The following is a 71,697-nucleotide window of genomic DNA, read 5'->3' as shown; positions in this document are numbered from 1 at the left end:
AAAACTCAGCTGTAGTTGTAACACTTTAAAGAACTAATTGGATGACATTATTTTTCCCAGAGGCATTTTGGATTGTTACATAATTAATGTTTATCTCTTTGTCAGAAATCTTTTTTTTTTTTTTCCAGAACAGTAACCTGAAAAGATATTTTTCTTTGCATTAAGTGCTATTTCACTGTGTGACAATCAATTTTTGAATGTGAGAACAAGATCATCGTGTATTTTTGGGATAATTCTTGCTTAATAGTGATAATGCTAAATGTTAAAATTATGGAAAAATTCGTTTCTTTGAAAATTACTATTTGCCTGCTCACCAGGTGGGAGCTGATGAGAACATGGGTGTAAAAATTAAATTGTATTTAGCTTGTATAAAAGAAGTTAAAAAAAAAATAAAGCTTTTTTTTGGTTTGTGCTACTACTGAAGTTGCTTAGCTGTGAAAATGAGGTTATTGCAGGCACCTGGAATTTTATCTCCTTCACTTCTACAATGGGAAGCAATTATCGAACAAGCACAGGAATCTGACTTTCTGACATTGAGACTCCTAGGTATCAAGCCCCGTGGAAGAGTTGGTGATTACGTGAGCGTTGGCATTGATGTGGGCACCCTCCAAGCCGGATGCAGGCAGCAGGGAAGGGTAGAGCAGGCCCCTCAGGAGCCATGAGAAAATCAAGTGTTGGCAGCAGTGGTGAGGGTTGATGTCAGGGGCCAGGAGGAGGTGGCGAAGGGAGCATGTGTCTCAAGGCAAACCTGGAAACCCCGGTCCCTGCAGTGAGGTCTGGTCTACAGGGGACGTGGACGGCCACGTGGCGAGGCCCACAGACAGCCTGGACTTGGCTGCCTCAGAACTCTGGTGGACGTTGCAAACGGCCCCACAGGGTTGCAGTGCACATACCTCGGACAGAGAGAAGACGCTTGTAACTGTTCCCGGCACGAAGCCACAGCCCTGTGAACAGTGGCCACTGCTGTTGTGACTGAGTGCTGTCCAAGTCGGGGCATTTGCACTGCTCAGTTCACTTAATTGGGCCAGAAATGGGGTTGCCCTGCCTTCAACAAGCTTGACGCATTGAACGAGGACTCAGTCAATAAAGTACTCTGTAAATACACTCTCCCGGCTAGAGTGAGCAAAACCCAGGGAGCGAGTGGTTCTTCAGTATTGGACAGGTGTTTGTGGTGGGGCCAGCTGTGGGGCTGCCAGAGCGAATGTGACCAGGAAGCCTCTGTTCCCCCGGAGGTGGCCAGCGTTCTTGTTACACGTGCCGTAGGCAGAAGGGGGACACTGCTGGGAAACTTGCCCATGTTGCTGTTTTCTGATTGGAAATTCAAGGTTTCTGGGCATCCTACATCAAATTTGTACATTGCTGAGACTGTACACATTTCAACACTTGTTTTTTCCAGCTTTTCGGATCCATACAACCTGGCATTTGGCTGTGGCTTCCAGGACAGGCTGGATGCAGAGTGAAGTCCTCTCCTCACTGTCAATGTTTGCAGATGTCTTTTTGTATAAACTTGGTATTTCTTGAGAGTCTCAATTAGGCTTTTACTTAACTAGACTTTTAAAATTGCCATGAACATAACTACCAGTTACAATCGTGAGCTAACATGGGTTTTTGGTTTTACTTTGATGAATGTTTAACATTTGCATGCTGGAAGTGTGGGTGGAGGTCATTTATCTGCTTTTCATTTCCTTCTTGGTTATACTTAGTGACTTTCAGGTAAGGTGTGGAAAGCGTGGTACAGGGTGAATTGCAGGCTGCAGTGTGGCGCGGTGGACGAGAGGCGGGGCTGCAGTGTGCACAGTGGATGAGAGTAAAGAGATTTCCATCCTCGAGGGAAACACACAACAAACAATTTAAAAAACTGATCGTCTAGCTTGCATGAGGTCCAACAAATTCAGTTTGCAAAGTTTAACTTCCAAGTTAACTTAGTAACTTTTCCCCTAAGTCATTAATTTAGTAGCTTATGTTAAAAAATATGTTTTGTCTAAAGCAAGTCATAAATTCTAAAATGAATGACTAAACATGTAATAATTTAGGCATACAGCACCTGAAGGGAAAACTGCCAGTATGCTAAAGTATTGGATACAGATGCTTAAAAAATATAATGTAGCATTCTTACAATGCATGTGCTTTTAGCATGTAACTTGGTGAGTAGTTTTGAGCTATATTTGTAGGAATGTGTGTCTTGAATACTTTAGGGCACCACTGCAGATGTGTGCGTGAGAGGTACAGATACTGAATGTTCTTCTCCCTTCCCATAAGTGAAAAACATTAGCTCCCTTCATTTTTACTTTCATTTTTATTTTTTATTTATTAATTTATTTTTGAGACGGAGTCTGACTCTGTTGCCCAGGCTGGAGTACAGTGGCCGGATCTCAGCTCACTACAAGCTCTGCCTCCCGGGTTTATGCCATTCTCCTGCCTCAACCTACCGGTAGCTGGGACTACAGGTGCCCACCATCTCGCCCAGCTAGTTTTTTATATTTTTTGGTAGAGATGGGGTTTCACCATGTTAGCCAGGATGGTCTTGAGCTCCTGACCTCGTGATCCGCCCTTCTCGGCCTCCCAAAGTGCTGGGATTTCAGGCTTGAGCCATCACGCCTAGCCTATTTTTATTTTTGAAGTGGACTCTCGCTATTGTTGCCCAGGCTGGAGTGCAGTGGTGCAATCTCAGCCCACTGCAACTTCCGCCTCCCGGGTTGAAGTGATTCTCCTGCCTCAGCCTCCCCAGTAGCTGGGATCACAGGCACCCACCACCATGCCCAGCTAATTTTTGTATTTTTATTAGAGATGAGGTTTTGCCATATTGGCCAGGCTGGCCTCAAACACTTGACCTCAGGTGATCTGCCCACCCCGACCTCTCAAAGTGCTGGGATTACAGGTGTGAGCCACCGCGCCCGGCCAGCTCCCTTCTATAATGATTTATACAGTTGTTTTTGCTTTTTGTTATTTTGAGACGGTGTCTCACTCTGTCATCCAAGATGGAGTGCAGTGATGCAAATCTTGGCTGACTGCAGCCTTCACCTCCTGGGCTCAGGTGATCCTCCCACCTCAGCTTCCTGAGTAGCTGGGACTAGACACATGTCACCAAGCCCATCTTTTTTTTTTTTTTTTTTTTTTTGGTATTTTTAGTAGAGACAGGGTCTTGCCATGTTTTCCAGGTTGGTCTCGACCTCCTGGGCTCAAGCAATCTGCCCGCCTCAGCCTCCTAAACTGCTGGGATTACAGGCGTGAGCACCACATCTGGCCCATTTTTTTTTTCCTTCCAGGATTAGGAGTCGACTTTCAGAAAACCCTTCAACTTTGCAAGCTTAATTTTCCATAAAAATATTCCTCTACGATAAAAGCAAGACACAAAGAAGTATGTGTGGACTGCAGTTAAAAATTTTCAACACAACATAGCTTAGGAAGGTTGACATTTGTTGGAACCGAACTGTCGATTCCCTCCTGGGCAGGGGTCGCCGCGAAGGACCACCGACACAAGATTCACAGCAGAGAGTTATTTATTACTAGCGCGCTAGGGTCCCAAGCTCTAAGTTGGCCCTGGGACCCCGAGTGCTTGTTTCAGGTTGTTTATATAGGCAAACACAAGTTCAAACACAGCTTAAGGCGCGAAATTCAAACAAAGCTTTAGGCGCGTGGTAATTGGGTCTAGCTATGGCCTGAGCAAGGTGTTTTGTTCTAATTGGTTAGAGCAGGACCTTATGAGGTTTTTTCTTGGAGTTGCTGATTCCGGGAACTTCGAGGCAGGGTGGGACCCCCGGAATTGGCAGGGTGGGACCCCATGGGGTTGTTTCCCGGAATTGGCAGGGTGGGACCCTATCAGGGTGGGACCCTATCGAGGCAGGGTGGGACCCTATCCAGAGCCACCTGGTGTTAATTTTTTCTATGTGAGGCCTAGTTTCTAAGTTTTATGAGGCCTAGTTTCATTCCCTCCTCTTTTTGTGTCAGAGGCTCAATCTTGAGCCTCTTCTTCAGTCCTGAGGGTCTGGTATTGTTGGGTCAGAACCATAGCATGTACTATGTTTTATCTATTTTTAATAAGGGTGAGTAAGCGGTTGAGTATGCATGGCCCGAAAGTCAGGATGAGCATAAGCAGGATGAGGGGTCCTAAGATGGTGGAGATTAGGGTGCTAAGCCAAGGGGATTGGTTGTACCAATTTTCAAACCAATTTTGCTGAGATTCTCTCTCTTTTTTTCTCTTGTCTAATCTTTCTCTTAGTTTTGCCATAGAATCTTTAACTACTCCTGAATGATCTGCATAAAAACAACATTGCTCTTTCAGGGCTGCACAGAGCCCGCCCTCTTTCAGAAAGACAATTTCTAGTCCTCGTCGGTTTTGTAATACAACTTCAGACAGAGAAGTCAAGGACTCTTCAAGTTTTGTGATGGATTGTTCTATGGCTCTAAGGTCTTCATCTATGGCTACTCTAAGTTGTTGCAGATGATGGTTACCATGCACTAGGGCTGCTGTCCCGGTCCCAACTCCAGCCGCTACCCCAATTCCTAACATTACGGCGAGGGTAAGGGAGATAGGTTCTCTCTTTGGTCTAGTATGAGTTTTTTGCTCATACCGGAGATCAAAGGAGTCTCCAGAGTGATAGTATACTCGGGGAACAACTTGTACCAACACGCAATAGTGGGTGCCACTGCTAAAAACGGCTGTGGATATACAGGGGGTGAGCCCAGTGTTGCAAGCCCACCAGTCCGTCTCGGAGGGGACCAGATAGTGATTGGAGCTGGGTACTGTCAAGGTTACATTACAAAGATGCTGATGACTAGGGGGCACCTGGCCTATGCAGGTTCCTGACCCAGAAACTTCAGCCAGGGTTAGTTTTCTTTGTTGTTCCCATGCGCATCCAGTAGGATTGGCGGAGTTAGTGAAATTATTAGTGGAGGCAATGCCTTCATAGTAAGGGGGGCCTGTTGCCAGACATAGCCAGCAAGAGGATGTAAATTCTGGCTTTGTCTGGTTTAAAGCGAAGTAGGAGCCGTTTATGAGATTTAGGAGCCTGTCACCTATTCCTAGGTCAAGGGGCCCGCGGGTGATGGTTTGGGCTGAAGGTGTGTATTTAGAAGAGGTGGAGATTAGAGGCGGGGAAGTGCTTTTAGGAGCTCTTGGTTGAGGCTCTCTTGGTGCAGGAACCTGGGGCTTCCTTGTTTCTGATAAAACTTGGTTTGGTCCTACTGCGACAGGGGCTGTGATAGGGTTGACTATTAATTTGATTTGGATAGGGATTCCGTACAGTGGCTTTTGGTATAAATATAGGCCCCATATTAACCCGGATATCCAACGGTTATCAGATTTTGCTGCATCTTCAAACTTGATGAGAACCAGATTGCAAGTTTTTGAATATCGGGTTCTGGTGCAGCGCTGGACAAAGGACATGGTTATGTACCAGGGTTTCGTGGCCCATTTCCATTCTCCATCATTAGTAGTTATACAGGACCAACTAGCGCAAAACAGGGCATCTATTTCTCCACAAGTTTTTTTCATTTCTCCTGTCCTGAATCCGGGACAGGCATAGAACCCGTTCCGGCTTACGGACACCCTTCTAGCCTGTTTTCTCCATTCTCCCCCTTCCATGTCATCTATTTTTGCTATTTTGTCTAGGTTGAAATAGAGGTCAGGGAACCAAGTCCCTATAGGAGCAATTTTTGAGGTTTTATCTAAGACTTCATGGTACTAAAATCAATCACCTGCCAGGTCAGGTTATATGGCCGGTGGGGGTTATTACTGCCAGCGACGCAGGGAAGGAGGGCTAGTAACAAGCAAGGGTCTAGATACGAGAGAGTCTTATCTTGAGCGGGTCCTCGGAGCGTCGGAGTCTCCATGTCTCAGGTGGTGTTGGTCCGGGCGTCCCTGGAGCAGCCTTGGCGTGGGATGCGTGGATCCAAGTGGAGATTCCGTCCACCTTTATGGCTGTGGGTGTGGTCAGGAGAACAATGTAGGGTCCTTTCCACCGAGGCTCTAGTCCTTGAGTGCGATGCCATCTAACATAGACAGAGTCTCCCACCTGGAAGGGGTGACTGGTCTGTGGATGTCCTGGTTGGTACAGTTCTGCCAAGGGGGCCCAGATTTGGGCCTGTACTGCTTGGAGTCCTTTTAGCCGGGCCTGTATGTCAGTCTTAGGATTGGAGGGGGAGAAGGAATTAAGCAAGGTTGACAAAGGGGGAGGTCCCCCGTAGAGGATTTCATATGGAGTGAGCCCAAAACGGTTAGGTGTATTCCGGGCCCTTAACAGAGCTAAGGATAGGAGGCGTCTCCAATCTTTTAAACCAGTCTCTAAGGTCAATTTAGTAAGGGTCTCTTTTATTGTTCTATTCATTCTTTCTACCTGTCCTGAGCTCTGGGGTCTATAGGCACAATGTAATTTCCAATTAATCCCCAATATCCTGGCGAGCCCCTGACTTACCTGAGAAACGAAGGCCGGCCCGTTATCTGACCCAATTACCTTGGGAAGTCCGAATCTAGGAAAGATTTCTTCCAAAATTTTCTTGGCTACTATGTGTGCCGTTTCTTGCCGGGTGGGGTAGGCTTCTACCCATCCTGAAAAGGTATCTACAAACACCAGTAAGTACTTATATCCAGCATAGTGAGGTTTTACTTCGGTGAAGTCTATTTCCCAATAGACTCCTGGGCGGTTACCACAAGTTCGTTTTCCTTCTGGCACTCGGGTAGCCCCAGCGTTTACCTGCTGACAGACCTTACAGGCAGATGTCACTTGTTCTACGAGGGTACTTGCCTTTGGGATTAGAAAGTCAGTTTTTTCAATCAGTAATTTTAGCTTTCGATTACTCAAGTGTGTCCAGGCATGCATCTGCTGGATCATTGCCAGGGCCTCCTTTTGGGGAAGGACTATTTTCCCTCCTTTTTCCCAGTTTTTAGTGTCTTTGTTTTCTATAGCCCCTATGGCCTTTGCTTCTTCCTGGTCTTCTGGGGTATAGGTATGTTCAATAGTTATGTGGCTGGTTTCGTCAGGTTCTGTGGCTAGGGTCAGTACTTCCGCCATGGCGGCTTGCCTGGCTACTTGGTCAGCCTGTCTGTTTCCTACTGCGACTGGATCCTGTCCTTTCTGATGCCCGGGGCAGTGAATTATAGCCACTTCTTGAGGAAGAAAAAGGGCTTTCAATAAGGCAATTATTTCAGCTTTGTTCTTGATTTCCTTTCCTTCTGAGGTTAGGAGACCTCTTCTCTCATAGATACTTCCATGAGTATGAGCCGTTGCAAAGGCATACCGGCTATCAGTATAAATGTTAGCTTTCTTTCCCTTTGACAGCTCTGGGGCCTTGGTTAGTGCTATTAACTCAGCCTTCTGTGCAGACGTGCCAGGAGGTAGTGATTGTGCCCAAATGGTGTTGTGGCCATCTACTACCGCCGCTCCCGCCCTCCGGGTACCTGAGTCAAGGTAACTGCTGCCATCTGTGTACCAGGTGTGATCCGCGTCTGGGAGTTCTTGGTCTTTAAGGTCTTCCCGTGTTCCATGGGTCTCAGCCAGTACTTGCCGACAATCGTGTGGGCTTGGTTGGTCTTCCGGTACCGGCAGCAGCGTAGCAGGGTTTAGGGTGACCGGAGGGCCAAACTGGACGCGGTCCGTGTCCAGTAGGAGGGCCTGGTAGTGGGTTAGGCGTGCGTTGGTTATCCACCGGTCCGGGGGCTGCCGCACTATGGCCTCTAGAGCATGTGGGGTAATAATAGTCAGTCGCTGCCCAAGGGTTAACTTAGCAGAGTCCTTGACCAGCATAGCGGTGGCTGCCATGATACGGAGACACGGGGGCCAGCCGGCCGCCACAGGGTCTAGCTTCTTAGACAGGTATGCTACCGGTCTTTTCCAAGGCCCTAATTTTTGGGTCAAGACCCCTTTGGCAATTCCTTGCCTTTCATCTAGGAAGAGGGTAAAGGGCTTTGAGGTGTCCGGTAACCCAAGGGCCGGGGCAGACAAGAGTGCTTGTTTTAGTGCCTCAAAAGCCAATTGATGCTCTGTCTGCCAGGTGAAAGGGGTGCTCTCCTTGGTGAGTGCATAAAGGGGGGCGGCCAGTTCAGCAAAACCGGGTATCCACAAGCGACAGAACCCAGCAGTTCCCAAGAATTCACGTACCTCCCTGGGATTTCGTGGTGGTGGAAGGCGAGCCACTGTCTCTATGCGCCCAGGGGTGAGCTACCTTTTCCCTTCACTCAGGATATACCCCAGATATGTTACCTTGGTTTGACAGAGCTGTGCCTTCTTGGCGGATGCCCGGTATCCTTTTTCACCCAGTGCCTGGAGTAGATGCCTGGTACCTTGTATACAGATTTCCTTTGTAGGAGCAGCCAAGAGGAGGTCATCCACATACTGGAGTAGAGTCACGTCTGGATTTTGGGTCCGGAAGTCGGTCAGGTCTCGATGAAGAGCCTCATCGAAGAGAGTGGGAGAGTTCTTGAAACCTTGGGGAAGCCGGGTCCAGGTCAATTGGCCCGAAATTCCTTTCTCAGGATCCTTCCACTCAAAGGCAAAGAGTTCTTGGCTTTGAGGGGCCAGAGGTAAACAAAAGAAAGCATCTTTTAAATCTAATACTGTATACCAGTCATAGCCTGGTTTTAAGGTGCTGAGTAAGTTGTAAGGATTGGGGACCGTGGGATGGATGTCCATTGTTCTTTTGTTGATTTCTCTCAAGTCTTGGACAGGCCTGTAATCCTGAGTACCAGGCTTTTTTACTGGCAGAAGAGGAGTGTTCCAGGGCGAGCGACAAGGTCGCAACACTCCGAGTTCTAGAAATTTGTTAATGTGCTGCCGAATTCCTATATGAGCCTCTTGGCTCATGGGATATTGCTTGATAGACACGGGCACCGCCGTGGGCTTTAGATCAATTATGATTGGGGCTTGATACTTAGCTAGCCCGAGTCCTCCCGTTTCCGCCCAAGCTTGGGGAAAATCTTGCAACCAAATATCAGGGAGGCTAGTGATAACCGGAGCGTCGAAAAGCCGATGCTCATCTTGCAGAGACACAGTTAAGATTTGGATGGGCTGACCGTCCCGATTTAATACCTGGGCCCCTGTCTCGGAGAAATGGATTTGGGCTCCGAGCTTGGTCAGAAGATCTCGCCCTAGGAGGGGGTAGGGGCATTCAGGTACCACCAAGAAGGAATGTGTCACCATTCCTTGTCCAAGATTAACTGTCCGGTGGTTAGTCCACTTGTGCAATTTTCCCCCTGTTGCCCCCTGGACCCACGATGTGTGGGAAGACAGGGGCCCGTCTGCCTTTGTCAAAACTGAATGTTGGGCGCCTGTGTCCACCAAGAAGGTGGTGGGTTGCCCCCCTACAGAGAGAGTTAGCCGGGGCTCGGGGGGGGCTCCAGAGCCTTGACACCCCTATTCGCTATCTTCACCTAGGGTGAGGACAGCGGCAGGTTTCTTTTGGTCTTTAGGATGCTTGGGGCAATCTTTAATCCAATGTCCCCGTTCTTTGCAGTAGGCACACTGGTCTTTTTCTACTTTTGGCCGCCTTCGCTTTTCTCCCTCTCTCCCTGGTCCTTTCTCTTTCACAACTGCCGCCAGGATTTTTGTTAAATGCTTATTTCTTACTCGGTCCCTACGATCCTCTCGCTCCATCTGTTCCTTTGCTAACCTGGCTTCCCTTTCCTCAGGTGTTTCTCTCTTATTATATACTTTTTCTGCCTCCCTAACCAATTCCTGTAATCCATAGGTTTGGATTCCATCTAGCCTTTGGAGTTTTCCTTTTATATCTAATGCAGCTTGGTCTATGAATGCCATAGCTACGGTAGCCTTATGTTCTAGGGCTTCTGGATCGAATGGAGTATACATTCGGAATCCTTCCAGAAGCCTTTCCATGAAGGCTGCCGGGCTTTCATCCCTTTCCTGAGTTATGGTCCTTACCTTGGCCAAATTTGTGGGGCGCTTTCCTGCCCCTTTGAGACCCGCCAACAGAGCCTGGCGATAGATTCGGAGACTCTCCCTACCTGGTGCCGTTTCATAGTCCCAGTCTGGGCGGGTGAGGGGAAATCCCTCGTCTATTTCATTGGGAAGTTGGGTTGGGAGGCCTCCTGGTCCTGGCACATTTTTCCGGGCCTCCAGGAGGACTCGCTGCCTTTCTTCAGTGGTTAGGAGGACCTGCAAAAGTTGCTGGCAATCATCCCAAGTGGGCTGGTGAGTGAGGAGAATGGATTCTATTAACGAGGTTAGGGCCTGGGGGTCTTGGGAAAAGGAAGGGTTATGGGTTTTCCAGTTGTAGAGGTCAGAGGCAGAGAAGGGCCAGTACTGGACCGTGCGATTGACAGTACGGAGGGGAAAAAGGGAGGATTGCCAAGTAGAAGGGCCCTCTGGGTCTTCAGTCCGCCGCAAGCGGAGACGAGGAGGTGTCGGCGGCGGCGTCCGAGGGGTGAGTTTGGGCGGGGCTGGAGAAGGAGACGGGGTGGAGGGAGGGGCCGAGGGAGAAGTTGGAGAAAGGGTAGGGGCCGAGGTGGTAGAGGAAAGAGCTGGGGACAAGACAGGGGGCAAGGGTGAAGCGTAAGGTGGAGGTCCCAGAAGGGGGTTCTGAGGTGGAGGAGGCAGGGGGTCAAGAAGGAGGAGATCCCTCTGGGGTTCATCTGGGAGGACTGGCTTAGGCGGGTCTGGATTCCGATTCTTTGGGGCTTCTAAGGCAAGGAGGGTAGATTGGGATGGGGAAGGGGGATGGAGGAAGGGTTTCACCCAAGAGGGAGGATTTCGGACCAGATCCTCCCAAATAATTATGTAGGCCACCTGGTCCGGGTGTCCGAGTGGCCCAGGATCCATCACTTTTGCTTTAACCTGCAAGATAATTGAGAGGTTAAATGTTCCGTCCCGGGGCCATTCCCCATTGAGGGTTGGCCATTCGGACGAGCAGAATGTTTTCCATCGTCCCTTACGGACTTCTACAGAGAGGTGGTGGGCTCGAGCCCGGACGTCAGGGAAGTGAGTCAGGGTTAGAGACAAAGGAGTCGTCAACGTCTGTCCCATTTCGTCCACATATAACAAGGACAAAACAAAAGAAACAAAAACAAAGACCAGACAAGTAAGGAGAAGCCGCGCGGCCAGAGAGTGGCGCCACAAGATCACAAAATATTCAGACGGCAGGGGCGGCCTGCCTACAGATTTGAAGAGGCTAACTGAGTCGTTAGACTTCTCCCAGACTACCGCCAGGGCGTCCCCCAGGGTGCAAGTGGGAAGGTGCGGGACACGTCTGTCCCAATTCCCCTCTTAATTCAGAAGGAGTACTCCCCAGAGTTCAGAGTTAGCCGGCAAGACAGACAGAACAAAACGAGAGTACCTGGTAGGTCCGTTCAGTCAGCAGTCCGTGGCCCGGGCCAGATGGGTCTCCGCCGGATGGGTTGGGGGTCCTCGGACGACCCCACTTCCCGGCCAATGCACCAAATGTTGGAACCGAACTGTCGATTCCCTCCTGGGCAGGGGTCGCCGCGAAGGACCACCGACACAAGATTCACAGCAGAGAGTTATTTATTACTAGCGCGCTAGGGTCCCAAGCTCTAAGTTGGCCCTGGGACCCCGAGTGCTTGTTTCAGGTTGTTTATATAGGCAAACACAAGTTCAAACACAGCTTAAGGCGCGAAATTCAAACAAAGCTTTAGGCGCGTGGTAATTGGGTCTAGCTATGGCCTGAGCAAGGTGTTTTGTTCTAATTGGTTAGAGCAGGACCTTATGAGGTTTTTTCTTGGAGTTGCTGATTCCGGGAACTTCGAGGCAGGGTGGGACCCCCGGAATTGGCAGGGTGGGACCCCATGGGGTTGTTTCCCGGAATTGGCAGGGTGGGACCCTATCGAGGCAGGGTGGGACCCTATCCAGAGCCACCTGGTGTTAATTTTTTCTATGTGAGGCCTAGTTTCTAAGTTTTATGAGGCCTAGTTTCACATTTACAAAGAGCAGGAGGCCCGTTCAGTGCCTTCTAGGCAGTGGGAATGGTGGTCTGTGGGCGACCCTAACATGTGCCGCGTCCTGAGACGTGATCGTGGTGGTCACGCTTTTACAAAGGCGTCCCGGGAGTACCAGAGGCTCTTGTTCTGCAGTCGGCCAGCCAGGCAGCAGCTGCTGGAGAAGGAACAAACAGTAAAAGACAGATGTACACGGTGTTATTGTGGCAGAGAGGTTAAAACCAGGCTCAGTTTGTTCTTACAGTTTTAAAAAACTAATAATGAAATCCTTAAATATATTCAAGATTTCAAAGCAGCTGTGGGTGTGTCTGTGTCTGTAGCTCCTGTTCCGGTGCTTCCTGCGAAGAGAGCTCAGAGACACTACCTTTCTTAATGAGGTGACAGGGCCTGGAGAGGTGTGAACCCTGTGGTGGGGGGGGGTGACTGACCAGGGGGTAGCTGGGTCAGCGTGGGGATCCACCCCCACTCCACATTCCTGTAAGAAATCCACAGTTCTAAGTTTTTATGATATGGGTAAAATGAACCTGGAAGAGGGGTTATTTTTTAAGGAGTGAGTGCCATGCTCTTTTTTCCTCATACTTTTCTGTGTTTAAGCAGCATTTAAGGATAAGGCACTAGTAGCATGTTGTTTTGGAAACAATGTTGTTGGTTATTTTACGTTGAATCTGACATTAAGGTTGCCTGGTAACAGAAGTTTTTCTTTAACAACATGGGACTCTGTTGAATCTGTTGCCCCATTGGCTGAGCCGCCTGAAATCAGTGCGGTGGCAGCTGAAGAGGCCTCTTCCCCTTGGAGGAAGCCGCTGGATTGGCAGGAGGCACCGCCCTTGATTGAGGGAGTGAGAGGGGTTTGCAGAGACCCCACGCGGCCCCTGCGGCTCTCTCCTGCCCCCTGCTGGCTGGCCAAGCAGCCTCGCGACAGTGTGCTCATTGTGAATGTTCACTGGGGCAGGCCAAGGCTTTTGTTCCAGAAACACTGACTTCAGAAACGGCCGGCCATGTGTGTTGAGTATGGCAAGAAAGACTTAAGTGTGGCTTAAACCTCTTGAACAAAGCAAGTTGATGTTTCAAATGCATCTCGAAGGCTAATGACTTTGCTATGGTCAATATTCAGGAGAAAAGAGGGTTTGATGAAATAGAAAGACAGGAGTGGCAAGTGACGTGCTTGTGCCCCGTATGACTAAGCGATGTCCTGGCCGTTCCACACCACGGCCTCTGAGCAGCCAGCCTGCAGATAGTGGGTCAATTTAGATATCCCTGATCTCTGCAGAGCTTTGATCAGGTAGCCCAGGAGCAGTTAAACACAAACGCTGACTGGAAACCCTGGCACATGGAGGCACTGGAAACAGCAAACTGCTATTAACATCATAGTGAGAGGCAATCGCCTGCTCTCTTAGGGGTGTCAGCTTCTTTTGCTTCTAGACGTTCATCTGCGTTACAATACAGTTTTGCTCAGTTTATCCCCATTACTCCGCTGTCTTCGCTGTTAAAGACTCAGCCAGCACTTAGCTCTGACACTGCAGGAATTTGACTGTGCGGCTGACCAGGCCTACCTGGCTTGGCTGTAAAGCAGGCGAGAGCTTTCCGGAAGGCAGTGACGAGAACCCGAGGCAGGAAAGAGCGTTGCTGGTCCACATACGGCAGTGCACCTGCAGCAGAGCATGTACGTGCACGTTCAGGCTAAACAAGTGTAGGAGAGAAGAAAACCACCTACGATTAGTCACTTAAAATGCCACACACCCAACCCTTGAGACCCTAGCACATAGAGTAGTAGTGGTATTGGAGACTTGAGGTGTGCTTAAGTCTGATTTTCTCACTTAACTTTTCCAGCAGCGTTTTCCTCATCTCTAAGCTGGGGCTAACAACTGCCCTGCATAGATTTGTGCATGGAACCGTGCGTGTAAAGTGGGGTAGCCCCCAGGACCTAGGAAGGACTCGTGGTCAGTGTCGGTGGTCATGCGTGCTGTACGGGTCCCCCAGGAGGACCATTGCTACAGATAACTCCCTCCGTTTAATGTCACTGAATGTAAAAGGTGGGAGCTTGGCTTCTGATGTGTCTGGTTTGCTGCAGGCCGCGCTGCACCCCGTGGTTCTTGAGCCCTGGGCTGAAGTACGCCCTGCTGCATCGCCTGTGCCGCTTTTGCTGTGCAACGAGAGCTCCTGCCCTGGGAAACTTCCTCGCGCCTGACAAGCACCACAGGCTGCAGCAAGACCTGTGGGAAGCGTGGGCTGGGAGGAGCCCGCCATGGCCCTGTCGTCTCCAGGCTAGGAGCGACTTTGTGGGGTTTGTCGGCCCTTCTCTCAGGTGTCCTGTATCTCATGGATTAGCTGGCGAGCCCTGTCAGATGCCTCTCTCCTGTCTAGAGGCGCACTCTCCAAAACGCTGCCTGCCACCCGGATCTCCTGGCGCAGAGTGAGGCCACATCTGCAGACCTTACCGCACAGAGTCCGAAGGCATTCGGCAAGAAGGGGAGTGGGCTGCATGTGAGTTCTCACTGGAGAAACCGGCTCTGTTCCCTACTCTGCTTTTGGGGTGCCAGATGTTCAGACCTGCTGTGTCTATCGGGCACCATGGCAGGGTGGTGGGAGTGGGGGCGGGGAGAAGCGCGGATGGATCCAGGGAAGGACTTAGTTGAATGCCAGCTGCTCACATACTTCTTGCTGGTCTTGGACAAGCTCCCTCGTTTCTCTGGGCTTCCGTTTGATTGTAACACTAGGATGCCGCCCAAGTCTGAAGATGTCGGTGTGTGCGGGAATGCCTGGCGCAGTCACGATGGGTTTTCCTTCAGCCTCCTCCATGCCCCTCCCTGGGTCAATCAGTATCCATGCGTGCCACAAGTAAATTACAGCCCCTCCGAAAAACCAGTTGACCCGAGTTTTATAGTCAAGCATGGTGAGTGTCCTTGCCAGGAAATGCCACTAGATGTCTCTGGCCTGCTCCTCTATGTCCACAGCAATCCCCGGGACAGGCTGGTTCAGGACGTGGGAGGTGGGAGTCGGTGTTGCACCTAGGACAGGCTGAAGTCAAAGGCTCATTTGCTCTGTGAGGGGTGATCAGGATGACACATCAAGAGGAGCCCCGTGGCTGACCCTGGAGGTGGACGGTCGGGTCGGATTGGCCGCCCTCCAGCAGGTATTTCGAGTGATGCCTTCCCTGGGTCACACAGCCCTGATCTGTAGCGCACAACTTCCCAGCTCCAGCCAATCTGGTCTTGCCGTCTCCTTCCAAGAAGGTAGGTGTGGCGCAGTTGCCTTTAAGCGGCTCCTTCTGGACACCGCAGGGCGGCAACAAGCAAGCATGGGCGCCTTTTTTATTAGGTTGACCAAAATACGCGGGGCCAGCTTTGCACGATCCCATTCAGCATCACACGTGTGCATCGGCCACTCGCCTGTCCATCTGCCACAGACAGGCTTGGACAGGACCATTGAGTGGCCTTTACGGCAAAGAGCCTAAAGGGCTCACAGGAAACCTGGACCCAGCGCAATGGTAACAGCGCAGCAATACCTGTCATTGATCAAGGGGTATTCTGGGCCAGTCGCGGTGTTAAGTGATCCAATTCGGTTAGCACTCTTAGAATTAACCCTCTTTTGCCTATCAGGAAATAGAGGATGGAGGGCATTAACGCCAGGAAGCAGGGAGTAAGGGGACACATAGAGGGGCTGAGGGGCTGGGTGCTCTGAGCCCACGGATCCGCCCCCAGGCCCCGGCTGCACGGGCACCAGAGCTGCTGCTCTGGAGGGGGTGAGGAGCTCTGGGGAAAAGATGGAGCCTGACGTGGGTAAGATTTGGATATTTTCAGGAGAGATTTTCAGCCTGGAATGAGGGTGTAAGTGACTGAATCAGAGTGATGAGCCAGATAGCCCGGCTGCAGAAGCTCCCCTGTGAGGTGAGGGAGGAAGGTCTTGGGGGCGCCTGACTGAGCAGAGACGCTGGGTCGCCAGGAGCCGCCGCGGGTTTGGAAAGGGGGAGAAACGCAGCGCCCTGCACTGCAAGGGCACCGACACTTGGTTGTGGTTCTTCCTGACTGTGACAGGCACAAATGGTGCTGATAGTGGAATGCACGGAGTCTGCCTTCAGAGAACTCCTTGTGTCTTTTAAAACCTGGGCCTCTCATTTAAACTTGGTGGCCTCAGGTGAATGATCAGAAGCAGTTTCTGTTGAGGTTGCAGAGATTGTGCGTGGCGTCTGCTTGTGCACAGCCTCTGACTGTGTATAGTCTCTGATTGTGGCCTCTGGCCTCTTTGTGGCCTCTGATTGTGTGGGTCTCTGTGTGTGGTCTCTGATTGTGTGTGGTCTCTGTGCAGCCTCTTATTGTATGTGGTCTCTGATTGTGCGCGACCTCTGATTGTGCACGGCCTCTGATTGTGGGTTGTGTGTTTCCCGGGATTAAGTAGATGAGCCTCATGCTGGGGCAGGTGTGCCTTGTGTTGGGCATGTGGAGGAGGAAGAAGTTTAACCCATCCCCTCTTTGAGAATGGCAGGACAGTAACAAAGGTGGTTGATTTATACATGGCCATCCTTGTGAGGTGAGGACCTGAAAGGTTTACTGCTTTCCTGGAAAGCTGCTCTGGGCATCACCATCACTGATCATGAACAGCAGCTCAGAAGCCTGTTTAAGGTGCAGGGAGGGACCGGCGCTGGTCCTGTCTGTGCCCAGGCTGCTGGTCACACCGACGGCCAGGGGATGGCTGCCTTTGCACGAAGCTGGGGTCAGAGTTAATTTGGGCAGTGTCGGCTTTGATTTAGGTCAAGATTGGTCAGTCGTCCTAAAATACTAGCCATGAAAACTTTCATAGATTGTAGTTCTTCGGGAGGTTTCTATGTGGTTTTTAAAGCATAGGGCCCATGGCCAGTGTTGAATTACATTTTGTTCAGTGTAACTGACAGGACACCGGACCTTGAGTCCCAGGCCTGCCACCGGGTTCAGGGAGCTTCAGAGAGGGAGATGTTTGTGCTCAAGTTTTCACCGATGGGATGGGACATGGGCATGGGGCTGGAATGCTCTAACCTTCAATCTTCAGTCATCGGTATCACCTGTGCACACGCATATCATTTTCAAAGATGGACGAGCTTTTGGGAAATATCTGAAGACTTTTCAAGTTTTGAAAGAAGCCGGGATGACACTGGAAACGTCAGGTGTCTTGGCTGCTGATCAGGTCCATCACTACGCACATGGTCCCTAACCTGGCACACCTCTGATCCCGCACAGTGGGTGACCAGGTCCGTAACCTCAAAAGCTTCTGATTGGGCGCAGCTGGTGACTAGGTCTGTAACCTTGCCTGGCTCTGATTGGACACAGCAGGTAACCAGGTCCCTAACCCTCGCACACCTCTGATCATGCACAGCGGGGTGACCAGGTCCATAACCTCACACTTCTGTGCACAGCAGGTGAACAGGTCCCTAACCTCAAAAGCTGCTGATTGGGTGCAGCTGGTGACTAGGTCTGCAACCTCGCGTGGCTCTGATTGTGCAGAGCTGGTGACCAGGTCACTAACCACACACACCTCTATTCGTACACAGCGGGTGACTGGGTCCATCACCTCACACCTCTGATGGTGCATAGCCGGTGACCAGGTCTGGAACCTTGCACACCTCTGATCGTGCACAACGGGTGACCAGGTCCATGACCTGACGCCTCTCTGCACAGTGGGTGACCAGGTCCATAACCTCACACCTCTGATCGTGCACAGCTGGCGGGCGCAGGACCCACTTCAGTGAGGGGCTGACTTCCCAGGTGTGAAGCGGGAATGCTGTGTGGCTCGCTAAGCCCCTCCATGCTTTGGGGGCTCCAGGCTGTGGGCAGCAAGTAGGAGGTTGTCCCAGGAGGATGCTGTGTGTTGGGGATGGGAGGCAGCTGCAGGGTGGAAGTAGGATGATGTTGTAGGGGGCCACTGTTGGGGGGGTGGGACGGGAGGCAACTGCAAGTTGGAAGTAGGATGTTGTCCCAGGAGGCTGCTGTGTGTGGGGGAGGGAGGAGGCAACTGCAGGGTGGTGTGGTGGTCACCGTGCCACTGATTTCAGGTTAAAATAGAATGTGGACCTCTTTTTACAATAATTGTTAATTACTCCGCTAGTTTGTGTTGCTGTCTCTTGCTGTGCAGTCCACAGTCTGACATCTCTGTGGTCCCCATGTTTCCCTCCTGCTCGTGTTACCCAATCCTGTGGGTCAGCTGTGAGGAAACCACTCTCTACTCATCTGGAGTGGCCTCGTGCTGGGTGTGCTGGTCTCCTTGTGGGCTAAAGTGTTCTTCTGTTACTGTTTTCTCTGTTTTTTGACTAAATTTAGCAGACTTGTGTATGGTGCAAACATTTTTAAGAATGTCTTTTGCCTTTATGGAAAAAACACCTGCATTGCTTTAAAATGAACCTTTCCTGTGTCTCTATCCTTCCTCATAGATTGCTCTGTGTTAGAAACTCGGTGGTGTGTGTGCTTCATGGCCTCATTTCATCAAGCACTGTAACCTCTGATTGCAAAAGTGACTGCACTCAAGGCAAAAAACTTTGCAAATGTTGAAAAGAATGAGCAAAAACAATATATTGTTCCCTTGTCATCCTGAAATGGCTACTCTTAATATTTTCATGTAGTTCTTTCCATTCTTTTTAAGTAAAGTTGCTTCTAACACAAGCACTTTGATTATATTGATCAAATTATATTCAGGAAATAAGGAGAAAGTAAAAAGAATATCCAGTTTGGGGCAAAAAGGAAGACGACATAGAAAGAGGCTGTAAAACTCCCTGCAACTTGAAAAGCTGGGTTGTGGTGGTTGTGGTTTTGTTTTTACCGTGAGAGACCACAGGATTCTTCTTGGCACTGAAGGACAATAACATAATACCCTGTGTGTGTTCTGGTGGCCGTATAAACCGAGCCACATGTCCTCTTTCCAAACAGAGAAAGCATGAGGTCTGAGGTAGTGGTTCGGTAACTTTTTGAAAGTCTGTTTGTAGGACTGCACTGCAGAGATTAGGTCAGTCTGAGGTAGATTCAAATGATCTGTTCAGGCCTTGGGAGCTTTCTACACCGGGTGTACGCCTGTTCTGGATGTGGTGTAGAAGGAACAGGACTGGGAGGGTTTCTTGCTTCCCAGTCATAGAAATGCCTGCAATTATCACTGTTTGTTGTGTTTCGGGAAGCTATTTCAGGAAGGAGGTGTCCGTTCCAAGGCTGCTGGTTGGCCTGTCATCACCCTGGGGGTCTTGGTGTGGGTCACGGGAGCCGTGACTGCTCACGAGTGGAGCTCTGTCTCTCTCGCTGCCGCGCTGGTAGACAGCTAGTCACCAACACAGTGTGTGTCCCAGTGGCCTTTGAGAAGAATTCTCTGCATCATTTGTATACAAGGTCCTTTTTCCTTTCAATGTCAACATCGTGTCTTCTAGCCAAGCGATATGTTCTTGCAGAAACAGGAAGTGTGGCCCAAGTGAGAAATGAGGGAATTGATCCATAACTGCTATCAGTTTTTATATAGTTGAGCCATTGTAATTTATACATAAACATGTTAAATCTGTAGAAGTGAGTCACGGTGCCAGACCCTCACAAATGCCGAATGTCTACGTGGGACCTCTCTTCTATCGGGTCCACATCACAAGAAGAAAAGTCGCTCAAATGCAGCACGGAGTGGACGTGAATCTCCGAAAACTCCATGAATCAGAGCGACTGCTTTCCCAATTGCCGGTCTCCCCATTTGAGGTTGTGAGATTCCCGTTCTGAAGCTCCTTCAATTTCCCAGCATCCATTTCACTCCTTCATGGAGATAACAGACTCACACTGATACCTTGTTCTCAGATTTTCTAATTAGAAAAAGCACATATTTCACAAGAATTGTCCAACTAACTCACTCCTTAGCCTGGGGTAAGCCACATACCGCTTTTCTCTTTAAAATACTCACCTTTCAGAACTCTTGGTAAATTATTTAAGAATAGGAAGGTACCATGACTTTGGCCACGAGCAGTATTATGTATAATGTGCAAGTGAGTGCCTTGAGAGCCGTGGTTGCTAAAAACAAATTTTCTCAGAAAGGAAAAATGTAAGCAGTTCTTTACATGATCGTTAATTTTGTTTTGCCTAAATAACATCTTGTCTTTGTACAGGGATACAGGACGTTGCTGAGTATTGACGGGGGCGAGTGGGTCCCGCTGCCCCACTGTGTGATCCTGAATATCGACAGGGGTGAGTGGGTCCTGCTGCCCCCACTGTGTGTGACAAGCCCTTTGTTTCTGGCCCGGAAATGTGCCGGCTCCATCAGTGCATTAGGCTGGTGTTGGCTCCCTTTGTTAGTTTGCATGAGAGGCAAAATCTCACCCCTTTCACTCTTGTTGACATACAGATGCCAAAGCTTTGAACAAATTCTTACTAAATCAAACCCAGAAATATGTAAAAGGGATAAGAATACCATGAACACTTAGAGTTTGTTCTCATGATGTGTAGTTTTGCATTGCACATTTGGCTCATCATTCAAAAATCAATGTAATTCACCACATTAACAAAAAAGCAGAAAACCCATTATTTTATCCTCTCGGTAGACACTGGAAAACATCTGTTGAAATTTAATAGTCCTTATACAAATTTCCTATCACATCAGGAACAGAAGGGAACTTTCTCCGTTTGATAAAGGCCACTCTTGAGAAACAAGAGCTGACCCCCCTCCTCGGTGGTGGCAGCCGGGGAGCTCTGCCCACAGTCAGGGGTGTCGGGAGCATGGCCATTCTCCGTGCCTCAGGTTCGCATGGTGCGCACTGGGGCCCTCGTCTGTGAAGTGAGTCAGGAGAACTAAGAGGCATAAAGACTTGGAAGCAGGGAGATGCTTGATGTACAGAAGACACAGGGCCTTATTTAGAACATTTTAGGAAATGTACAAACAACCAGAAATGATGTGAATTTTGCAAGCACGCAAGATGGACTCTTCGCAACAGATGTATACAGATGCCCGGTGGCCCATGAGAGGTGCTCACCAGGGAGTCATTGAGTAAGTACAACTTAAACCCACGAGGTTCCCCTTCACAAGAGTGGAGAAGGGAGGACAGTAGCAGGTGTTGGTGAAGATATGACAGACTGGATCTCAGACTGAAGGAGACTTAAAATGGCACAGCCACTTCAGCAAACTATGGCAGTTTCTTTAAAATGTGTACACTTACCATATGGCCCAGCAGGTATGCTGTAGATGTTCACCAAGGAGAGCTGAAAATGTGTGTCCTTGTAAAAGAATGCACATTATCTCCAGAGTAAATTGTCATAGCCAAGAACTGGAAACAACATAATTCTCTCTCATCTGGAGAAACATGAGCAAATTCTGATATGTTCATACATTGTCCTAGTTCCCAGCAGGAAAAACGTACAAAATACTGAAACCAAAACAGACAACGGGGATGAGTTCCAGGTGCCTTGAACTGAGCAGAGTGAACACCACGCCGTGGAGTCCATGTGACAATGGAGAATCTATGCGAGTCTCGGGTGACGGAAGAGCGCCAAGAACACTCCTCGAGAATGAACAGTGGCTGTCTCTTGAGGGCTGGGATTGACTGGGAGGGGACTTGTGGGAACTTGGATGCAAAAGATTTGATTAGGGTAATAGATTTCCATTTATCGAAATGTGCCAAGTGTACGCAAGATCTGAACATTTCACTGTGTATACTTTGTAATCCCTACCTTCCAAAAAAACAATGAAAAAAATAATTACAAATGAGCACTGAAGTCGATCGATTTTTCACAGTGGTATTAGATAGCAATTCTGAAAGCATTTCTTTATCTCCAGGCTTAAGCAAATAAGCTTAATAAATCAGTGAATATACTGAGTGCTACAGGTGCCAGGTTTCTTTCTTGGTAAGAGGTAGAAATAAGAAAAGGCCAAAGCCTGGAATGGATCACGTGGGATTAGGTTGCAGCAGGAGGTACAAGTATAAGCTGGTGGCTCCCGACAGATGTAGACAGGGAGAGAAGTGCCTGTGGATGGGTGTGGGTGCACATGCGTGTACATGCGTGTGTGTGTTCTACTTGCCGGCAATGCCCAGCAGTACCCGGTGCCCACTCTTAGCTTCCAAACACCGTTCTTCACTAGAAGGAGCCCTGGCCTAAGGGCTGGGGAATCTGGTGTCAAATCTGGGACCAGTTGAGCAACAGAACAAACCATTGTAACTATGAATCATAACCCACCAAGCCAGACTCCGTGAGTACATATGGACATATGTAAATGAATGCTGAAAGATAAAATAATTATTTTTCAGTGAATATGGAAGATCTAATGATTTAGAAGGAATGACAGGAAATCAGTGGTTGCTAAAACTAGTAGTGAAGAATTCATGGACAACAGAATATGCACATAGTGTCAGGGTGTCTCCTCCCAAATCTTAATTTCAACGCGAGAAGTAGCATCTTTGCTTTGGAGGCACTTAAGCACCACCTTCACTGAGTTGCCGATGTTAACATTGTCACACAGGACAGACTTCTGCGGTGTCCCGGGTAAAATGCATACTCTTGAGTCTAGTCCGGAAGATAGCAAAATAAAGGACAAACTGTAAAATAACTGACCTGTATTCTTTCACATTTCCAATTTCAAGAAACACAAAAGCCGAGAAACTTGGATGCTGGACTGGTAAAAATCACATGACAATTCATGATCCTGGATTGGATCGTAAAAGAGGAAGACAAAGTAAGAAAATTATGGAGACAGTTGACAGCATTTGAAAGTGAACTTCGTATATGACAGTTAAATTTCCCGATCTTGAGGAAAATGAATGTGAGAGCATATTCTTGTGTTTAGGAAATACATTGAAACATTTAGGTATGGAGGGGACATAGTATCTGATATTTATTTTCATTTGACTTAGAAAATTCATGGGGGAGGGGGGAAAGCAGTGATGTAAGATAGGAGCAGTTGGGCCTAAGTTGAGCCTGGTAAGTTATGTGGGAATTCACTACACTGGTCTTGCAGATTTTCTGTGTCTTTGAAATTACATTCAAAAAGTTTAAAACGGAGAATATGCAAAACAAAAAGCGATTTGTGGAAGTGAGTGTACTGTCACCTCATTGATCCCTTCAGTTTTCGGCCATGAGCCAAGTCAGTCACACAGTGGTTTTTGACCTGGGAATTAGAAATAGTGGCCAGATGACTAGGCTCTTTATCTAGTTAGGGAAAGAAGTGTGCACAAAGGCTGACCAAGACCAAGCAGTGTGATGAGCTGCTTGTGGGCGTGATGCTGAGGGTCTGGGTCCTGTCTCAGGTGGCAGCTTGGGGGGTTTAAGCCAGAAAGCCACGTCCGATTCCCTTTCAGTGGGATCATTCTCGCAGCTTCAGAGAAAACTGTCCCAACCCGTCTTCACTCACGCTGGCCACTTTTGGTGGTGGTGGTTTTATTCTGCTAACACCGTTCTCACTGACAGTTTAGGGCCTTTGAGCGGATTTTTGCCTGTGTCTCGAAGATTCTCGTCTTGACAGCCGGTATGTTTCATTCCTGTTGTTCTGATTCTGTGTTAAGAGGGTTCTTCCCTGGCTTCACAGTTTGGAGTTGCTGCTGCATCTGTCTCTGCTTTAATTCTCTACCCCATCTATCACTTGTCTCATCCCTTAACAAGTGGCCTGCGTGAGATGCCATGAGACTGTCTGCCTTATCACCACTGCGACCCCAGCCCATAGGGACTTACAGAGAAGGCATTCAGTGAATGTGTGGAATTAATGTAATGGGTTAATAGCCACAAAATGTCTTAATGGTTGTTTTAGTCCATTTCCATGCTGCTGATAAAGACATACCCGAAACTGGGAAGAAAAAGATTTAGTTGGCCTTGCAGTTCCGCATGGCTGGGGAGGCCTCAGAATCATGGTGGGAGGCGAAAGGCACTTCTTACATGTCAGCGGCAAGAGAAAACGAGGTAGAAGCAAAAGCGGAAACCCCGATAAGCCATCAGATCTCATGAGACTTATTCACTATCACGAGAATAGCACAGGAAAGACGGGACCCAATGATTCAGTTACCTCTCCCTAAGTCCCTCCCACAACACATGGGGATTCTGGGATGTAGAATTCAAGTTGAGATTTGGGTGGGGACACAGCCAAGCCATATCCATAGCCAACAGAGTCCTGGCCCATGGCTGGTGTCAAGCTGAGCTGCGACCGTGGCTGTGTGAGTTGGGGTGCAAGGCGTGCACACGCATCTCAGTGGTACAGTGAAAGGATTTGGAGGCTCAAACGTGTGACCTACAAAGAATCCCCAAAGATCAAGGTTCATTCACCCTAAAAAGAAAAATCTCAGTGCAGTTTACACCCAGTGTTTGCTTGCGGATATGGATTCTAAAGTATTAAAATGAAAAAGTCTGTGAATACATTTTAATGTCTTTACTGGAACTGTAACCACTGATTTTCTTTCCTCCCCCACCCATCTGTTGGTGAGTTTCAGAAGGTGGATGAACCGTGCTGCGGGGACAGAGAGGAGGGTGCAGCTTGGCCTCTGGGATCTCAGCTGAGCACTGACTGCTCTCTCCGTTTCAGACGTCCACACGGAAGCTGTCCAGGCGGCTCCAGACACAAAGAGCAGAAGATGGCGGTGCCTATGCCTTCCAAACGCAGGTCCCTGGTCGTGCAGACCTCCATGGACGCCTACACCCCTCCAGGTAAGGGACATGCTCCCCGACGCTGCCTCCTGAACATGCTGGGTGCCTCAGAATTGACCACTGGCCCAGTAGTCGGGTTTCTGCCTTCAAAGTCATGGTGCAGAAATGCAGATTTTGTGAACCAGAAGTCCGAAAACAGTGTATGAAAAGTAACATTATGTATCTGTATACATACACATTTTTAAGTTTTCATCAAGATTCATACATACGATACATACCAGTAAAATCTCACACAGTTTTATTCATTTAATTCCTTGTAGGGAAAAGGGAAGAGTTCGTAACCCTCTGGGTGGAATTGGACTTTTCTTCTGATTAGGCTGGTGCATGCGTGTTCTCATATCTTCAGATAAGTGTGCTATATTGTTGGATTGTTTTAGAACAAGTGAATTGGACAGTTTCGGCAGCTACCCGAATCAGGTCATAAGCTTTGCCTGCAAGGTGCCAGCTAGTATTTTAGTTCCTGCAGGCCATAAAGTCTCTCACAACCACTCAACTGTGCCCTCAGCCATGGGTGATAGCAAATGCGTACGGCTGTGTACCCAGAAAACTTTATTTACAAGAACAACGGACCAGATTTGGTGCACGGACCTGCCAACCCCTGATCTAAATTACTGAAGGTAATAGCCAATTTATATTTCTGCTATATAATACTGCTTTTCTTTAATCTTGAATTTTATGTAACTACCCCAATTCTCTCTTTTCTCTGCCCAAATAATTATAAACTACATTTCATGATCTTCACACCCAAGTAAAGCAGAAAGTTTAGTTATCCAGATACTTGTTAGAGACACGGATTGAACCTATGCCATTTGGTGTTTAGTTTCTGTGATTTTGATTCCAACATTATTCATGCCGTTGTTGCAAGCTTGTCTTTCAAAGGACCTGAATCACCTTACATCCCACGTTGAAGCTACATATACAATATTTGGGGGAGTATTTTTACTTCTGAAGTTTATCTTAGTCTCGGCAAGCAGTGAGACAGAAGGACGTGCTTCAGATCAGAGCTTAGGTCAAGTGTATGTCCACATGACTGCAAGCAGCTCCTGAGTTTCACCTTTACATACCTTTACAAATGAAGGTACTGGAATTTAAAGGGCAGAACTTAGAGTGCATCACTTTGGGTTTTCGTTGCTTTTTGTTTTGAGACAAGGTCTTGCTCTGTCACCAAGGTTGGAATTCAGCATCATGATGGCAGCTCTTGGCTCACTGCAGCTGCGGCCACCTGGGCTCATGCGGTCCTTCCACTTCAACCTCAGGCAGCTGGGACCACAGGTGCTCGCCACCACACCCAACTAATTTTTAAGTGTTTGTAGAGACAGGGTGTTCCTATGTTGTTTTTGTTTTTCATTGACACATGACGTGTTCTTCATCTAAAGAACGCAGTGCCAGCCAGGCAAGGGAGTGAATGCCGTGCTAGCAAGTTGTTGACAAGGGAGCCCTTTCTGCCAACGTGCTCCCTTGGGCTCCTCCATTTCCTTATTTTAATATGAAGCCACAGCACATAATTAAGGGCTGGGCACGATAGCTCATGCCTATAGCTCCAGTAATTTGAGAGTCCAGGGCAGGTGTATGGCTTGAGCCCAAGGGTTCAAGGCCAACCTGGACAACATGGCAAACTGTACAGAAATGCCTTTTGTACATCTTGTCTTCACCAAAAGTACAAAAAATCAGCCGAGCCTGGTGGTGTGCACCTGTAGTCCCAGCTACTTGGGAGGCTGAGGTGGGAGAATCACTTGAGCCCGGGAGGCAGAGGTTGCTGTCAGCTGAGATGGCACCACTGCACTCCAGCCGGGGCAACAGAGCAAGACCCCCATCTCGATTAGAAAAAAATAACGATAATAAATACAGACTCTTTAGAAATGATTAGGCCAGGCATGGTGGCTCATGCCTCTAACCTCAGCAGTTTGGGAAGCCAAGGCAGGCAGATTGTTTGTGTCCCAGCATTTGAGACTAGCCTGGGCAACATTCCAAAGCCCATCCCTACAAAACATACAGAAATCAGCCAGGCATGGTGGTGCGTGCCTGTGGTCCCAGCTGCTCGGGAGGCTGGGATGGGAGAATCACCTGGGCTGGGGGAGGTTGAGGCTGCAGGGAGCCATGATTGTGCCACTGCACTCCAGCCTGGGCAACAGAGCTAGACCCTATCTCAAAAAATAAAATGCTTAATCCTGTTTCTTTAGTTTATAATTTGCAAAAACTTATGGAAAAAAAATTGCATTTGTATGTGTTCTTTGTGTAACTAACAACATGGACGTAAAAGGATAACCCACTTGAAATATTTTAAACCAAATTTTTGGCACTAACCAGTATGTAAGGCAACAGGCATTTTTCTTGACCACTTTTTATAAGAGAAATGACTTTGAAATGGAAGAAGCATTGCGGTTATTTGCTTATTTCTCGTATTGAATCCAACCGCTGAGAAATGTTACTGGGTCATGCATGATGAATAACTTAATTGTCTGCAAAATATAAAAGAATATTTGAATTGTTACTTTTGTGAAATGTTTGGATTTATTTGACTAACATTTTAATATAAACCATAAAGCATCCTTTGTAAATTTTCATCAGGAGTCCTCTTGATATCACATGGGGCAGTTTTGTAAAATCATAAATGTCAATATCATAAAATTTTTTTACTCCCAGCCTATTTTGTGCTTAGCGATAGTTTGCATGTTTATTACCGTAGTTACTAGGTCCAAATCTTAGCTGCATTTTCTTACCTAGTTTTCTTGGTTGCTGGTAACAGTGGTTAGATCTTACTCAGTTTCATTGCCCTTCAGAGAATGTTCTTGAAGTTTATCTTCTATGAAATGACTGGCTGCTGACCTGGCTCGTAGTTTCTGGAGAAACACTCATTAGGATTGTGGCAACACTAATATTCTATGGGTGAAACTTTCCTTTAGTTTTCAAATGTAAAGATATAGGAATAATTTGCCAAAACTTGTTCTAGCCATGATGAGGGAACAGGGACCGAAGTCACACATCTGCCATAAACAACTGTAAAGCTGCATAAAACGAATGAGGTGGCTGTTTTTAGTCTGTGACCACAGCTGTGCCAGCCAGAACCTGAGGGCAAGGGCAGGAGAATGAATGAGACGCACCCACAGTACACTTGTCCTCTGGAGTACACCTGCAGATCGTGGCACCGAGAGCTCAGGTGTGGGCGGAGCATGGCCATCCTACCAGGTCCAGGAGGGGGAGATTGGAGTGGGTGCAGGATTGGAGCTCTCCACAGATTCACACCAACAGCGAATCCAACCAAGCCTGCCCATGTCACGATGACCCAGCAGTGCCTGTGCTAGCTGCTAGAACAGGAGCTGCAAAGCTTCAGAGGAAGGTTAGGGATCCTGAGTGTGCTCAACAAGTTACCCACAATGTGTAATATTCAGCAAATCATCACTGCATACACAGAGAAACAGGAGGTAGAATCTGTGGTCAAGAAAAAGGCAGTAAAATAGCGCACACACATGCAGGGTGGTCTCTGTCCCTCACCACATGCGGCGGCTGAGCACATGAAGTGGAAAGACATGCCAGTTACTATAAAAAATAGAAAATACTGTATTTGTGTATATATGTATATTATATATATATATATAGATTTTTTTTTTTTTTTGAGACGGAGTCTTGCTCTTTCGCCCAGGCTGGAGTGCAGTGGCGTGATCTTGGTTCACTGCAAGCTCCGCCTCCCGCGTTCATGTCATTCTCCTGCCTCAGCTTCCCAAGTAGCTGGGATTACATGCACCCGCCACAACGTCTGGCTAACTTTTTGTATTTTTAGTAGAGATGGGGTTTCACCGTGTTAGCCAGGATGGTCTCGATCTCCTGATCTCGTGGTCCACCCGCCTCGGCCTCCCAAAGTGCTGGGATTACAGACTTGAGCCACCGCATCCGGCCTATTTGTATTTCTTATCGAAAGTATAGTATGAGCATTTTGAGTTAAAAATATACTAGTTTATATGAGGCTACAAGGAAGGTTTCAAGTTCTATAACAGGACTCTCAATTCTGTTGGAAAGTGCCAGTCTACATGGCTGATACAGCAGAAAACTGAGTTTTTAAATCTATAATTATAAATATTTAGGGAATCAAAGTACAACGTGTCAGAGAATGAAAACGTTTTAATTCTTGAGCCCGAGGAAGGGCAAACACTTTTCACTATAATGGAGTTGGGGAATTTCAGGTTCCGTACACGATAATCTTGAGAATTGTCACTCCTTCCTCACAGGTAAAAATCTGAGCAAACTGAAAAATCAGCAGTTCTTAAACCTGCAAGAGACGTGAGGTCACCGGCAAGCCACTGTCCCCAGATTGGCTGGACAGGTAAAGCAGATGAATCACCATACACTGGAGCACAATGCTCCAAGGAACCAACGCTGGGATTGGAAAGCCTGAACTGGAATTGACAAATTGCTGCAGTGAGCTGTGGCCACGTCTGAGAGTTAAAACCTCCAGGAGGCCTGTGCCTATGGGTCTCATGCTTTTTGTGAATTGTATCATCAGAAGCTCAACCAGGTTCTCGAAGTGTAAATATCAGAGAAAAATCCCCTCATACTTACTACAGGGGAAAGAGAAGAAGAATCATTTTTCAATAGGTGGGTGCACTCTTCACTAGGTCTACCTTCCAGAGAGACTCACCTGGTGGGATTTTATCAGAGCCTTCTGACCTGGGGGAAAGGGAAATACCCAACTCCAACCTCCAGAACGGAAAAGCAAAAAAGAACAGAGTATCCAAGCACTATGGGACTTCCACAGAGGCAGAAAATATGCATAACGGTAATACAAGGGGGAAGAAAGAGGAACAGAAGAAATATTTATAACAGTAATAGCTGAATTTCCTCAGATTAATGCCAGACACCAAACCATAGATCCAGGAAGCTCAAACACCTAGATTCTCTAAAATATTAAAATTGTAATTGTAATATGTAATATTTAAAATAGTTATAATTACAATGTAATAGTACATTTGTGATATTAAATATTACAATTACTTAAAATGCAAACTAGAAACAAATGGTTTCTAAAAACCAAGACGTGTGGATTCTAGGAAGCTGATTTCTTTTATTCTCTCTATTAATTCTAAGCCTTTCAAAGAATAAAGTACTCACACATTAATAAACTACAGCAGGTGAAACAAATACAAATGAGGCCACCCTCTGTGACACGGAAGGTCCTATGACCTATTCCACCTCTTCTAGCACCAAGTGTACGGTTTCTCTCACCCTCTCTGGACACCAACTGTGTATTCTACAACTGAATTCAGGTCTGAAATTAGGGCAGACAGCACAGGTCAAGGTCTCAGACCCATGAGACGGCCCCCGCTTCACCAACGACAAGTTTCAAGTCTCCCTTGCTTCTGACCCATCACCTAAAAATCAGGCTTGCCATGTCCTCCTACTTAAGGTCAATAACTTGCCAGACTGGCTCATGACACCCAGGGCAACACCTTTACCTACTGTCACCAGTTCACTATGAAGGAACTGTGAACAGCCAGATGAAGAGGTGCATTGCTCCAGGCCTGGGGGGTGGGGGCGGATTCCAAGTGCAAGTGCTTCTGTCCCTGGGGAGTGGGAATGCTGCCCTCCCAGAACATCAAGGTTTTCCCCAACCTGCAAGCTCTCCAACCCCCACCATTTAGGGTTTTCTAGAGGGGTCACTATAGACATGGTTGATGACATCTTTGGCTATTGGGGATTGACTCAGCTCCAGCCCTCTCCCTCCAGGTGAGAGATTGGGTTGGAGACTGACAGCTCCAGCCCTCTAGTCCCGCCTTGGTCTTTCTGAACCCCAGACCCACCCTGAGGCTGCCTAAGGGTCCCCAGCTCCCAGGCCTGTCCTGAGTAAACAAAGGCACTCTGACACTCTAAAGATTCCAAGGGTCTTATACTCTCTGTGCCCAGAACCAGCCGAAGACCAAATAGCTACGTCTCCTTGGATGGTACAATCACAAGCTCTCATCAGCTGACGGTCCGGGACAGGTGTGCTGAGAGAGCTTTGCTGTGGCCCTGTTGCTGGGAATCTTTGTTTTCAATCCTTGCTGGGGCAACAGACGCTTTCTGGTCATTCCCCAAGCTGGCTGAATTTACAGTCTTTTCTGTTTGATTCCACTGTTCTGGCCCAGTTCTTCTGAAGCCTCTTTCAACATCGTTGCCTCACCTGGGTGCTGAGATCCTGTGGCCCTCACCCAGCAGGAGAGATGGATGCCAGGATCCGGCTACCCTACTTCCAGTTGGATTGTGAAGCAGCCAGCCCTAAGCCTGCCCTTCCTAGGTCTCTTTCATGCCAGAAATGAGACGTTTTCTTTGTATTTCATTTTAGGTCGATACGAGTGACATACAAATTTGAGTTGGCCAGTTCACTTGCCAGGCACCTGACTCTTCTGGATAAGAAGAGTCTGGATAAGAAACAGGCCCCACACTGCCAGGACCCCACAGGGTCTTGACAGAAAACCACAGCTCCCGCAATGACAGGAATTCTACAGATTTTCACTTAGAAGAAAATGCCACCCAGGAGTACCCACCCCGATTAATTTTCTCAAAAGTGGTTTTGCAAAGGCTCAGAAGAAAAGTCAGGACACAGGGCGCCAGCCAGCCCCACCTTCCCAAAATCACTTGCCCCGGGGCCACCCACCTGCAATCAAACTGTTAGAGATGGGTTTTTCTTCTCAGCTGTTACCAGAGCAAATATTCCTGGAGAAGCAAGCATTCGAGTAGGGTGCCTCTCTACAGAGGTCCTGGAGAGGGAGGCTTCAGCAAGTCACTGGCCAGGGACCCCGGGAACTTCACAGTTGGGGGGCTGGAGGGTAGAGGGGGCAGAACCCTAACGGTGGGTGAGTTGAAAATGGGAGAGCATTCTTCACCTCAGAGTCTCCTGGGGCCTTTCCCTTCAGGAACTGAAGGGGTGAGGAGGGCTGTGCAGTCTCAGACAGGTGATACCTGGGCTTTGAGAGCCGATGCATCTGTCCCCAGAGCTGGGCAGCCGCCTGCCCAACCCACCCTGTAATAACTGGAGTCCTTTGTCCCCACCCAGCGCCAGTCTGGGGGTCTGGTGCACACTGTACTTGATCGACCCATCCCATACATGAAGTGCTGATGTCACTTTCGTACTTCAACTGCCCCCCCCCAAAGTATACCTTCCGGACATTGGAAAAAAGACAGCCCTTGATGTAGCCCCAAGGCCTCTGCTCTCCATGAACCTCCTGAGGGCGACTGCAGCATGGCGAGCAGGGAGCCACGGGCTTCTTGATAAAAGTGTAAAATGAAACTCTGTCTGAAAGGACCCCCATCTGTTAGATTTGGAAAACATCTAAAGGCCGTTTGCTTTTCACAATGAGTAGACTCTTAGGAATGTATTCTAAGGAAAGGCAGAAGATATGGAGAAACAAATTCAACAAGAATATTCTTTGCAGCAATAGCCAGGGAGGAAGGGAGGGAGAGAGAAGAGAGGAAAAGGGGAACAGAGAAACAGGCAGACGAGACAGACAAGAGAAAGAGAAACAGAGAGAGAGAGCGCACCTAGCTCGTTTTCAACTTGACCTCCTGGGAGAATCTAGCAGGATCATAGAATCCTCAGCACACTCTTGTACTGGGGCAGCAAAGTTTCCCAAACTACAAGGTAACAAATGCTAAGACTGGAGAAGCTGTGCACGTTCTTTTCCAGCTCCTTTTTGCAGCATCAGCAGAATGGGGCAGGTTACTGCGTTCATTCTAAAAATCAAAACTGCAAGAGGAACCAGCTGCAGCGATGGGGGTGGGAAGGCAGATGTTCTCTTGCTGACTGAGCTCACACCCCGGAGAGCGCCAGCGCCTAACGCCGCCTCCACAGGTTCCACGGAGGACACAGGAGAGAGTGCGGCCATGTGAAGAGCAGCCTCACATTTCTATGGCTCCCTCTCTCTATGAGCTGTATCCCATGAGTCCTGCTCGCTCCCCTCGGTCCCGATGCCCTAGCCGTCAGCATCTCTGCCAATCTTCATGAAAGAGCCTGTTGCACCGCAGTCCAGCAGGGCCACAATATTCAGAATGAAAATTGTAATGATCACTCTTCTGACTGCAAAATCCCAAGAGTCAGAGAACTTCTCTCACTAAAGGAGAGGGGCGGGGCGGGGCGAGCTGGACAGAGAGAAGCTGCCCTGGCTGTTGGGTGCTGAAAACTGTGACACTGCCTGGCACCAGCGATGAGGGACTCACGCTCGACCCCAGAGGAGGCTCGTCCAGGAAGAATAACAAGGGGCCACCGTGGGTCTCCCCCAAGCTTCCAGCTGTCGGGAAATCTTATCCAATCACCCACCTTGCCATGCTACCTGCTCACCTGCATTCTGTAGAAGTAGTAACGCATCATTCACGTCCCAGCAGGCCAAGTGCGCAGGAAAATGGGGCCAAAAAGTAGAAAACCATGACCGTAGAAGGCAATGGCACGTGACTGAGCTTTCTGGGTTGTGCGTCCTTGTGGTGATAAACACAGTCCTGAGCTGAACACCAGAATGAAAACGAACCGTCCTCCGTGCTGAAGTCGGAAGAGGTGTACTTGGCTATCCGCAGTGCCTGCCTGTTTGGGTGGTGATTACTGCAGGTCACAGGTGCTGTACAGGAGGAGGGCAGTGAACTCTGGAGCCAGGCTGGCTGGGTGCAAGTCCCAGATCCATGGCCAGCTCTGTGATCTGGGACAATTCACCTATGTCCTCCGCCTCTCGATTTCCTCCTCTGTAAAATGGGGGTAATAGTCGCATCTATCTGAAAGGGCTATGTGAGAATTAAACGACCTTGTAAATGTAAGGGGCTGAGAACAGTATCTGTTCTTGGTGAGCAGAAGGATGACCAGGAGGTGACCAGCAAAATACCCCTTTCGAAGCCTCAATACTGTTCCGTAGTGAGCAAAGACACAGCTCCTCTACGGACGAAGCCATTAATAGTCGATCCTGGCAGGCAGAGGGCAGATTCCTTCGAATCAGAAATTTGAACTCTGGCCAACGACTGCTGTACTGATTGAGTAAATCTTAGGATTTGTTGTTAATGGTAAAGTAGTCTACAAAAACAGAAACAGTCTGAAGGAGTTTGAGAGGGTGTGGGCTCAGCTGCAACCTCTCCTCCCAAGGCTGTTGGTCAACATCTCCAGCCCTGTGGAAAGACAGAAGCAGTGAAGAAAATGTCGGACAAACATTTGGTGTGTTTGTACACTTCTCCCAGAAATCCTAAATGCTTTGCATGTTTCAGCTAATAATTCATTAAAATGGATTATGCTGACCATTTTATAACCTACTTCACTGCTCTCCTGTCTAAATCCATCCCTTTGTGACACATTTTTTACACTTGGCTCATTTTTTCAATTGTTTGCTGTCTTACCCCCATGTAAAGGATAAACGTGCATGTTTATGTTGATTTGACTGAGACAGCTAATGCTACATATGTCTCTGTTCCTTGAATGTTGACTTGTGATGGTGTCATTTAAGTCTCTTACTTCTTTTTCACCTTGAGTCAGCAAAATATTCCATGTTACTTTGAGCAAAACTTGCTCACTAGTGTTATGGAGGGTATAAAAGCAAATGGAATAAGTTTCCTGCCTTCAGGAGGATTGAAATCTCAAAGTCGGTATGACAGCATGGATGGGAGTCAGGTCAGTTTGCAGCTTTTAAAACATGTTGGAATCTTTCCTCTGCCACTTTTGATGGTGAGACCCTGAGCCAATCACTTCCACAAGCATCAGGCACTCCATCTATGACATGGAAGTAAAAAGAGCAATCTTGACAAAATTGTGATGACTACAGACATGTACCTAACCTCTTATTTACCACCTCCCGATAGAAGATATTGTAACTCATCCCATTTGAGAGCTGGTGGTGATCACCCCATCCTGTGAGATTCAAGTATAATTATCTGGAATCCCCCATCTTCAGGTGAGGAAGACCTAGCAGCCCTCACAATGTCTTCTGGAAACTGGATTTTGTTTGAAGGGTGAACTGACTCCAAGTTTCTTCTGTTTTCACGTATTGTCCTTCCTACGTGTCTCCTGGGGTTTTTCCCTACCTCCCAATCTACATTAACCTGATGGTAACAGCCAGCTATGTTTTCTAGAATTCCCCTAAATTGATTCATGCCAAATACTGAATACAGTAGATTGGGAGGGTTCATTAAATCACGATAGAGCATCCTAAAGAAGGAAAGTGGACACCTTTGTTCTTAAAGGGTCTGCAGCCATCCCACCCTGGAGAAGGTTGCTGATTGTCTCTTCTCCTCAGGCAGTCTTGTTACTATTCATCACTTTTTTTTTTTTTTTTTTTTTGAGATGAAGTCTCGCTCTGTCACTCAGGCTGGAGTGCAGTGTCATGATCTTGGCTCACTGCAACCTCCATCTCCCAGGTTCAAGTGATTCTCCTGCCTCAGCCTCCCGAGTAGCTGGACTACAGGTATGTGCCACCACACCCAGCTAATTTTTGTATTTTTGGTAGAGACAGTGTTTCACAATATTGGTCAGACTGGTCTTGAACTCTTGACCTCGTGATTCATCCACGTTGGCTTCCCAATGTGCTGGGATTACAGGCGTGAGTCACCGCACCCGGCCTGCATCACTTTTTATGCCTCGTCTTCATCCTTACAGCTTCTCCTTCCTAGGGGCCTCAACTCCCAACCCCGGAGGTAAGGGTCACAACTGTCCATCTTCATGTAACACAGCTTAGTTCCCCTTCTTCTCCTCCCCACCGTGCCCTATGGGCTGCTTTTCTACAACCAGAATGGAGACCCAGGGAGAGCTGCTAAACTAAGACAGTTGTCACCCCTGGGAGAAAAATCTACTTCCCAGTTCTCAGTCCTGCTAAACGATTGTTGAGATAAAGAAGAACCATGATAAATCCTATTGGCTAAGAGAAGAACGTTCTCCAGGTTGCCGTAGGATAAGAGAGGAGGTGACAGAATCTGCAGCCATTTGGTAGAATATGTGATATGTGAGTCATTCTGAGGAATACGTTAAAATTCTGTAGTCAGATCTTGGAAAATGATATTTCCAGTAGAGGGAATAATGTAACAAAAAACTCAGGCAGAAAACAAATAAGTGTGTGTGGAGAAGAACAATAATGTGATGTGAATGAAGGGTTCGGTGTCATGAGTGAGAAATGGCTGACCGAAAGTAGGGAGATGCAGAGAGGAAAATACCACGGGAAGACTGAACATCATAAGTGATTTAGGTGATTCTGCCTGCAGTGCAAATATTTTGGGCTCTGAAGTGAAATCATCAAAAGGTTTACGTCTGTAATGGAGGATTGGTCTAGATAGCCTCTCGGATCCCACTCGGCTTTGAGATCCTAGATTCCGGGTCACACCTGCGGGTCTGGAGGGAAGTTCTGCAGGGTCATGAAGGAAGGATTCCAGGAGGCTGGAACACGAAGGACATTCAGGTGACCACATCAAGAGATCGAGTGGGGTAACAAGAGCCTGAACTAAAAGGAATGCAGTGTAAACATGAAGAAGAAAGAGGAAATGGGAAACTGATTAGAAACGATAAGTAGAGAAAAAGGGGAACGTGTGATTCCAAGGTTTAGAACAGTATTTGTAAGTTATAGTCCCACAACTTCTCGCATAAACAGGATCTAAGAGAGTCATTTTAAAAAGAAGAGCAAACTTCCAAGTTCCACTGAAAGACATCAGCATCTCTGTGGAGTGAATTGGGGAAAGAGAATGAAGAGGGTCTGTTCAACTTTTAGACACACAAAATGTGAATTGAATTGCATGAGTGACACCAACAATGTGAAGATCTTTAGCAGGAGCTCTTTTTTCTCTTTTTGGCCTATGGTATTTAATTCTTCTATCATCATTATCGTCCTTTCTCTAATTTAATGTCTCTGAACCTTTATTCAAAAATCCACTATGTATGTGTAACATGTTTGTGAGATTATTACTAGACCCTCTAGGAGGTTTCATTAACCCGGTTTTCTCTTATTATAGCAATACCACACTATCTTGATAGTTCAGGTAAGTCCTCCACCGTTTTTTTCCAAGTTGTCTTAGCTCTTTTGGGTTCTTTAAATTTCCGGACACATTTTGGAATCCGCTAGTTCATTTCTACTGAAAAAAATAAATAAATAAAATCATGCTGGGATTTTGATTGGAATTGCATTAAACCTCTGATCCTCAAGGGCAGAACCAATATCTTAACAGTATTGAGCCTGCTGATCCATGAACACAGTATATCACTTCATTTATTTAGCTCTTTAATTTATCTCAGCATCACGGCCTGCTTTTCAGTGTATAGATCTTACACATCTTTTCTCAGATTTAGTCTGAAGGATTTCATGTTTTGATGTGCTATAAAAAATATTGCTTGGTAAATTTCCATTTCCAATTATTTCTTTGCCAGTGTGTAAAGAAATAAATATTGCTTATGTGTTTAGCTTGTATCTTGCAAACTTTCCAAACTCACTTATTAGTAAGTAATTTATTATTAGTTTTAGTGGCTTTTTGTGATTTCAGGAGATTTTCCACACAGGTGATCACGTCACCTGCAGATACAGATAGTTTTAAATCTTATTTTCTAATAAGGGTGCATTTTATATATTTCAACTTGCCTTATTGCACTGACGAGACTCCAAAAAAATGCTGAAAAGCAGTGAGAAAAAAGTCATCAGGTGGGATGGTAAATACAGCCCTTGTTCTTCCATTTTGACCTGAAGCACCCAGTGTGAGCATTTTCTCATTTGATTTTTGTGAGGACTTTTTGTTTCCTTTTTTTACTTTATTTTTTAAAAATACACTTTATCTTTTAGGCAGTTTCAGGTTCACAGAAAAATTGAGGGAAAGGTGCAGAGAGTCCTTCTATATGCCTTCCCTTCCCCCACGTGCACAGCCTCCCCCACTAACAACACTCCTGCCCAGAAGGAGTATTTGCAATAATTGAAGAACCTACGTTGACATATTGTCACCCAGAGTCCACAGGTTACATGAGGGCTCCGTCTTGGTGCTGGTTCTATGGGTTTGAACAAATATGTCATGACATGTATCCACCGTGATAGCATCGTACAGAGCAGTTGCACTAAAATCCTAAAAATCTCCATGTTTCACCTCATCATCTCTCCCTCTTCCCAACACCTGGGAACCACGGATATTTTCACTCCCTAGTCTGGCCTTTTTCGGAACGTCCTTTAGTTGGAAGCTTACAGTATTTCAGAATGTCCTTTAGTTGGAAGCTTACAGTATTTAGTCTTTTCCGATGGGCCTCTTTTGTGTAGCCGTGCATGTTTTAAGTTCCTACGTGTCTTTTCATGGCTTGACAGCTCACTTCCTTTCAGTGCTAAAGAATATTCCATTGTTTGGATGTATCACAGCTTATTTATCCACTCACCTAGTGAAGAACATTTTGGTTTCTTCGTTGCCTCCAAGTTTGAGCAATTATGAATAAAGCTGGAATAAAATGAGCAATTATGATTAAAGCTTCTATAAATGTCCATGTGCAGGTTTTTCTGTGAACACAAGTTTTCAACTCCTTTGGATAAATACCGAAGAGTGCAATTGCTGGATCACATATTAAGAGGATATCTCGTGCCCATCAATGATACACTGGATACACAAAATGTGGCATGTATATACCACGGAATACTATGCAACCATAAAGAAGAATGGGTTCCTGTCCTTTACAGGGACATGGATGAAGCTGGAAGCCATCATTCTCAGCAAACTAAAAGAGGAACAGAAAACCAAACACCACATGTTCTCACTCATAAGTGGGAGTTGAACAATGAGATCACATGGACACGGGGAGGGGAACGACACACACGGGGGCCTGTTGGGGGGTGGGGACAAGAGGAGGGAGAGCATTAGGACAAATACTTCATGCAAGCAGGGCTTAAACCCTAGATGATGGGTGGACAGGTGCAGAAAACCACCATGGCACATGTATACCTATGTAACAGACCTGCACATGTATCCAAGAACTTAAAGTAAAATTTAAAAATAAAAAATAGGGAGTAGAGTTTGGTAAGACAATGTGATAATTTTACAAACACAAAACATGTCATACCCACTTCCCCACCTCCCTCAAGTGCTTTCAACAGCATCCTATTGCTGTTATTAAGAGAATAAAGCATCTACCATCATCTCCCAGCCCCTGCCTGCCTTCCTTCATTCTTGTCTTGTGCCACTTTCTCCGGTGTTTACTTCCTTGAACGTGCCTGTTTCCTGCTGCAAGAGGCATTCTGCACGCACCCCCATCTCTGTTTAGACGGTGCTGTCCCTACACTCCACCCCCCTCAACAATCAACCTCTACTTCTCTCCAGACTGCAAGGGGATCATACCTTCCAGAATGCATCGGTTTTCTACCTCTCATCCCAAGATACGCCAGATTCGTTTACAGCATAAATTTAGAGAATCCCGCTTCCCTTTCTTTGGTGCGCTTCTCTCAATTCTTCATCAGAAACCCATTAGAGTGATTGTCACATTAGTGCCCATTCTCCCCATCAGGCCGCAAGTTCGTGAGAGCAGGGGCCACGGTCATGTTGGTGAACCACGGTATTCTCAGTGACTATCCATGTGCTTAGAAAGTATTTGCTGAATGAGTAAATGGGTCTGCAGTTCCAACCAAAGCTAGAAGCTTGACTTTGGAAGAATGAAAGTAGATAACATCTCCAAAGCAGACCCCATAGCATGAGAAAAGAAGGGAAGAAGGGAAGAATGGAGGCAGAGCTGAAGGATGAATATCGGCACAGGAGTAGGTGAGAGTTCCAGAAATGCTGGGTTTTCACGTGTTTTTATTTACCTCCTATCTGTATTTCCATCTCTGTGTAGCGTGACTCTCATATCCCTCTCAATTTCTACATTTCTTTACTGACAGGGACAGAGGTGGTGCATTGGACACACTACTAACCAGCATACTCTCTCGGACTTGCAAGAAAATGTAGAGAAAACAATGTAGAAATGATATCTCGGAAGAAAAAAATATCAAAAATATGAGAATCAATGTGGGAAAACAAAATCAATGTTGAAAGACAACTTCTCAACATATTTAGGTATCTCTGGGACCTAAAATGTCATCAGGACTCCCCACACTTCTTTTTTTTTACATTGCTCTGTGAGTGTGTGTGTGTGTGTGTGTATTCAACAGAAATCTACAAAAAAAAAAAAAAAAAAAAAAAAAAAAAAGAATGCTATTGCTAGAATAATGCTACTACAGGGGAGAAAAATGTAATGTTTTCTTCCACCCATCTTAGCTTCATTGGCTGGGGTTCCTATAACAAAAGACAGATGAACCCCCAAAAAAGCAAACGGAGGCTTATTAGCATGTGTATTTCATATATACATGGGAGATACACAGGGAATGAGGGAATCTCAAAGAGACAGCTCAGACCTTTCTTTTATATAACATCTTTAACAAGGATAATAATGTTTATAGAAGTGCCAAGACAAAGTAAAAGGACTTTGGGTCATTGGGGGCAACAAATTGTGGGAAGGCCAATAAATGATAGATTTTTGTGTAAACTCCTCTGGTGCTGTTTCCTGAATGATAAGAGTCTGAAGTTGTGTACAGAGATTGACCTGCGTCCTTTCTGGCAGAGAGGGGAGAAAGGGCACCTTTGTCTTTGTATAATATGATTATGTTGTATGTTTTTCAGAAAATAGAGGGAAGGCCAGAGTGCTTCTTAATTGCCTTCAGCTCAAAATATTTTAGCATGGCGTGTTGTATTCTCTGCACTGTTCCTGCTGCAGATATCTCCAAAGGCATCAGTCGCATCCACAGCACTACTTGTGGGGAAATATTGAGCAGAACTGGAATCAAATGTATAATTCAGCCCCACAGAGTCTCTGAGCCACAGGACAGAGTGAACTGCCCGGGAGTCAAAGCAGACACTGAACAGCTGACATTCTAAGAGTCTCCTTCCAGTAGATCGGCACAGAAACTCAAGTTCTTTTCACAGATTTGTCTGTGTTTCTTTTGTGGAAAAAAACATAACCCTGTAGCTAAAATGTCTACTTCACAGTGCACGAAAACATCTAGAGCCTTAGCCAGAAGCAGCACAGACCCAGGCAGCCTGGTAATGTCTGGCGGGGGCAGCCCACAAAATCCATCAGCATGTGGCCCTGCGAGCCGCCACCAGTAACATATGTTTACATGCTAATGATTGTCAGGCTCATTTAGAACAAATTTGCATCCATCAAAGTCAAACCGCGAGCAGAGCAGCACATTTTCCTGTGTGTCAGTGGCCCCTGAGATACCAGGGAGAACTTGAATTGCCTGACCCCTTCAACTTCCAAGCATCCCAGAGGGAAAATGCAGACCCCAGGAAAGGACTGTGCTGGAAACCATTTGTTCTTACAGATGTCCGGAGTAGTCTTGTGACTGACCCAAAGACTCCCCTCTGAGGGTGGGGGAGACCTAGGTTAGGGGAGGGTGAACCGTGCTGCCTTCTAAGACCTTCCTTCTAAGGGAGGGTGGGGAGACCTAGGGTACGTGGAGGTGAGCCATACTGGCAGGAGCTTCCCTCTAAGGGAGGGTGGGGGAGACCTAGGGTAGGTGGAGGTGAGCCATGCTGGCAGGACCTTCCTTCTAAGGGAGGGTGGGGAGACCTAGGGTACGTGGAGGTGAGCCATGCCAGCAAGACCTTCCTGCTAAGGGAAGGTGGGGAGACCTAGGGTAGGTGGAGGTGAGCCATACTGGCAGGACCTTCCTTCTAAGGGAGGGTGGGGGAGACCTAGAATAGGTGGAGGTGAGCCATGCTGGCAGGAGCTTCCCTCTAAGGGAGGGTGGGGGAGACCTAGAATAAGTGGAGGTGAGCCATGCTGGCAGGAGCTTCCCTCTAAGGGAGGGTGGGGGAGACCTAGGGTAGGTGGAGGTGAGCCGTGCGGGTAGGATCTTCCTTCTAAGGGAGGATGAAGTGTGCTTTGCTAGACTCTACACTTGAGTCTCAGCTTGGCCGACCCAGATGGGAGCAACTCACTTCTATCCTATGATTCTGGGTGTCCTCATCTGTCATGGAAGGTTTGGTTAAATGAGCTTAAAGTCACTCCAGTTGCAAAGCTGTGTGACTTGTAGATACATGCCAGTGCGAATGACTCACTTCACTTTTACAAGTTGCACAGATAGCCAGGCTTCCCCTTGTATCAGTCAGGAGGTCCCAGAAGACTTTGTCACAGGCAAAGAGGTGATTAAAAGGAGTCACTGACGGGATTCTTTGGAGATCGGTGGGCAGGGCCCAAGGGAAGTGAGAATAGCTCTCCCCAGATCATGGGCAAGGGATGCCTGGGGAGGGGCTGCTAACGTGGACAGGCATGAGTAAGAGAGGACTGAGGACAGTTCCTCTCCCTCCTCCACCTTCTACCTGCTGCCAGCAATGAATCCAACCAGCAGCCCTAGGCCAGGCCAGGCTCCCAGAGTCAGAGCCAGGAAGAAGCCAGGCACATAGAGAAGCCACTGGTCCCCACCAACACCAAGGATGCAGTAAGAATTTTGATGGAAATATTTAAAAACTCATTCAACAACTTCCTATCTCCCCAACCAGCCTCTACATATGATTCCACCTTTTCCAACTCCTGAGCCATCTGCAGGGATGTCACAGGGGTGGGGCTGCCTGCTCTGCCCAGGGCTCGGGACCCTCCAACCTTCAGAGGTCTGGAGTCCCCTCTCCCCTCCCTGCCAGCAATTGTCTTCTCTGCTGTCAAATTATCACTTCCATCCTCCCACAACACATGAGAATTTAAGACAGGATTTTGGTGGGGACACAGCTAAACCATATCAAAGGGGGGGGGGCCCTCATGGGGCTCTGGCATGAGCTTGGGTGACACAGGTTATAAGACCCCATCTGCTTCAGGTTTAATTGCATACCCCAAGATTCCCAGGTTGTAGTCCTAACCAAGGACCTCAGAATGTGTCTGTATGTGGAGATAGGCCTTTTAAAGAGGTGATTAAGGTAACGAAGTCATTAGAACTGATGCCCTTGTAAGAAGAAGAGATCAGGACACAGACATCTATAGAGGGACAACCGCACGAGGACACAAGAGAAGATGCCATCTGACAGTCAAGGAGAGATACCTTAGGAGGAGCCAGTCCTGAACTCACCTTGACCTTGGACCTCCAGACTCCAGAACTATGAGAAATACATCTCTGTCTTTTCACAAAACTGCCTGTGGCAGCCCAACCAGAGCCATGCGCCATCTTTGGTTCTCAGAAATTCCACTTGTTTTTATACTCCTGGATTTTAGGAGGCCCCTGGATGACCAGCATGTGGCTAAAGTTAGAGAAGGAGTTACCTGTGTAAGAGAGCCCCACACATCTCTGAGCAGACACCGTACAGCCCATGAGATATTGGGTGTAGTATCATCCTCTCTTCCCTAGGATATTAAGAACAATATCACAGGAGAGGTGTACAGCCACAGCCCCTGCGTTACTGGGAGCAATAGCATCTTCTCCCCCTCTCAATATAAGGAACAATATCCCAGGGTGGGGGTACATCCCCTGTGATATTGGGCGTAATGTCATCGTCTCTCAATGCGGATATTAAGTATAGTGTCACAGGGGGTGTATACCTTCTTTGCTATCGGGAATAATATCCTCTCCCCTCAGGACTGCATGCAAAATATCGAAGGGGTTTTACAACTCGTGCGATATGGGCAGCAATATCATCCTCTCCCCACCTAGATGTTAGGAACTCTATCACAGGCAGCCGTACATTTCTTGCAATATTGGGAGTCATATCATCCTCTCCCATCATGGATATTAAGAACAATATTACAATGGAGGTGTACACCCACGGCCATATTGACAGTATTATGCTCTCCCCTTCGGGATATTAGGAACAATATCGCAGGAGGTGTGTACAACCCCTGCGATATTGAGAGTAATATCATCCTCTCCTCCTGAATATAAGAAACAATATCACAGGAGGATGTACACCCCCTGTGATATTGGGAGTCATATCATTTTCTCTCCCTCTGGATATTCGGAACAATATCACAGTGGGTGTGTACACCCTCTGCGATTTTGCCACTAGTATCATCGTCTCCCTCCCAGGATATAGGGAACCATATCACAAGGAGGTGTACACCCCCTGCGATATTGGGAGTGATATCCTCCTCTCCCTCCCTGGATATTAGGAACAATATCACTAGGGAGTGTACACCTCCTGCAATATTGAGACTAATATCATCCTCTCGCCCCCTGGATATTAGGAACCATATCATAGGGGTGGTGTACACCCCCTCTGAAATCAGAAGAAATATCATCCTCTCCACCTTTGGATGTTAGGGACAATATCACGGGGGAGGTCTATGCCCCCTCTGATATTGGGAGTTGTATCATCCTCTCCCACCCAGGATATAAGGAACAAGACGACCGAAGTGATGTACACCCACTGCCATAGTTTCAATAATGTCATCCTCTACCCCCTGGCTGTTAGGAATCACATCATAGAGGGGTGTACACTTTCTTCAATATTGGGAGTGATATCATCCTCTCCCCGCAGGATATCAGGAACAAGTCTATTAATTATTAATATTAATAAATATAAGAAAAATTAAGAGTAATCATCGATATTAATAATCACAGTAAAGATAGTAAAATACTAGTTAAAAATGTTAATGATTAGCATTAATCAATAGTAATATCACTATTAATAAAATGATGATATCAGCAATTAATGTTACTTAAATCAATACTAAGTGATGCTGGTAATAAGAATTAACATTAACAATTATTTTAAGCATGCATAATCGTATATTTAAAATAATTATCCATAATAATGGTATCCTATCAATAGTATCATTGATAATTGTTAATATCGATCATAGATGTTTAATAATTAATCATATTACTCCTAATACCGCAGGGGGTGTACAACTACCTGTGATGTTGTTCCTAATATCCAGGGACAGAGAGCATGGGATGTTGTTCCTAATTATCAAGGAGGGGAGAGTGTAATATTACTCCCAATATGGCAGGGTGTGTACATCCCCCCCAAGGCATTGTTCTTGCCATTCAAAACGAGAGAGAATGACATGACCCCAGATATCGAAGAAAGTGCAAACCCACGTATGATATTCTTTCTAATATCCAGAAAGGAAGAAGAGGATAGTAATCCTCATATGGCAGGAGGGGTACACTCACTCTGATATTTTTCCAAATATGCCGGGGGGAAAGAGGATAATTGCATTCTCAATATCGCACCAAGGGTTATACACCCCGTGTGAGATGGTCCTTCATGTTTCAAGGCGGGAGGGATGATATTATGACATATATGGCAGAAAGCGTACACTCCCCAGGGATATTGTTCCCATGATCCTGGAGGGAAGGGGATGATATTACTTTAAATATTACAGAAGGTGTACACGCCCCCAGTGATATTGTTTCTAATTTCCACGTGGGAGAGGAAGATATGACACCCAATAATGCAGGGAGTAGAAACAATCCTGGGATATTCTTCTTAACGTTCAGGGAGGAAGAGGATGATATTACTCCCAATACAGACGGGTGTACACCCTCTGACGGTGTACACACTGAGGGTATACAACCATCTGTGAAAGAGTTCATAATTTCCAGAGGGGGAGATGATATTACTCACAATATCATAAACAGGCTGTGAGTCCACCATGGCCCCTAACAGCCAGCGGGAGGAGAAGGGGTGGCTATTAGTCCCCACCTTGTGGGGGGTGCCTCACCCCCCTGCAAGGTGACTCCTAATAGCCAGAGGGGGAGAGGGGGTGGTGATTAGTCCCCATCTCGCGGGGGGTGCCTCACTGCCCTGCGATGTGGCTCTTAATATCCGGGGGGGAGAGGGGGTGGCTGTTAGTCCTCACATCGTGGGGGCGGTCCTAAAATAAAATACATGTTAACTATTTAAAGGTGTGAATTTTATTACATATAGAAAAATGTGTGTTTAGCGTACAAATGTGTGCATTTATGTCAAATACATGAAAACACATAATCCAGGTGTTTCGGTTCATACCACTGTAGAGACTTTTCGGTTTCTTTTCATACAACTGCCCAACTGGGGCCCAGAACCAACACCCACCAGCTGTGTCACTGCATCTGTTGTTTTACTGTCACACACCGGCCCTACCCCACAAAATAAAAAGGAAAAAATAAGCCATGGCACGTAATTAACAACTAATTTTACAACATTATTAGAGATGACTTGTGGTCGTCTTTGAAGAGATTGCAGCATGTGAAGAATTTCAAATACAACTATGTTCTGGGTCTCCTGATCTAAGGACCTGTCCACACTGGTGGCTTTAGCAGTGCTTCATGCAAACTTCCAGAAGGCATGTATGTCATGTCTAAGAGCAAACTAGAGTTCACGCCTCAGCACTGTGTGCCTCCTCTTTCTTCCGTCCCACAGGCACCGTCTTCTCCCAGGGAGCTGGTGCTGTGCTCTGAGGCTCTGTCCCACCAGTCCCTGCCAAGTCCCTGGTGCCATTGTGGAGAACCAGTCTCCGTCTGTCAAAGTGTGTTGTGCAGAAAACAACTCATCCAAATCTCTTTAAAAACCACACATTTGCGACGCCTATAGGCCTCAGAAGGTGGAGGCAGACAGGTAAAGGCAGCTGCCATGGGGGCTGAAGATCAAGCCGGTCTGTCTGGCGACTGATGGGCACTGTCGGCAGTGAGCCACTGTACATTTAGCGAGGCTGTCTGGCCCCTCACCTCTGCCAAGCCTCCACCCATCGAGTCTGGCCTGGATTCTCACACGCCTGTACAGCCTTCATCTGGTTCATAACTCAGCTCACAAAGGGCCCCATACAAAGGCCCCCTTACCGCGGCAAGGATGGCGGTAGTCACGCCTGTGGCCGTTTATCCTCTCTGCATCTAGCTCCTCTTCCTGAGGCAACAGCACCTCTGAAGTCACAGTCTGGCCTCCCAACTCTCCCCCGTCCAGGGCTTCTTGGCATGTTGCTCTGCTGCACACACCTCAGCAAATACTGCTGATTAGCCAGAATCACCCAGAAATCTCTTAACCTCGATTCTGACTGCTTTTATAATTTGTAATATTTGTACTTCTGGTGTGATTTGAGGAACAACACATTTTAAAATTAGAGAAGATGTGGTTTTTATTCTCTCCTTTCTACTTGCAACCTTGAAAATTCAAGTAGCAGCAAGGGTTTGTTGAAAGTAACTTCCACCAAATAGAACCTATTACAAATGTACTACAGAGTGTCAAATAACCACATAGATGTAAAATAGACATGCAGACACAGATATCAAATCCAATGCTTAAACCAAACTGAGAAATGCTTGCCAGTTTGATAGGACTTCTGAAACTTGACAAAAATGTTGGCTAAGGGATACAAGATGCTATGAGATGAGTGAAATGTTTGGCCTAGAACCACAGGCTCTCTCCTCTTTACAGCAGAAAATCCATAAGGAAGTCAAATCTAAAAGAACCAGGTACCATTGAACGGCATAATCAGTCGTCCTTCCCATCCCTAGGCCAGCTGCGGTGAGTACAGCCAGTCGTTCACCAACATCCATCATCCATCCTCCAGGCCATGGCTACACTTTACTCCCAGGCTCCCTGCCATTATGTAGATTAGGTAAATCATGGCCACTCTCACCTTAATCCTACCCCCGCCAGTGTGGCAATCACTCAGTCCCAACCACAGCAAGGACAGCCGTGTCCGTGGGAACACAGAGCAGGGGTCTGAAAGGAACCTGGATCTCTGAATACCTCATGGAGCAGTCACCAGCCTGGAACATCCTCCCTGACAGGTTTGCAAGAGAGAAAAACTCCTTGGTTCCTCAAGCTACAATACTGCAGAGTCTCAGGTCACAGCATCCTTACCTACCCTTGTCAGGAACCGTTCATGCTCATCAAGATATGAGAACAAAACTGGAGTGGCACAGTCACACACACCCAGAACGCAGACCACCTGCTGCTCACATTCATCGTATTAACACCAAAAAGCCACCGTGGTGGATATCCTGGATGTGGACACTCGGCGGCTTTTTGCTGGAGATGCGCTTTGTGCATTTATCGCATGACCATCTTGGCATCAGGAGCTGCTGCGCAGATGGCAGCTGTGCACGTCACAGGGAGTCTCACTCGCTGGACTCTCAGCCAGCTCCCACTATCAGTGCCCGCAGAGTCCTCTTCTCTGGGAGAACGTGCTTAGACGCCACAGTGTCCTGTGGATCCACACAACCGCGCTGTCCTCCCTGGCCACTGTGCCTCTCCACTGTGTCCACACAGGCCTCCCTGTCCTCTGTGCTTATCGCGGCTCCAATAGTCCTCCCTGTCTACCTGTTGGGGCTCGGATAGGCCTCCTTGTCCGCCTGCGAGGCCCGTGCACTGCAAGATTACACCATTCCAAGGCTGCTCGATGAGGCTTCACACAGGGACATTGTATTTCATTCACTGCTAGGTTCTACACTGACTTTTATGACCCCAGGGAAGGACTAAGACTTAAATAGAACAGGGGCTAGGTGATACAAACCGCCGATGTAATCAGCACATAACAAGACCAGGCCACAGGAAGGAAGAAGCAGCCCTCGGCCACAGCCTGTTACACAAGTCGCTGACATCTCTGTCCAACATGGATAAAAAGACCTTCTTTCCTCCGAAGTCTAAAGCAACATATCCCCCCATCTGACAGTAATTCTGTTGTACATTTAACTTCATCTTGCTCTTCTAAGTGACTGTTCACGGTCTTAACACCTGTACAAGAATTTCTCAGTTGCTGAACCACTGTTAGTTATTCAGCAGATAAAATGGCAGCAGATTGTACCCCAGGAAGAAACACACCCAGTCACGGGCGCAGAACGGGACATCAACACAAACCGTTTCCCAGAAAAAAACGCATCTCTGCTTTAGGACGTACCATCCCCGGTCTCCATGAGCTCGGCGTTGCCATACTTGTGCGCTGTCCGGGACCCCGTGGAACCCTGTGGTCGCTCCATCTGTATGGAGTGCTCTGAGGTGTACGTGGTTACGTCAGGAGGTGCAGAATGATTTTCTGTAAAGAAGCACATCATGAGTGTTTCTGGTGGTTGTGGCATTTGCTCTGCAGGTTGAGCAAGCCATAACTTAGGAAGAGACCGGAGCGCGGGCGCTCACCCTGGGGGTGCCGTGAGAAGCCAAAGCCGATCTCAGCCATGTCTGCCACACACATCCGTCACAAAGGGGGACCCCAGCATAACTCATGTTGCCGAAAATGGAGCAGAGTTCGGTGAAACCTCAATTTCCTAACAGGAGCCACGTCAGCGGCATTTTAACTAGAATAACGTTAGACCGGCAATGGCAGGGCGCCAGGAAGCGTGTGTGTGTTCATGGAAGGGTCCCGTTTCCTGTCGGCCACCGTCCACACAGCCCAGGGCTTTACTCGCGCTTTGGAGCCCAGGGCCTGGAATTGGAAACCCAGCTCTGGAAACTTCTGGGGATTTGGGGATGTCCCTTAAGCTCTCCGTGCCTCAGTTTCTTCATCAAATGGGAACAGTAATGGCTATGACCATGTAGGGTCCGGGGTGGGGTTTGGCCAGTGTGACTATGTTGTGACTGGACTCCTTAGAACACTCACGCACACGCACGATCACAGATGCTAAGTTCTCGTTCACAGGCTTCTGATTATCTCAGAAGGTCAAATGCATATCTGACTTTTTAATTCTCTTGTTTTGCCACACAAAATATTTCTCCTCTTCAAGTTTCATTATTTTGTCATGGCTTTTCCAAAAGACTCCCAAACTTACAGAAAATTTCCAGATAGTCTAGGAGGATTATCTTTGTGCCCAATTAGAAATTACCGGAACGCGATCACCCGAGAGTTACATTTGGGTCACACTGAGCCCTGAGGTACATGAGTTAGGAGCCCCTCATAGTTTGGATAAATTAATTCTTTGTACTAAAACTTCCTCCAGTATTGAAAGGGTAAACCCACAAAGGGAGGCCCAAGTGCAGTGATTCATTTATTCAAAAGTACGTATTTACCTTGGTAAGATTCTGTGTATTTTCTTAAAATTGAATGAAATCCGAGGATACAAATGCTTCCACCAAGAGGCAGAGGTGGTGTCTGGCCTCCCCGTTCACGTCTGGCAGAGCCACTATCCTGCGATCCAATATACACATGGAATTTTATTATGGAAAAATATGTAGCAGTCACACATTTCTGTTCAATGTTTAGCCTACTGGGATTTCAGGTAGGGTTATTAATTCACATAAACGAGTGTATATGTTCCTGAAACTGTCAAACTGAAGTTTAATACTGCTGTGCATTTGAGTACTACTTTGCAAACTTTTAGAGAGTATTTCTGTTTTCTCCTTTATACTCACAACAGTTGAGAGAGAAAAATTATTTTTTTCAATTTTTTTTCCCTCACTCAAAGCCTAAAGCAAGGACAAAGGACTTCAAGATCCCAGCAGCAGTTATTGGGAAAAGTGAGACAGACCCAGCTCTCCTGACAGCAAACTCCTGTTCCAGACAGAAAACAGCTGACGCTTTCAGTGTCAGTGAGCACCGAAGGGGCTGGGACCCAAGTCAATCCGAAACGCCTCTGGGTGTCAAGGAGTCAGTGATCTAGAAGTGAACATTCTGGGGTTCTGGGGTGTCTGTCGGCTGTCTGATCACACGTCACGTCCACCTGCTTCCCACTGACGGTTTTGCAGAGATCAGGCTTTCCTGTGGTAGCTGGTGCCGGGAGGGTCTGAGCCTGTGGCTCGTGCTCTGTTATCGGCGACTTGGTTCACAGTCGTCTCCGGTTACTGCTTTAATAGAGACACACACCAAATCCTATTCAACCCAAGTCCCATACTTGATGGAAAACATTTTCTCCTGAACCATTCAAAGGCAGAGCGACGCGAGGCTCATCATGGCTCCCCTACGCGTGGGCTCTACCTCTAGTAATTCTCACTTCACTCCTTTTCCACGGCATCTTCAAACGTTGTAGGGCAGTGATCCTAACTTCGTTCTTTTTCTAACACAGAGGATCTCCCTTGTCATAGAACCTACACAAAACAGTGCGCCACGCCCAAGAAATCTGAACACCTGTGGCAGACAGCAGCGTAAAGCAGCCGTGGTTAAAGCCCTCGTTTCCATCAATGACTCCCGTGGTCAGGAGGAGCACACTTTAAAACCCTGTCCTATTGACTGGGACTGGTAAGGTTTCACAAAGGAGCATAAGTGAGAAGAAAAGATGGGAGTGGATATGGCTGCAGGATTCCCCAGTAGAAAGGCCCCTGGAATTCCAGTTGTGGGAGGGACCTGGGCATGAGAAGCAGTAAAGGAGCTTCCAGAAACAATCCAACCAAAGCACCCCAGGGGCCAGAGGGGCTCTGCGCTCTTTCCACCAAGGGATTCCACAGCCATGATGCAAACAGAGGAAAACCTGCACCCACAAAGGCATTTAGACAACAGGCACAGAAAGACACTGTGAAGCATGCTCACCTATGTGGGTTTGGGCCATGACCTCCGCCAGCCTGTGGGCAGCCCCGCTGCCCCTGCTCTGCATGGAGGACGAGGAGGTCGAGGAGGTGGAGGAGGTGGAGGAGGTGGTGGAGCCATGGATGGCCTGACTGATCCAGTGCTCCATGTTGATGCAACCCTGGCTGGAGGTCGGGGTGCCTTGGGAGTCCCCCTGCACTGAGTGTTCATCTTCTGAGCCAGGAGAGGTATCTTTGTAAGAAGAAAAACGATTTGCTATGTATTGCAGCAGAAACATGCACCACAATCTCAGTCCCTCAAACACAGATTTACTTCACGCAAGTCTGAACAGTTGTTCAATGACTTTTTGCTGTAGACACTGTTGAGAATTTAAACCACTTTTCAGACAATGAACCATTTAACTTTAGCATGATGAATTTTGCTTCCAAAACACCTTAAACAAACATGCTATAAGATGATTGATACTGTCATCTCAAAGGTGCACTGACACATTTCCTCTACACAGTAGTTTGGGAAGAAACCAAGTGTTTTCTTGTGTCAGTCAGAAAGTGAGAGGGCAAGGGGAGGCGGAGGGCCTGTGTGGCTCTCAGGAGTCTCAGTGTGACTATGTTTACCCCTTGTTAGTCCTGAGATGCTCTTCTGGGCTCTGATTTATTTCTACATTGGTGTATGTGTTACACACTCATGCAGGTGATTTCTCCGTCTGTGTGTTAGTTACCATACAGCTGATTTATTTGTATGTCCGTGTGTTAGATGCCCATGCAGCTGATTTATTTCCACATCGGTGTGTTAGATGCCCATGCAGCTGATTTATTTCTACATCAGTGTGTTAGATACCCATGCAAGTGATTTCTGCGTCACTGTGTTCAATACCCATGAGGGTGATGGATTTTCTACGTCTGTGTGTTCAATACGAATGCAGCTCTCTAAGGATCAAGACGCTGATGATGGTAACAGGAGAGTAAGCAGAATATGCCTCACATGGAGCGGCCCCTCCACCTCCCCATTTTCCTCCGGGGCACACGACAAACCCTCATGTCACATTTTACACTCTCATCTACTCACTTTTACAGAATTCGTCTCTTATACATTCTCATTATTGATTTTTCTATCTACAAATTGAGTATCTTGGATTATGATAAAATACATCCATTTTTTCACTCTAATTCAGGAGAACATTTTTCATTTAATAACTTTTCATGCAGTACCAAGGTTTTTGGGAATAAATTGCTGGTGTATTTGTTAAACTTCAACCTAAGAATGACACTCAGAATCCTACTTACAGGTGAGTGATGGGAGGTGCTGGCTCACGTGAGCAGCTCCAGATCATTGGGTGAGAGGAGGAGTCACAGCAAATAAGCTTAAAACACAGGTTTGCTTCTTAAAAGACACTAATAGCAAACAATATTCACACTTATTACCACTGTCACATGACTTATGCTGTCTGGGAATTATTTTTTAAAGTTTACTTGTTAGACAAGCAATGATATTAGGAGCCTGAAAATTCTCTATCACCTTGCTTTTTTTTCTTTTGAGACAGAATCTTGCTCTGTTGCCCAGGGTGGAGTGCAGTGGCATGATCTCAGCTCACAGTAACCTCTCACTCCCAGGCTCAAGCGATTCTCCTGCCTCAGCCTCCCAAGTAACTGAGATTACAGGCACGTGCCACCATGCCTGGCTCATTTTTGTATTTGTAGCAGAAACAGGGTTTCACCATGTTGGCCAGGCTGATCTCAATCTCCTGACCTCGTGACCCGCCTGCCTCGGCCTCCCAAACCGCTGGGATTACAGGCGTGAGCCACTGCGCCTGGCCCACCCTGCCTTTTAAGAAAACTTACACAATTTATATCAAAGTAAAAGTAAAACTGACACAGCCTTGAGACTTTTGAGAAAGGTACACAACCAGGTGTCCATATGGCGCACAACCATCTCCCCAGAACGTCTTCTCACAACCCTTTCCAATCTTTCAATTCCTCACTCCCACCTACCTTTTCCAAGAAACCTGCAGAATAATGTGATATAGACACTCGACAGAATAGCAGCAAACCAAGCAAGCAGCATATGAAATGCAAGCAGCATGACCAGTGATGACTAGAATTACACAGCATGGGGACAGGAAGTCAAGTTGATTTAACATTCAAAAGTGAATTAATGTCATACACAATATAGAATTACGGAGTAGAACCGCAAGTTGGCCTTAAGAGACATAGAAAAGTACTGACAAATTCAAGAGAATGAAACTCAACAAACCAGGAATAGAAGGCAATTTCCTCAACCTGTTAAAGTACATTCGTGAAAAGCCACAGCTAACGTTGTATTCAATGGTAAACAATAGAATACATGTTCCCTAAGATGGCGAACAAGACAAAGATGTCCCCTCTTGCCACTATTATTCAACATTATCTGGTAGGTTCTAGCTGGAGAAACAATTTAACAAATTTAGTAGTAAAGACATTCCGATTAGAAAGGAATAAAAGTGTCTTTATTCATAGATGACAAGACCTTGAGATGTAGAAAATGGCAAGAAATACACCAAAAATGTTTGCATTACTAAAACAAAGTTTGATGAGGTCACAGAAGATAAAGATATACATACACTAGCAATAAACAACCTGAAAATAAAATTAAGAAAATCGTTCCATTCACAATAGCATCAAAAGCATGAAATACTCAGCTGAACTTCTAACAAAAAGGTGCACAATGACAACTATAAAACATTACTGAGAGAAATTAAAGATCCAAATAAATGGAAACTAAATAAATGGAGGCAGATTCATGATCGTGAATTGGAAAACTCAGCATTATCAAGACAATTCTTCCCAAACTGTTCCATTAATTCAAGGCACTGCCTAATAAAATCCCAGAAGGCTGTGTGTGAAATGGAAAACTTATTCTCAATTTTATCTGGAAATACAAAGGACCTACAATAGCCAAAATCATTTTGAAAAAGGAAAACAAAGTTGGAGGACTTCACTATCTGATTGCAAAACTTAACATAAAGTCATGGTTATCAAGGCAGTGGTATTAGCACAAAAATAGACACGTACATCAAAGGAACAGAATTAAACTCAGAAATAAAGCCTTATATTTATGGTTAATTTATTTTTGACAAAGGTCTCAAGACAATTCAGTAAGAGAAAGGTAGTTTGTTTTTTCAACAAATGTTGCAGGGGCAACTGGGTACCCACACACCAAAAAGAAAAAGCGTGGGAAAAAAAATCCCCCAAACCAAACCAAAACAAATAAAAATCCCACTTAGATCCCTACTGCACACACAAAAATTAACTCCAAATGGATCACAGACCTAAAGGAAAGAACAGTAAGACCATGAGACTTCTAAAACTTCCAATAACACAATCCATAAAAATTAGTAAAATGGACTTCATTAAAATAGAAAACTAAAGTTTTAAAAGATGATTATCTCCCTATAGCTAATGTAACAAATTACCTTGATCTTAGGGGCTTATAACAAGACACGAATCTATTATCCTACTGATGGAGAAGTCAGAAGTGTAAAATCTAAGTGTCAGCAGAACTACGTTCCTTCTGGAGGCGTCAAAGGAAAATCCATTTCTTTACCTTTCCCAACTTCTAGAGGCCACCTGTGTCCCTGACTCCTGGCCCCTCTTCATCTTTAAAGGGCATCACTCCAGTCTTCAGTTCTTTTCTCTTGTCAGAACCTTCTTGATTACAGTGGGTCTACCGACTTAAACCAGGATAATGGTCCCATCTCAAGATCTTAAATTAATCAGCTGCAAAATCCCTTTTGCCACTTCAGGCAACAGGTTCATAAGTTCCGTGGAATAGGACCTGGGTATCTTGGGGGAAAGGCTTTGTTCTGTCTGCTACATAATAGTTTGTTCTTTCACTGAGAAACGTTACATCTGTAAAAGTCTTATATTCAGATTGTATAAGGCACCTATAACCCATAAGACGACAACCAACCCATTTAAAACGTGAGCAAAAAACCTGAACATTTTACCAATATATACAAATGGCTATGGATAGGAATTAGCACATTAAAAGCTAATAAGCACATTAAAAATGCTTAGCATCATTCATTGTTGCAAAGTAAATACACAATGATATACCATTTCACATCAGTTAGAATGGTAAAAATCAAAACATCAACAATAACTATCGGTGGTGATGATGTGGAGAAACTGGGATGCGCATATGCTGCTGGTGGAAGTGTGAAATGGTGCAGTTATTTTGTAAATAATTTGGCAGTTTTTAAAAAGCTAAACCTAAACTTACAATAAGACTCAATCATGCTACTTGGCATCCACTTCAGATAAAGGAAATTATATGCATACACAAAGATATGTAGCTAAATGTCGACAGCAGCTGAATACTGGAAACAATGAATAACCAACTGGTAAATGAATAAACAGGATGTATCATATCTATCAAATAGAATATGAATAAATATTAAGGAATAAACTACCGATGCATGGTACAGCAAGGACTTCAAAACAGGTAAAGGAGGCATAGAGAAGCATGTACAATTTATGATTTTATATCATAAAATTGTAAGATTAAAAAACAAAAGCCATAAAATCATAGAGTAAAATATTCTATGATTTTATATTCTACAAAATGTAGAGCGCACTGTTATGATTTCTAGGGTTCTTTTTCATAGAGCTAACCTTTCATCTGATATCGTTTGCAATCAGCCAAGTACATTCTTTAGCACGTTTATAGTGTAGTTCTGCTGATAACACATTCTCTCAGCTTTCATGTTTGGGAATGTGTTGTTTCACCCGTTTATAAAGGAGATTTTCCCTGGATATGAGTTGACAGGCCTTTCTCCTGCTTTTAGTGCTTTAAAAAATGTCTTTCCATGGTCTTCTGGTCTCCACTGTGTCTTCACAGAAGTCACGCGTTGTTCAAATGCTTCTCTGGTGTGTCACGTGTCTTTTTCTTCTGAGTCCTTTCGGGATCTCCTCTTCATCTTGGGATTTCAGTACTTTGGCTATCATGAACGTGGATGTGATTCTTGTTATACTTGTTCTGCTTGGAATTCACTGAACTTCTCAGGGCCGGACACAGGTGGTTTGACATCAATCTGAGAAAATTTGGACTCCTTTTTTCAAAGGTTCCTGCTCTTCTCTCTCTTTTCCTTCTTGTATTACAAGTATATTGACGTATCACAGGAGCTTGAGGTTCTGTTGGCTTTTCTTTCATTTTGTTTCTCTGGGCTTCACTTTGGTTAATTCCTTTTCATCTTCCTTCTCCAACCTGTTAAGCCCATCAGCGCCATTTCATCTCAGTGTCATATTTTCCAGCTTTACAGTGATGTCTCATGTATACCCTATATATGTACACCATCTCCTATCATCGACATTGCCTACCAGACTGGTACATTTGTCACAACTGATACTTCTATGGCGAAACATCATTACCACTCCAACTCCATCATTCACATCAGGGTTCATTCTTCGTGTTGTACAATATATGGGTCTGGACAAATGCATAATATGTATCCACCATTACAGTATCATACAGAGATCACATGATATTAAAAATTCTCCTGCTCTGCCTATTCATCCCTGCCTCCCCCTGGCAACCACTGATCTTCTTACAGTCTCCATAGTCTTGCCTTTTCCAGGATGTTGTAAAGCTGGAATCATACAACCTTTTCAGATTGCTTCTTTCACTTAGCAATATGCCCTTTAAGTTTCCTCCGTGTCTTTTTATGGATAGCTCATTTATTTTCAGCCTCAAATAATATCCCATTGTCTGGATGTACCACAGCTCACTTATACATTCACCTACTGAGGGGCATTTTGGTTGCTTCCAAGTTTTGGCAACTATGAATAAGGCTGCTCTAAATATCTACGTGCAGGCTTTGTGTGTAGACATAAGTTTTCAACTGCTTTGAGCAAATGCCAAGGAATCTAATTGCTTTATCATATGGTGAGAGTATATTTAGTTTTGTAAGAAACCACCGATCTGTCTTCCTAAAGGCCGTTCTATTTTGCATTAAGACCAGCAATGATTGAGAGACAATTCCCACAGCTCCACGTCTTCACAGGCTTTGGTGTTGATAGTGTTCTGGATTCTGGCGTAGTGATATCTTACTGTTGCTTTAATCTGCATTTCTCTATGACACATGATGTGAAGCATGATTTCATACGTCGATTTGCCATCTCTATATCTTCTTAGATGAGGCATCTGTTAGTCTTTGACCCATTAATGTGATGAATTACGTTAATTGGCTTTTCAATGTTAAACCAGCTTTGGATATGTGACATTCCATGTGGTTTTAGTGCACAATTTTTGTTAGATTTAATTTGCTAATATTTTATTGAAGATTACTGCATCTATGTTCATGAGAGATGTTCTGTAGTTTTCTTGTAATATTTTGTTATTAAAATGGTATTTGATATTAAAATGATGCTGGCTCTATAGAATGAGTTAAGAAGCATTCCTCAGCTTCTATGTTCTGAAAGAGATTGTAGATAATTGGTATAATTTCTTCTTAGATATTTGGTAGAATTCACCAGTGAACCCATCTGGGCCTGGCACTTCCTGTTTTGAAAGGTTATTAACCACTGATTCAATTTAACAGATAAAGGCCTGTACAGATCGTTTCTTCCTGTTCAAATTTTGGCAGATTCTGTCTTTAAAGAAATTGGTTCATTTCATCCACGTTATCAAATTTGTGGCCATAGAGTTGTTCATAATTTTTATTATCCTTTTAATGTCCATGGGATCTGTAGTTATGTCCCTTATTTCATTTCTGATATTGGTAATTTATCTGCTGTATTTTTTTTTTTTTTCTTGTTAGAGGCTTACAGATTTTCTCTCAAAGAACCAGCTTTTGGTTTCATTGATTTTTCTCTACTGATATTCTGTTTTCAATGTATTGATTTCTGCTCTTTCATTATTTGTCTCCTGCTCAGAATTTAATTGGATGTTCTTTTTCTAGTTTTCGAAGGTGGAAGCTGATTGATTTTAGATCTTGTTTTTTTTAACGTATGCATTTAAAATCTATAAATTTCCCTAAAAACATTACTGTCATTGCAGCTCACAAATTTTTAACAAGTTTTCGTTTTCATTTACTTCAAAAATTCGAAGAAATCTTCAGATTTCTTCCTTGAGCAATGTATTATGTATAAGTGTATTTTTTAATATCCTAATATATTTTCTTGTCATCTATTGATTTCTACTTTACTGTGGTTGAGAACATACTTGTTTGATTCCTATTTTTTTAAATTTGTTAAGGTGTGTTTTATGGACCACAACATGGTATTGTCTTGGTGAATGTTGTGTATTCTGTTGTTGTTGGAGGAAATAGTCTATAAACGTCAGTTATATACAGTTGACTGAGGATGCCGATTTCAATTTTGTCCTTACTGATTTTCTGGCTACCGAATTGGTCCATTTCTGATAAAGGGGTGTTAACGTCTCCAACTATAATAGTGGGTTAATTACTTCTCCTGGAAGTGTATCAGTTTTTGTTTTGGCATTCTGATGCTTTGTTAGCAAAAATACATTTCAGGATTGTTATATCTTCTTGGAGAATTGATCCCTTTATTTCATAATAGTCATCTCTGGTAACTTTCCTTGATGTAAAGCCGACTCTGTCTGAAATTAATATCACCACTTCCATTATCCAAAATGAGTGTTGGCCAGGTGCGGTGGCTCATGCCTGTAATCTCAGCACTTTAGGAGGCCAAGGCGGGATGATCACCTGAGGTCAGGAGTTCAACACCGGCCTGGCCAACATGGTGAAATCCCATCTGTACAAAAATAGGAAAAAAAAAACCCCAATTACCCAGGCATGATGACAAATGCCTGTAATCCCAGCTACTCAGGAGGCTGAGGGAGAATCACTTGAACCTAGGAGGCAGAGGTTGCAGTGAGATGAGATCAGGCCATTGCACACAAAAAAATTAGCGTTAACATTTGTATCTTTTTCCATCCCTTTACTGTTGATCTATATGTATGTCTTTATATCTAAAGTGGATTTCTTATAGACAATATATAGTTTGGTGCATTTGGACTGACACTGAAAGTAATGATATACAGTTGAATTAACATCTACCATATTTGTTACTATTTTCTATTTGTTGCCCTTGATTTTTGTTTTTGTCTTTCACTCTTTTTTTTTTCCTTGTGGTCTTAATTGGGCATTTTCTATGATTTATTTTCTTTCCTTTTTTAGCATATCAGTTACTCTTTTTTTTTTTTTTTTTAAGTGGCTGCCTTGGAATTTGCAATATAAATTTACAAGTAACCCAAGTCCACTTTCAAACGACACTACACTGGTTTCTTGATAATGCAAGCACACTATAATAACAAAATAATCCTAATTCCTAATTGCTCTCTCCCATCCCTCCATCCCTTGGGCATCACTGCTCTCCTTCATTTCACTTATATTTAAGTGTGTGTATATGACATATACATAAGCATGTAATATACTGTCGCTATTATGAATGAACTGTTATGTTAGATCTATTAATAAAAATGAAAGATTTTCTAATACCTTCACTATTTCTTCTTTGATGCTTTTTGTTTTTCTATTTATTTTTTTAAACAGACAAGGTCTTGCTCTGTTGCCCAGACTGGAGTGGAGTAGCATCATTATAACTCACCGCAGCCTTGAACGGGATCCTGGGTTCAAGAAGTGACCCGTCTCAGCCTCTCAAAAGTAGCTGGCACTATAGGTGTCGGCCACTACGTTTGGCTTTTTTTTTTAAAATGAGACAGAGTCTCACTACGATGCCCAGGCTGGTCTAAACTAAGCGGCCTCCAGCTGTTCTCCCATCTTTGCCTCCCAGAGTGTTAGGATGACAGGTGTGAGCCCCTGTAAACAGACTGTGCTCTTCCTTTCCTTATGTACAGCTGAGTTACTGACCTCTACTATTTTCTCTAAAGAACTTTGAACATTTTTTGCACGGCAGGTCTACCGGCAACAAATTTTGCAATTTTTGCCGGAGAAGGTCTTTACTTTTTCTTCACTTTTGAAAGATAATTTCACAGAGTATAGACTTCTAGGTTAATGGAATTTTTTTCCTCTCAATAGTTTAAATACTTCACTCCATTTCTTGCTTTCATGGTTTTTGAGGGGAAGTTGAATATAATTCTTATCTTTGATCCTCCATAGGGAAGGAGATTACTCTAGTTTCTTTGCTTTTTAATCTTTGATTCACCATAGTTTGAATATTTTATGCCCAAGTAGAGTTTATTTTTGTTTTGTTTTTGTGGTCCTCGTTTTTACATTTATCCTTCTTGGTGTTTCTTGAGCTCCCTGGATCTATGGTTTGGTGTCTGGCATTAATCTGAGGAAATTCAGCTATTACTGTTACAAATATTTCTTCTGTTCCTCTTTCTTCCCCCTTGTATTACCGTTATGCATATTTTCTGCCTCTGTGGAAGTCCCATAGTGCTTGGATACTCTGTTCTTTTTTGCTTTTCAGTTCTAGAGGTTGGAATTGGGTATTTCCCTTTCCCCCAGGTCAGAAGGCTCTGATAAAATCCCACCAGGTGAGTCTCTAGTTAACTAGCTTCTCTGGAAGGTAGACCTAGTGAAGAGTGCACCTGCATATTGAAAAATGATTCCTATTCTCTTTCCCCTGTAGTAAGTATGAAGGGATTTTTCTGTGATGTTTACTTCGCGAACCTGGTTGAACTTCTGATGATACAACTCACAAAAGCATGAGACCCATATGCACAGGCCTCCTGGAGGTTTTAACTCTCAGACGTGGCCGCACCTCACTGCAGCAATTTGTCAATTCCAGTTCAGGTTTTCCAATCCCAGTGTGGGTTCCTTGGAGCATTGTGCTCCAGTGTATGGTGATTCATCTGCTTTACCTGTCCAGCCAATCTACGGACAGTGGCTTGCCTGTGACCTCAGGTCTCGTGCAGGTTTAAGAAGAACTGCTGATTTTTCAGTTTGCTCAGCTTTTTACCTGTGAGGAGGGAGTGACAATTCTCAAGATTATCAAGTATGGAACCTGAAATTCCCCAACTCCATTATAGTAAAAAGTGTCTTCCCTTCCTCTGGCTCAAGAATTAAAATATTTTCATTCTTTGACACGTTGTAATTTGATTCCCTAAATATTTATAATTATAGATTTAAAAACTCGGTCTTCTGTTGTATCAGACATCTAGACGGGCACTTTCCAACAGAATTATGAGAGTCCTGTTATAGAACTTGAAACCTTCCTTGTAGCCTCATATAAACAGGTACAATTAATTTTACTAGTATATTTTTAACTTGAAATGCTCATACTATACTTTCAATCAGAAATACAAATAGGCCAGGTGAGGTGGCTCACATCTGTAATCCCAGCACTTTGGGAGGCCGAGGCGGGTGGATCACGAGATCAGGAGATCGAGACCATCCTGGCTAACACGGTGAAACCCCGTCTCTACTAAAAATACAAAAAATTAGCCAGGCGTGGCAGAGGGCAGCTACTTGGGAGGCTGAGGCAGGAGAACGGCATGAACCTGGGAGGCGGAGATTGCAGTGAGCCGAGATCGCGCCACTGCACTCTAGCCTGGGCAACAGAACGAAACTCCGTCTCAAAAAAAAAAAAAAAAATACAAATACAATATTTTCTGTTTTTTATATTAACTGGCATGTCTTTCACGCAGCAAGTCCACTTCAGACCGGGCGCACTTTATGTGCTCAGCCGCCTCATGTGGTGAGTGACAGAGACCACCCTGCATGTGTGCGCACTTTTTACTGCCTTTTTCTTGACCACAGATTCTACCTCCTGTTTGTCTGTGTATGCATTGATTATTTGCTGAGTATTACACATTGTAGGTAACATGTTGAGCACACTCAGGATCCCTAACCTTCCTCTGAAGCTTTCCAGCTCTTGTTTTAGCAAGTAGCACAGGCACTGCTGGGTCATCGTGACATGGGCAGGCTTGGATTGATTCGCTGCTGGTGTGGATCTGTGGAGAGCTCCCATCCTGCACCCACTTTTGAAGGCAAAAACTCGACTACTGGGCTAGTGGTCAATTCTGAGGCACCCAGCATGTTCAGGAGGCAGCGTCGGGGAGCGTGTCCCTTACCTGGAGGGGTGTAGGCGTCCATGGAGGTCTGCACGACCAGGGACCTGCGTTTGGAAGGCATAGGCACCGGCCATCTTCTGCTCTTTGGGTTTGGCCAGAGCCGCCTGGACAACTTCCGTGTGGATGTCTGAAACGGAGACAGCTCACTCAGTGCTCAGCTGAGGTCCCAGAGGCCAAGCTGCACCCTCCTCTCTGTCCCCGCAGCACAGTTCATCCATCTGATACTCACCAACAGATGGGTGGGTGAGGAAAGAAAATCAGTGTTTACAATTCCAGTAAAGACATTAAAATTTATTTACAGACTTTTATTTATTCATTTTATGACTGTAGAATCCATATCCAAAAGCAAACACTGGCTCTAAACTGCGCTGAGATTTTTCTTTTTAGGGTGAATGGACCTTGATCTTTGGAGATTCTTTTAGGTCACACGTTTGAGCCTCCAAATCCTTTCACTGTACCGCTGAGAGGCGTGTGCACGCCTCGCACCCAAAACTCACACAGCCACGGTCGCAGCTCAGCTCGACACCAGCCATGGGCCAGGACTGTGTTGGCTATGGATATGGTTTGGCTGTGTCCCCACCCAAATCTCAACTTGAATTCTACATCCCAGAATCCCCATGTATTGTGGGAGGGACCTAGGGAGAGGTAAATGAATCACTGGGGCCCATCTTTCCTGTGCTATTCTTGTGATAGTGAATAAGTCTCATGAGATCTGATGGTTTATCAGGGGTTTCCGCTTTTGCTTCTACCTCGTTTTCTCTTGCTGCTGACATGTAAGAAGTGCCTTTCGCCTCCCACCATGATTCTGAGGCCTCCGCAGACATGCGGAACTGCAAGGCCAACTAAATCTTTTTCTTCCCAGTTTCGGGTATGTCTTTATCAGCATCATGGAATTGGACTAAAACAACCATTAAGACATTTTGTGGCTATTAACCCATTACATTAATTCCACACATTCACTGAATGCCTTCTCTGTAAGTCCCTATGGGCTGGGGTCGCAGCGGTGATCAGGCAGACAGTCTCATGGCATCTCACGCTGGCCACTTCTTAAGGGAGGAGACAGGTGATAGATGGGGTAGGGAATTAAAGCAGAGACAGATGCAGTGGCAACTCCAAACTGTGAAGCTAGGGAAGAACCTTCTTAACACAAAATCAGAACAACAGGAATGAACCATACTGGCTGTCAAGATGAGAATCTTTGAGACACAGGGAAAAGCCCGCTCAAAGGCCCTAAACTGTCAGTGAGAACGGTGTTAGCAGAATAAAAACACCATCACCACCAAAAATGGCCAGCGTGAGTGAAGACGGGTTGGGGCAGTTTTCTCTGAAGCTGTGAGAATGATCCCACTGAAAGGGAATCGGACGTGGCTTTCTGGCTTAAACCCCCCAGACGCTGCCACCTGAGACAGGACCCAGACCCACAACATCACACCCACAGGCAGCTCATCGCACTGCTTGGTCTTGGTCAGCCTTTGTACACACTACTCTCCCTAACTAGATATAGAGCCTGGTCATCTGGCCACTATTTCTAATTCCCAGGTCATAAACCACTGTGTGACTGACTTGGCTCATGGCCAAAAACTAAAGGGATCAATGAGGTGACAGTCCACTCACTTGCACAAATCGCTTTTTGTTTTGCATATTCTCCGTTTTAAACTTTTTGAATGTAATTTCAAAGACACAGAAAATCTGCAAGACCAGCGTAGTGAATTCCCACATAACTTACCAGGCTCAACTTAGGCCCAGCTGCTCCTATCTTACATCACACTGCTTTCCTCCCTCCCCCATGAATTTTCTAAGTCAAATGAAAATAAATTTCAGATACTATGTCCCTCCATACCTAAATGTTACAATGTATTTCCTAAACACAAGGATATGCTCTCACATTCATTTTCCTCAAGATCGGGAAATTTAAATGTCATATACAAAGTTCACTTTCAAATGCTGTCAACTGTCTCCATAATTTTCTTACTTTGTCTTCCTCTTTTTCGATCCAATCCAGGATCATGAATTGATTTGTCATGTGATTTTTACCTGTCCAGCATCCAAGTTTCTCAGGTTTTGTGTTTCTTGAAATTGGAAATGTGAAAGAATACAGGTCAGTTATGTATCTTCCAGACTAGACTCAAGAGTATGCATTTTAGCAGGGACACCGCAAGTCTGTCCTGTGTGACAATGTTAACATCAGCAACTCAGTGAAGGTGGTGCTTAAGTTCCTTTAAAGCAAAGACGCTACTTCTCACGTTGAAATTAAGATTTGGGAGGAGGCACCACGACCTTATGTGCATATATATTCTCTTTTCCATGAATTCTTCACTACTAGTTTTATCATCCACTGATTTCCTGTCATTCCTTCTAAATCATTAGATCTTCCATATTCACTGAAAAATAATTATTTCATCTTTCAGCATTCATTTATATATGTTCATATGTACTCATGGAGTCTGGCTTGGTAGGTTATAATTCACAGTTAAAATGGTTTGTTTTGTTGCTCAACTGGTTCCAGATCTGATACCTGATTCCCCAGCCCTTGGACCAGGGCTCCTTCTAGTGAAGAACGGTGTTTGGAAGCTAAGACCGGGCACCGGGTGCCGCTGGACGTTGCCGGCAAGCAGAACACACAACACGCATGTACACGCATGTACACCCACACCCATCCACAGGCACTTCTGTCCCTGTCTACATCTGTCAGGAGCCGCCAGCTTATACTGGTATAAGGTCCCACATAGACATTCGGCATTTGTGAGGATCTGGCACCGTGACTCACTTCTACAGATTTAACATGTTTATGTATAAATTACAATGGCTCAACTATATGAAAACTGATAGCAGTAATGGATCAATTCCCTCATTTCTCACTTGGGCCACACTTCCTGTTTCTGCAAGAACATATCGCTTGGCTAGAAGACACGATGTTGACATTGAAAGGAAAAAGGACCTTGTATAAGAATAATGCAAAGAATTCTTCTCAAAGGCCACTGGGACAGACACTTTGTTGCTGATCAGCTGTCCACCGGCGCAGCAGCGAGAGAGATAGAGCTCCACGCGTGAGCAGTCACAGCTCCCGTGACCCACACAAAGACCCCCAGGGTGACGACAGGCCAACCAGCAGCCTTGGAATGGACACTTCCTTCCCGAAATAGCTTCCTGAGAGACAACAAACAGTGATAATTGCAGGCATTTCTATGACTGGGAAGAAACCCTCCCAGTCCTGTTCCTTCTACACCATCCAGAACAGGCGTACACCCAGTGTAGAAAGCTCCCAAGGCCTGAACATCATTCAAATCTACTTCAGACTGACCTAATCTCTGCAGTGCAGTTCTACAAACAGACTTTCAAAAAGTTACCAAACCACTACCTCAAACCTCATGCTTTCTCTGCTTGGAAAGAGGACATGCGGCTCGGTTTATATGGCCACCGGAACACACACAGGGTATTATCTTATTGCCCTTCAGTGCCAAGTAGAATCATGTGGTCTCTCACGGTAAAAGCAAAACCACATCCACCACAACCCAGCTTTTCACGTTGCAGGGGGTTTTACAGCCTCTTTCTATGTCGTCTTCCTTTTTGCCCCAAACTGAATATTCTTTTTAATTTCTCCTTATTTCCTGAATATAATTTGATCAATACAATTAAAGTGCTTGTGTTAGAAGTAACTTTACTTAAAAAGAATTGAAAGAACTACATCAAAATATTAGGAGTAGCCATTTCAGGATGACAAGAGAACAATATATTGTTTTTATTCATTCTTTTCAACATTTGCAAAGTTTTTTGCCTTGAATGTAGTCACTTTTGCAATCAGAGGTTACAGTGCTTGATGGAATGAGGCCAGGAAGCACACACACCACCGAGTTTCTGACACAGAGCAATCTATGGGGAAGGTTGGAGACACAGGGAAGGTTCATCTTAAAGCAATGCAGGTGGTTTTTTCATAAAGGGAAAAGACATTTTTAAAAGTCTTTGCACCATACACAAGTCTGCTAAATTTGGTCAAAAAACAGAGAAAACAGTAACAGAAGAACACTTTAGCCCAGAAGGAGACCAGCACACCCAGCTCGAAGCCACTCCAGATGAGGACGGAGAGTGGTTTCCTCACAGCTGACCCGTAGGATCAGGTAATACGAGCAGGAGGGAAACGTGGGGACCACAAAGACGTCAGACTGTGGACTGCACAGCAAAAGACAGCAACACAAACTAGCAGAGTAATTAAAAACTATTGTGAAAAGATGTCCACATTCTATTTTAACCTGAAATCGGTGGCACGGTGACACTTCAAAACATCTATAAACAGCACCCCTGAAGATTCTGTCAGACTCTACACTGAACAATGTTAAGACGAGGAACAATAACAGGATAGCCTCCCCACATTGTATGGTGGAGTCTTCTCAGCACAGACCCTTAGAGCATGCTAACCCCTCCATGTGCTAAGTTGTTGCTGTGTTTAATAATTCCCATCCAACTCAAAATATCCAAGGCAGAAAGCAGCATCCAACCACGAACACCTAAAAGAGCGATTAAGTGGGCAGCACTTTGTGGACAGACTTTTCCCAACGTGACACCTAGAGGGGACAAGGAGGCAACGCATGCCACGATGGCCCCCCTGTTCCACTCGCTGCTCCTCCTGCATCCTCAGCACAGCCAGGTGCTTTGCTAGTGCCCTGCTGCAGAGAAAACACCCCAATGCAGCTACTGGGGAGGGCTTCTCTTATGTCATCCAGCTTAAAAGCTTAAAAGGCAGCATGTCCACTGGCCAGTGGCCCAAATCCCACACGTGAGGGGAGAGATCTGAACACCGGACACAGGGAGCAGGATGGACCCATCTCCCATGAGAGCCAATGCCAGCGGGTCACAGGGAGTCCTGGCCAGTCTGAGGCCTGGGTGCGAGGAAGGGGGCAGTGTTGGATGAGCACACAGTGCTGGAAAGGGTATGAGCTGAGAACAAAGACGTTTACAAAGCTCTGCATAAAATCCAGATCATTCTGAGAAGAGCTCAGAAGATGAAGAACTTTTAGGAAAATATAACATGGGTAAACAGGTTGCTATAAAACAAATATTCCCTTGAAAACACAACATCCTTTTCACAAAATGAGCCAATAGATGAAAGCCAGCACCTGTGCAGCATCAGAAATCCATGAAAGCATCTGACCAAGTGCCCTCCAAAGCCTTAATTACAAATGCCCTGAATACAGTTTTACCCAGCCACGTCAACGAGACATCAGATGAGAGGTCATGGACTGGAAACCATGAGAAACGGAAACATCCGGGGTAAAGGTACCAAGCAGGATTGCAGAGGAGTCAACAGACATGTACGCGGACGGCACGAGAGTGACAAGATTCGCTGGTCATGCTGGACACACAGACAGTGTCACGGACTCCAGCAAATGCCTGAAATGCAAATGCTTAAAAAGATAGGAGAAAATCATCTGGAAGCTCAGCAGTTAAGACAGAGAGCAGTGACTTTCTAGTATTTCTAAGTATCTTTGAGGATAAGCATCGAAAATGGTCAAGGATGTTTCTAGCTATGGAGAGGCCGAGAAGTTAAGGCTTGCAATTTCACGTAAAGAGAAAATGATTTTAGCCCTGGTGCGGTGCCTCAAGCCTGTAATCCCAGCACTTTGGGAGGCTGAGGGAGGCGGATCACAACGTCAGGAGATCCAGACCAACCTGGCTAACATGGTGAAACCCGGTCTCTACTAAAAATGCCAAAAATTAGTCAGGCATGGTGGCGGGTGCCTGTAGTCCCAGCTACTCAGGAGGCTGAGGCAGGAGAATGGTGTCAACCCAGGAGGCGGAGCTTGTAGTGAGCCGAGATCAGGCCACTGCACTCCAGCCTGGGTGACGCAGCCAGACTCCACCTCAAAAAAATAAAGATACTGATTTTAGCTTGGGATCCTAAAGCAGCATTAATGTCTTATCATAACAGAGACAAAAGCAGGTGCATAAATACTGAGTGAGAAGGGGATGAGGGAACAAAATGGGTACTGCTGGACTCGGGGCTGTTGGGGCAGACACAGCAAGGGGGCTCCATGGAGACCAGTGGCCTGCAGCTGTCTCAGGCAGGGAGGGCTCTTGCTGGAGAAGCTCCTACAAAGCTGTCAGGGCTGGGGGTGAGCTGCTGCTGCCATGCAACACAGGGGCCAGAAACTCCAGCAGAAGCAAGACCTGCTAGAGCGTGTGTGCACGGCCCTGGGACTAAGAAGTGAAACCACTGTCCCGACATGCCTCTGCCACACTTCACCAACACAACTGAACAGAATTTGCAGGACTCAGATCCATGGTTTCTGAAGAAGGTAATAAAGGGTGAATGTGGAGCTGAGAGGCAATAAGTTGATAGAGGCGCATTTGGTGACCCCAAAAGAGGCAGATCTTTCTCCTCTTTTCTCTCTGCTTTGGCTGTTTATGGCTCATTCCCTTTAGGCCTTTAAGAACCCAAAAGCATCCATCTATTAAGAGAAGGGATTATTCAGGATCAGCTTCATGCAGCATTGAATAGATCACTATTGTGAGTAAAGAATTTGTTGGTACTTCTTACATTTATAGCGTTAGGTAAATTGGTTAACTAAAATACATTTATTTAACGACATTTCTTAAAGTACTAAAAATGGCAATAAACTACGTAGTATGTCACATGATGTTGGAGAAATAAAAAATACCGTCTCTGGCAAGAGTTTATTAAAAGTTCAACATCACAGTACACACATTACGTAGCCATTCCGTATGTTTCCATCTTCTGCAAGCACCCCTTCCTAAAATAATGAAAATGAAACATTCGTTTTTCTTTCCGTTTAATTCTGCAAGCTGCGATTCCGTCTCGCTGACAGGAGGCTTCGAGGGACTGGCAACACCCCACGTTCCTGCATTCCAGGGAAACAGAATAACAACTGGATTAAGAGTCCAGGCTTTGGCATCAGAATCCCAGCTCTGCCACTTACTCACACTGAGTAAGTTCTCAAATCCCTCGAAGCCTCCCCCTTGCATCGTCCGTAAAATGGGAGCAATACTGGAGAGCTGCCCTGAGAGTCACATACGACGAAATATACAAAGCAAACTACTAGGTCCTGGGCACACAGCCACACTCAGTGATGGCTGCTTTTATAAATACCTTGAAGCAACGGATTTGTTGCCAATTTCCAAACCTAAAAAGCCCGAAAGGATTAGACTGTTGACACATCCCACCTCATCCTCCGGTGCGGACGACACAGATTCCTAGAGCGGCAGGACCACGGAGCACACATGTCCTGCAGCCGCCTGGGATTTAAACACACCCATTTCACACAAAACTGCTGTCATAACTTGCTAAAATCTCTTTGGACAAGCATAATTTCTCCAGTGTGTCCTGGGAGCTAGAAATCCCTCCTTCACACAAAAAGGAAAGAAGTCCCACCCTGTAAAAAGACAGCTCTGAGAAGACTATGCCTTATTAAACACAGCTACTTTCCTTTCCCATGACCTTCTCAATGTTGCAGATCTCAGGCCTCAGCAGTAAGTTGGTTTTACTGGATGCTGTATTTACATTTTTTGGTGTTGTGGGGAGGGAGAAGGGGCAAGGTAGGGACAATGAAACCCAGCTACCGTTATTCCCAGCTAGACATTGAGATTGACATGTAGAAGAGGACCTGGTATGGCCTGGCGCCTGCTGTGGGCCTCATGGCTTGAGAGCAAGCCTCTCACTCTCCACCCCCTGCTCCCTGACAGACAGAGGGAGAGGTCCCCTCGGAGATTTTTCTTCAGATTGGGAAGGAACATGAGCATGAGGACAGAGGGACAGGGGAAAGGATGGAGGACGATCATCCACCTACAAAGTCGGGGTCTTACTGCAAACTTTATAGACAACCATGTCATTTAAGCATTCCACAAGCACTGTCATCCTCGTTTCACAGATGACAGCCTCAGCAAGTCCCAGACGCCTGCCAAAGGGCTAGACTGCTGGCAACAAAGTCATAATGCATAACCACCTGGCCCAGCGGTCCCAGCCCACCCCTGACTACGGGAGACGCTTCAGACTCCCCAGCAGGGAGAATGTCACAGCCCTGCTGAAGGGGGAGGACGACAACTAGAAGAAACCAACGTCCACGTCACTTCCAGGATCTGAACAGTCACACTGGACCACCCCTAGGTGAGAAGTGGACGGTCTATCTCGGATGCCAGGCCACAGGGAGTGGTTACAACCACATACCACGTACCACATGCCACGTGCCCTTTGGCATCAGAAAGTGCTTTTTAGGAAACAAAACTGCTAAGGCATTGAAGATGGAATCGCTTTGACAGCAGAAAGAAGTGGGCTAATCTCAGTCAACACAAAAGCTCATGCAGTCCAGAGTCCTAAACCCCAGGAGGAGCCCATCTCTGTAATCAGAGCTTCACGGTCACTGCGTGTTCATGCCAGAGCCAGAGGCGTGCAGTGAACGGGGGCCAACAGAGCCTCCACTTTCCACAACACATCAAGCATTGTCTTCCTGTTTTAGAAGCACACACTCCCTCACCCAGAGTCTGACTTTAAGTCTTTACAGAATCATTTAAGCAGCTGCGTAGTAGCTACAGCTTTCTGCTCAGTTGCCTTTTTACGTCAAAACTCCCAAGAGTCAAAGTAATCCAAGAGGCTCCTCAGCCAGTCTGTCTGCAGCGTGAGAAAGCAAAACTCAGAGGTGGCAGTGAGCGGTCAGGCCACCTGTGCCCACGCCAGGAAACCCAAGGGATATAGGAATGTAAATTCTGCAGTGTTGGCAGATGTGGAGCAAAGGAAACCCTTGCACGCCGTTGGTGGGAGTGCAAAGCAGCACAGCTGTGAAATAGTATGGAGCATCTTCCAAAACTAGAAACAGGACTCTGTGATCCATCAATCCCACGTCTGGGTAAATATCCAAAGGAATATTGAACCATTAATGGAGAGATGCCTGCATGCTCACGTCCACCACAGCGCTATTGACAGTCACTTAGACGTGAAATTGACCTACACACCTGTCAGTGGATGAACAGATAGAGACATTGTGGTGTATGGACACAAGGCATACAATTCACCTTAAAGAATGAAATTCTGTCATTTGCAAAAACGTGGATCAACCTGGAAGATATTTTGCTAAGTGAAATAAACCAGGCACAGAAATACAAATACTGCATGATCCACTTATATGTGCCAAACTTTTCCTTTGAAAAGTAGCATTTGTAGAAAGAGTGGAATAGGGATTAGCAGGAACTGGGATTGGGGAAATGGGGAAATGCTAGTCAATTCTGGAGACCGAATGTACAGCGTGGTAACTACAATTAGTCACAACGTACCATCTGCCTGAAATTCAGTTAACAATGTATCATCTGCCTGAAACTGGGTAAGAGAGTGGATCTTCTGTATTCTCACCACACACACAAATTAACTACAAGGTGAGGGAATGTGTTATCAATAGCTTGAACTGGGAGATGAAAAAAAAACCCTGAAACCCTTTCCCTCCTCCTAAAAACTATTTGAAGATTTTGAACATTGGTCTGTGTGGAAAAAATTCTGTTTTTCTTCCAGTGAGTCTCTTAAAGAAAAATAAATAAAGCGTGTTAAAGTACAGTCACCCTCAGTGTCTGTGGGAGCGGGTTCCAAGGGTCAGAATCCCAAAGTCTGCGATGCTCAAGTCCGCGATAGAAAATGGCGCTGCATTTGCATAGAATCCACGTGTGCTCTCCCGTGTACTTACAATCTCTACATTACTCGTAATAACGCAAACAACGTGAGTGCTGTGTTGTACTGTCTTGTTTAGAAAATAATGAAAATTGCAAACTCTACATATGTTCAGAACAGGTTAGGCCATTCTTTTCCTTCTGAATATTTTCACTTTGAGTTTGGCTGAATCCAG

At 45.9% G+C, this 71,697-nt stretch overlaps 1 protein-coding gene and 3 long non-coding RNA genes across 4 annotated transcripts; 1 reads left to right on the top strand and 3 right to left on the bottom strand.

Annotated features, from left to right (window-relative positions):
- The first annotated feature begins 19,950 nt into the window (after positions 1-19,950).
- Positions 19,951-29,496, top strand: LOC114676010 (uncharacterized). The gene is made up of 3 exons (XR_013403136.1): positions 19,951-20,067; positions 24,377-24,498; positions 28,722-29,496. It is a non-coding gene; the product is annotated as an uncharacterized LOC114676010 (long non-coding RNA).
- Positions 29,497-33,138: 3,642 nt separating this feature from the next.
- On the bottom strand, positions 33,139-39,607 carry LOC144333988 (uncharacterized). Its single transcript, XR_013403135.1, has 2 exons — positions 37,820-39,607; positions 33,139-36,543 (listed from the first exon to the last, which is right to left on the bottom strand). It is a non-coding gene; the product is annotated as an uncharacterized LOC144333988 (long non-coding RNA).
- Positions 39,608-45,291: 5,684 nt separating this feature from the next.
- On the bottom strand, positions 45,292-51,205 carry LOC144329456 (disco-interacting protein 2 homolog C-like). The gene is made up of 2 exons (XM_077960244.1): positions 50,831-51,205; positions 45,292-48,409 (listed from the first exon to the last, which is right to left on the bottom strand). Exons 1-2 carry the CDS (start codon positions 51,102-51,104, stop codon positions 48,264-48,266), a joined length of 420 nt encoding a protein of 139 aa, XP_077816370.1. The 5' UTR covers positions 51,105-51,205; the 3' UTR covers positions 45,292-48,263.
- A 7,756-nt stretch (positions 51,206-58,961) lies between these two features.
- On the bottom strand, positions 58,962-63,193 carry LOC114675833 (uncharacterized). Its single transcript, XR_003726682.2, has 2 exons — positions 61,862-63,193; positions 58,962-60,747 (listed from the first exon to the last, which is right to left on the bottom strand). It is a non-coding gene; the product is annotated as an uncharacterized LOC114675833 (long non-coding RNA).
- Between the last annotated feature and the right edge of the window lie 8,504 nt (positions 63,194-71,697).

Source organism: Macaca mulatta, chromosome 13 (genome assembly GCF_049350105.2).
Source record: "Macaca mulatta isolate MMU2019108-1 chromosome 13, T2T-MMU8v2.0, whole genome shotgun sequence".
Classification (NCBI taxonomy): domain Eukaryota; kingdom Metazoa; phylum Chordata; class Mammalia; order Primates; family Cercopithecidae; genus Macaca; species Macaca mulatta.
Note: the sequence above shows the minus strand (reverse complement) of the source record. Positions and strands in the feature narration are given on the sequence as shown.

Excerpts from the sequence above, each read along its gene's own strand:
- LOC144329456 (XM_077960244.1), bottom strand. The coding sequence starts at position 51,104 with ATGTTTCTGCTGCAATACATAGCAAATCGTTTTTCTTCTTACAAAGAT. Across the intron at positions 48,410-50,830 it reads CATGGCCCAAACCCACATAG|AAAATCATTCTGCACCTCCT; the intron begins GTGAGCATGCTT and ends GCTTCTTTACAG.